This window comes from Paroedura picta, chromosome 3 (genome assembly GCF_049243985.1).
Source record: "Paroedura picta isolate Pp20150507F chromosome 3, Ppicta_v3.0, whole genome shotgun sequence".
Taxonomy (NCBI): domain Eukaryota; kingdom Metazoa; phylum Chordata; class Lepidosauria; order Squamata; family Gekkonidae; genus Paroedura; species Paroedura picta.
Window position 1 is genome coordinate 145,152,640 of NC_135371.1, and position 54,723 is coordinate 145,207,362.

Here is a 54,723-nt window from a genome sequence, read left to right on the forward strand (position 1 = left end):
CTGAATATCTATCTAGAATAGGTTGTAATAGGTTGCCTCAAATCGTATTATAAGTGGGGCAATATAGCCAGAAGTGCTCTCTGGTTTCTAACTGCTCACTGTTACAAGGATATATTCTGAGGCAGAGGGGCCTTCTTGTGACAACCTTCCAAAACAGCTGTGGGCAGGGCAGAGCATCTGGCCAACCTAAAAGCTTGTGTTTGTTGCTTGTTCGAGAGATGAAAAGGTAAGTGGAAGCTGGCTTTAGCAAGTATTTATTTCCTCTGAAAACATGGGAAGGTGGACAATAACTAATGTAAATAAAGGAAATACTTTCCCATTCTATTTATTTTCGTAAGAAAATTAAGCATGTGCTGCTCAACTTTGTTCTGAACACTGCCTTCAAATCTTACAAAACACGTTAGTTTAAAAAATATTTTTTTTAAACACACACCTGTATGAGGTAGAGGGGAAATGAATGGGTTTGAGAGGGAAACAATAGCTGTGGATGTGCTGGTGGGATTTATTCCGAGTACTTTCGGAATAAATTTTAAAAGAAGGTAATTTAAGAACTGCTGCAGGCAAAATTACTGCCTAGTTCACGGCGGGAGCCAGAAGCATTGACCGGGGGAAGCCGTCGCGGGAGGAGGCAGCGAGTTCGCCGTGTGCAGCAGCAGCAGCAGCAGCAGCAGCAGCGCGCCCTCCCGTGCTTTCCCCAATGGCTCTCGGGGACTTTCTCCCGCTCCCCCCTCCCCGCTTGCAGCAACTCGTTGCCTCCCGCCCGCCCAAGAAGGAGCGGATAAAACCCCGCGCCGGAACAGCCGAGCGAGCTCAGTCCGTCGCCCCTCCGCACCACCTCCTGTACGCCGCGGATCGCAGTCGCCTTTCTGCCTCGCGTGAGGTGAGAGGAGGGCGCTGCAAAGTGGACAGAGCGGCGGCGCGGGAAGGGCGAGCGCGAGCTCCTGGGAGGCACCGGCCATCCGAAGGTCAGTTAGAGCTGAGAAAGGAACCCGGCTGGGGAGGGGGGGATGCAAGTGTGGCAGCAGCAGCAGCCGCCGCTGGACCCAGAGGGAGGCTGGAGGCGCATCTGGGGCGGGAGGCACGGATCCCATCGGAAAATGTCAGGGCTTTGTTGGGGGGAGGGGGGAAGTGCCTTAAGACTGGCCGCCTTGAAGGACTTGCATTGCATCCGCGTACAACGTACAGATGTGATTGTGATAACTTCTCTGGACACTGGCACCCAAATGTAGGCACATCAAGGAGGTGCTTTGCTTACTCTCCTCAGTGCTTCGCGGGGGAGGGGGGGCGGTGGAAATATCCCAGCTATTCCTTTTCTTGTGGCGGCCGGTAGTAAGAGAGCTAATTCTGCCCCCCAAATACCAAGCTGGCTGGGGGGGGGGGGAGCGGACCCTGGTGAAACACACCAGGAATGAAGCTGTCACTGATTAATATAACCTTTTCTTGCTTTTATGGAGCATCCGTTGTAGAGGAAGACAGAGCCAAAGGCTTGATGGCACTTTCTAGAATGTGTGAACTCATTCTGTTGCCTTTGGAGGGATACGGGAGGGTTTTGCGTGTGCTTTTAGCCTCTGATTATCAATGCAAATCCCAGCCATGCTGCAGGCACTCAGTGGTAAGGGATGCACCAGAGGAAAGTGGGCTAAACCGCTTCTGAGCTTTCTTTTACTAGCATAAGGCTCTCCCTCTGAGCCCAAAATAGAGCCTTGAATCTCTGGGTTCTGAACAGGTGGCTGTATCCCCCAATCTTCATTCTATTCCAGTTCTGTTGTTAGATTGCGTGGGAAGGACCCACCATGTGACAGGCGTGCTGGGCTTGGAGGAGTGCTAAGCAGCCCTGTGAAAGCTGTGTGCAGACTTTTGTCCTATGTGAGATGGTAAAAACAGCACTTGCACACTTGGCTCTGCTAATGAATGCAGAGTGATCCCAGACTTAGAGACACCAAGTGGTGGGGAGAGACACTGTCAAAGAGTTGTGGAGAAATCGCTCACAAAAAAACTCCAGTGGAGTTAATGATAACTATACGTTTATTGACATACAACAAGCAAGAAACAAATGCAACCAAACAAAGTGGATATAAAATTAATTAATTTGAAACATCTTAGATCTGGCTTGAAATACAACCATTAAAAAATTGGCTACACACAATGTGGTCTCTGCAGAATGATAATTTAGAAGAAACTGGCATGTATCTTCTTTGTTTACCTGGACAGACATAGGGGAGAAATAAATTCTCTGTGGGGGCGTGGGGGGCACATGAAACTGACAATCCAAAATGATAAACTGGATTGAATGAGGAGAGTTTAGAGAACTTGGGTACAAGTCTTTGGGACATGACAGTATCTTCCCACTGGGATGTTTGAGGAAAGTGAATTCATTCTTGCCAGCATGAAAACTCTGCAGGGGGGGGGGGGGATAACAAGATCATAGAAATATTTTGCCATTCTCTAAGGATTTAATTAAATGCCAAGGGCAGCAGGGAGCAGACATAAGGCTGTGATGGAAACATTGTTGACCATTCCAAATCAAATAGTCTTTGATTCAATATCTCGATGGAACCTGCTGGAAAAGTGAAGCAACCAGAGGCTGAATGCAGCAGCCCAATAGCCTAGACTGGCTCAATCTCATCAAAGCTTTGACCACTTCCTTGGAAGCACCACTTCTTTGGTGGTCTGTCCTTGAATGGGAAATGACCAAGGTTAGGGTTGTGCAGAGGGAAGTAGTGGCAAGCCAGCTCTGCTCACCAATAGATGGAGCGTCACGAATTTGCCATCAATGAGTTGCAACTTGAGGGCACAGTTTACCGAAGTGCTTTCACACATGCATTTTCAACCCATTTTCAAACTACTCTGCAACTGGATTTTAGCATGTGAAACAGAAATACATCATTTGCAGATAATCACTGAACTGCACTGAAAGTAGGCTGAAAGTCCTTTATTCGGCATGTGTGAACAACCAACACCTATATTGCAGTCTTCTGCCCCCACTTACCTGGGAATAAGTCCTATTGAGAAAAATGGGACATAATTCTGAGGAAATATGCATGGGCTTTCACTGTTAGGCTTCAGTCAATGTGACTAAACATCACCTTTTGTTATATTTGAGATAGAAGGAATTGGAATAGTCTGTAACTCTACCAGATGCTGTAAAAATAAAATTATCTATGAAATGGAGAAAAAAATTCTACTGACAGTTTGACGCTCAGAGGGTAATGTGGGACACATAGCTGCTCTGGGGCTACTTGGTCAGGGCCCCCTCCCTTCCCTGCAAACACACACATACACATACACACACACACACACACACACACACACACACAGAGACAGATTCCCTTCTCTTCCCCCCTCCCCCATACCTGTTGGTTTCCTGACATCCTCCTTGGTTCATCCCCTCCCCTTCACTCACAAACAGACACACAGAGACTGCCTTCCCTCTGTCCTGTTTCTCCCCTTACCTGTTAGTTTCCCAACTTCCTCCCCTCCTTCCCACCCACCCAAGCAAGCAAGCAAACACACACACACACACGACTCCCTTCCCCCCCTTCCCATTTTCTTTTTAACCCTCGGGCTGTGTCCACCAGTTCCTCGCCCCCCACTGGCATTGCAGGAGGTGGCTGAGCCCCCAGGGGGGCCACAGCATCTGCCTCGGCCTCAGAGGCAGGGCAGCCACTTCCTTGCCCCCCACTAGCATCACAAGGGCACTGCGGACTCTGCCTCAGAGGCAGTGCGACTGCTTCCTTGCTCCCCACTGGGGTTGCAGGTGCTGGCTGGGCCCCCAGGGGGTGCCACAACCTCTGCCTTGGACACAGTGTGGCCACTTCCTGACTCCACTGGCATTGCAGGCATTGGCTAGGCCCCCAGGGGCACCATGTCCTTTGTCTCAGCCCGCTCAGCTTCCTTGTCCTGTTCTGCCATGCTCCCTGGGCTGGGACTACAGGCATCAAGTCCGTATTCAAATCCATTTCAGGATGTGCGCCAGAAGATGTGTCCCACATTAACAATTAGAATAAGTGTACAGTACCCCAACTATTTAAAGGAACTGGATGTGGAATGATCACATTAATACAAGTTCAGATTAATTGACAAATAATTTGTTATGACAGGGTGGTGGTTTTATATCTATATCATAATGGCATTCAAACACCGAGTAATGTTAATTCATAAAACCCGGTCATGGTCCAGCCACCCTAAAGAAAATTAAGTCCCACCTGGACAGCTGTATGTGACTTGAATGTTTCCTGTTTAAATGGATGGTATGTTGTTTATAATATAAATTATCTGGGAACAAGATCTATTGAAAACCGACCTATGCTTTAGTATACATAGGCTTATGCACAATTTTATTTATTTGAGATGGGGATTGTAATGGTTAAGCCATTAGATATAGTTAATGCTCACCAAAATACAAGCAGAACAAAAACTGGGAATTAATAGTTTGCTAAAAAAGTTGTTAATTATTATTTATATAAAATCTCTTCAGATATAGTAATGAGGGGAGGAGAAGATGGCTATACATATTCATTTGCATATTTGCATGCCTGGAAAAATCAGTGAGGACTCAAGAGCTAATGAAACCCTTGTAACTTGAATCTTCTTCATGTGAGAGAAGTGGCTGAATGTACATGGAAAAATTTTGTTCAGAGATTTCTTTCAGCTGTCTGATGCAGATCAAAGTACTTAAAAAGCTGTAAAAAGCTTGATTCACATATCCATGCTCAAGCCTCTGTAAAGTGTTGTAAAATTGAATATTAATATTTATTGAAATTAAAAACCCAAGGCTTAAAATATAGCCTCATTAGAATCCAAGTGTACATTCATACTAATGCTGCCACTGACCAGATGCATTTCGGCATTGCTGCCTTTATCAGTGGTCACAAGGCAAGTGATAGGGCACTGGGATACCAGTATGGTGTATCAAAAGTTATAGTATAATGAACAGACTTCTATGGAGTGGTTCTTTAATGGTTCTTTAATGTCCAGTGGTTTCAGTGGTTCTTTAATGTCCAGAATTTTAAACAAATCCCAATGTGTTTTGCTGTGTGGCTCTTTCAAGGGACATCAATTCTTAGAAAATATATAAAGGTACAATTAGTAATTGTTCAAAAAAAATAGTAAATGCACAACAAACATACAATTGACTAATGTCATGAATAAATACTCAATGTTTTCAACAGGAACTTCAATTTAGAGAAATAATCTTTTATAAGCCACTTTATAACTCCTTAATGTAGTGAAAAGCAGGGTATAAAAAGTAACTATTCTTCTTCTTCTTCTTTTTCTTCTTCTTGAATTAGGCATTTTCCAGATTGCAGCCATCCTTGGGGTTTTCATGGGTGATGTGGCTGTTCTGATAATCATTCTATCGGTGCAATCAGTTCACACATTTTAAACGTTTTTTTTTTCCCACTGTGGTTTTATCTGTTCACAATCACACTGAAGATTGATTTTTCTGGGATTTTCTTTGTGTGTGTGTGTGTGTGTGTGTGTGTGTGTGTGTGTGTGTGTGTGTGTGTGTGGGAGGGGAGTTGCGCATGTACTGAAGCATTGTAGATTTCAGCAGCCTCAAGGGGGTTGCACAATCCTTGGTAAAGTACGTTCCTCACTCATCACACTACAACTGAGGATTGTTCCTGGTGTATGGGTATCACCCCTTATTGGTTGCCTATTTTCCCACATTAGAGTAGTCTCTCTGATTGGCTTTCCCTAAAAATTCTGAATTCCTTTATTTGACTTGCATCAAGTAACAGATCCTATGGCATACCTAGGACATGAGACACCCCGAGTCGATCATCTTTAACACTCCCCTCCTCCGTATGACAGAATTGTCCTGGTCAGAGCGCTATGCTTGATTAGCTCAGTGGGGCTTATGGTTGGGTAAACATGTATAAAGAGGGGTGTTTTCAAGGCATGCCTGCCCTGGTCGCCAACACTGTTCCTTTACTTGGAGGAGAGGCTCCATGAAAAACCCCTTCTTGTTCTGTTTCCCTTCTCTGGTCCTTACTTCAGAATTAAGCAGTGTCTTGCCCAAGACTGTCCCAGAGTCCCCTTACGCAAGTGTAGCCCCATTGGCATCAATACCTCTTCTACTATGGTATAAAGCAAAAATTGGTGATGTAATCCAGGGCATTTAAAGTAGCCAGAATATTGCTCCCCCGCCTTCCCAGCAAAAGCTTATGATTAATACGTGTACCTTCTTCAGTTTCTGTCTGCACTGTTCTGGTAAACATCTCAAGAGCTGGTTTTTAAAGAACTGGAGTTACAGAATTCTTTTTCTCCCCCCCCCCCATTGCCTTGAAGATTGATTCTGAGTCAGCTTCCTGTTTAAACAGAACTGCAGGAACTAGTGTCAGATCTCCCAATGGCACTGACTTTTCAGTGCAGGCATCTTATAGCACTGAAATCTTTCAGTGCTGGCATGCATACACACAAAAAAATCAAAAGAAGTTTGCCACTCAAACTTGCCCTTTCTGCACAGGTTTTGGGTGGCAATCTACAAAGTGAGGGGGAAAATCAGATTCCAAGAAAGAGGTTATCTTGCAAATATATTCCTCAGTGGGGGAAGAAAGTACAGGAAAAAAACTAGTTTCAGATAGAAGAAGAAAAGTTGGTTCTTATATGCTGCTTTCCCCTAACCGAAGGAGTCTCAAAGTGGCTTACAGTCGCCGTCCCTTTCCTCTCCCCACAACAGATACCCTGTGAGGTGGGTGAGGCTGAGAGAGCCCTGATATCACTGCTCGGTCAGAACAGTTTTATCAGTGCTATGGTGAGCCCAAGGCCACCCAGCTGGCTGCATGTGGGGGAGTGTAGAATCGAACCCAGCATGCCAGATTAGAAGTCCGCACTCCTAACCACTACACCATACTGGAAAGAATTGGGGGAACGAGGAAAGACTGGGACTGCACACAAGGAAAAAACCTGGTATCAGGGAATGAAAATGGAACATTAAGGCAATCTGCAAAATGACTTTGAGTCAGACTCTTAGCCTAACATTTCAATGTCTTTTAGTATATCATTCTGAGTTTCTTGGAGGAAATGTATCTAATATAATAAAATACATCGTGTACTTCTGACAGCATGCTGAAGGTTCAAAAACCTTCTATTGGTGGAATCTCCCCCCCTCAGGGCCAATTGCTGCTCTTGCTCAGGGTTCCGAGCTCCCCCTTCTTTTCAGGCCTGCTGTGAAGGAAGCTTCTAACAACCAATGACTGAGGCAAGGGACGCATTTCCAAGAGCAATGCAGGGGGATCTGTGGGCATGCATGTGCATTCCTTTTTTGGGGGGAGGGGAAACTTTCCCCATCTGTCTAATGGGTGGCTGACAGGGAGGTCACAGAAAAGCCTCTTCTCACTTACAATACTGCTGTGGCCAGCCTTGCTGCTGGAGGGAAGACACAGGCAAACCATACAGGTCCTTTGAAATCAAAGGCATAAATGGCCCAGAATTTCAAGTGGAGTTAGCTATACAGGAAAGTAGACAGTGAGACTTTGGGGGGAACTAGATGTTCTCCTTCTATTAGGCAATGACTTGCCCTTACAAACAACAATCGGAACTGCAGTTGCCAGCAGTAGGCTTCAGAAGGGAAGATATCACCAGCCAAGCAGCAGACTGTGCTAGCCAAGGTGTTTCTGTACCCACATGCATTTCTTTTGATGGGGTGTGCATGGGGGGGGGGGAGCTTTTTCCTTCAGCCTAACTGCCTGGAGATGAGCTGTATTTCTGGGGGGTTCTCAGATCCCACCTGAAGGCTGGCATCCTTAAACCTCAGTGGGATACAATGCTACAGAGTCCCCCTCCAAAGCAGCCATTTTAGCCTGGGGAGCTGATCATTATAGTCTGGAGATGAGCAGTAATTCCAGGAGATCTCTAGGAACTACCTAGAGGTTGGCTGTGCCTGGTCTGGGAAAACTCCTTGAGGAGTTGGGGCATCAAAAGTATATAACGCCTCTGCAGCCACCCAACCAGCCACATAGCACCCCCTGGTCTATTTCAGGACATGAAAACATTAAAGAGAGGAGGTGAGGTTGCCAGATAGGTGTAGGTTCATGTTCTGGGATTCCACATTTCCTAGGTGGGTATGAGCCTGACTTGGGTCAGAACTGTCGTGCACAGAGATACATATATGAACCTTGGAAACAACAACAAAAAATTACATGTAGCATTCGTAGATTTGAAAAATGCTTTTGATTTGATTCCAAGGGAGGCCCTATGGGGAAAATAGAAGTACTCTAAAATTGATTCTCAATTATTGTTTCTTCTTAGGAGAATTCATACTGACACTTCATGTCAAGTCAAATATTCTCCCCTGGGCTTCTTAACTGCTAGACTGCCAGTTACTAAAGGCGTGAAACAAGGCTGTGTTCTTGCTCTGCACCTTTTAAATCTGAAATTGTCTGATTTGGCTCAGAATTGATCAATGGGCATCCTCCAAAGGCTGGCTCTTGTATGATACAATTGTTATTGTATGCAAATGATGAGGGCCAGAAAGAAAGATTTGTGTGTGCTGCTTTTCTGTTGATTTCTACCTCCTTCCAATTATTTGCAGTACCTCTGAAGCCATTTACTAATCTCCAAATGGCAACATCCTTGTCATAGAAATGAGAAAACTCAACTTTGAATTTTGAGTATGCAAAAAAAAAACACAAGCTTTAAAAAAAAACAATCACAGACTGGGGACCCTCTTTCAGGGGGTTTCAATTCCATGTGGGATCTGGCTAGTTTTTTTATAAGTTGACTGAATTTATATCCCTGCATAGTACAGTCTCTTGTGGCACAGAGCCTCTTGTGGCGCAGAGTGGTAAGGCAGCCGTCTGAAAGCTTTGCCCATGAGGCTGGGAGTTCAATCCCAGCAGCCGGCTCAAGGTTGACTCAGCCTTCCATCCTTCCGAGGTCGGTAAAATGAGTACCCAGCTTGCTGGGGGGTAAACGGTAATGACTGGGGAAGGCACTGGCAAACCACCCCGTATTGAGTCTGCCATGAAAACGCTAGAGGGCGTCACCCCAAGGGTCAGACATGACTCGGTGCTTGTACAGGGGATACCTTTACCTTTACCTATAGTACAGTCATGAATCTGCCCCTTTAAGCAACTCTCTTTTGGTGTTTTTAGAGCATGTCCCTTTTACCCTGTAGTATGCAATTTATCTTTGTAAGAGTGCTTCAAAAATATAATCAGAGTGTTAGTTCTGGTTTTGTATATATCTAGAAACCCTGGGTTTTCTTGATGGCCCTGGAAGGGTTTCCTGAATGGGTGGATGTTAATTCATTTTTATATTTTTTAAAAAATATATTACACTTTTATCTGCTGATATGACCATATGTGGTCATGTTAAACCCCCCCCCCCAATGGCCAATGATGGACTTGGAGGGGGTGGGGAGAGAAGGAGTCCTGGGTTGGCATGCACACAGCAATGCTTCTCAGGAATATTCTGCACAATCATGCCACTTCTGGGTTTTTTCAAAGCCTGAAAAATGTTCCAGGGCTTTTCAATGGTAAAAAAATTGAGAAAGGCTGGTCTAGGGGGTTTCCACAAGTACATTTTTGAAAGGCTCATAGTGTTGGGACCGTAGTATGGAACCAGGGAATGCATGTGGGAAGGACAATACACGGTGACTTGAAAGACTTAGAACGTTTAATTTCCCCCTCTGGATGGGTATAGAGGTAGCTGTGGGTGCCTATGAAGTTTTGCTTTATGGTGAAATGGTGTGGACTCAGGCAGAATGCAGGGGGACTGGTGGAACTTAACAAAAAGGTAAGAAATACAGGGTGGGGATTTTATCGGCATCTGTGTTAAGACCGCAGGGAGAGCAGCTTTAGACTGTTGCACTAAAAATAAAATTGGGAGTCTTGAGGCACTGGATAGAGTAATGCATATTTTATTCTGAACTGTAAAAAGCATTCAAGTGGAAATCCATGGTGGTCTGAAGTAGTACAACAAAATTTGAGTGCAATGGCATCTTTAAGACCAACAAAGATTTATTCAAGACGTGAGCTTTCACTGAGGAAGTGTGCATGCACACAAAACCTCATGCTTTGAATACATCTTTGTTGGTCTTAAAGGTGCCATTGCACTCAAATTTTGTTGTAAAAAGCATTATCGCTAAACTACAGGGTGTCTAGGAATGTTGAATCAAAACAGTTTTCAAGAGGCCCTGGACTCCTGTTTGGTATTTAAGCCTCTTATTCTATTGCACTGGAAATGGAATTCCTTTGACTTTAATGGGGATCGCTTCCCAGTAAACATGCCCAGAACTTTGGGGCTTTGGGTGGTAGATTATTGCCCAGTTTAAACAGTGGTTCCCCCCCCCCGCGCACACACGCACACGCACACACACAATCCATTGTAGAATAATACAGGAGGTTTTTTTTATACTGTCCTTTAAGGCCTACAATTTAGTCTACGGTGCCTTGAGGATTTGGAGTGCCCCGGTTGTTATAATGCTATAACTGCTAGGCATTTTTGTCCATAAACTGAAGTGTTTTTTGCAACTTGAGTCTATTTGTAACAGTCTATTTCCATATCCAAGATCACTTCCTGAACTTCTCCGGCACCCTGTTTAAGGCTATCTTCAGTAAGTCTTATTGCTGATCAAGGTGGGTAGCTGTGTTATGCTGTCTGTAGAAGCAGAAAAGAGCAAGAGTCCAGAAGTACCTTAAAGACTAACAGAAGCTGTGGCAGGGGGGTAGCTTTTGTGAGTCACTGATGACTTCTTCAGATCCGAAAAGAGCAAGAGTCCAGGGTTGAATCTGCACGGAGCTTTTCTTCCAATCCCAGGTTGATTCAGTCCCTGCCATCTCCACTAAACGTGATTTCCATTTTGATTTTGTCCAAATTAAATTTTGCTTCTGCAACAAGCATGATTGATCCAGAGTGACCCTACCTTTCCCCCGCAATATCCTAGAGTAGATATAACCCTCAATATTTGAAAAAATCAGCATGAGAAAGCATGCAGCTCTCTGCCTGTTCCGAACTTGCAGCTGAGCTTCCGTTGTGGAAAAGTGCTGATTGGCCAAGGCTTCAGTTCAAAGGCTTCCTCGTTCCCAGACTGCAGGTTTGCCTTAAAGGGGAAGCCCTAACTTCTCTCAGCAGAAGCTCCAGAAGCCCTAACTTCTCTCAGGAGATTTGCCTCTTGCTTTTTTTCCTCTCCCTCCTCGGCTGTCTCCAATCCTCTCCCCCTACACACACCTCAAGAAAAGAAAGAAAGAGGCTCCTGGTGCACTTGGCTCCCCCCCCCCCTTCTGAGCTTCCTTAACCACATGCAGAACACTTTTCTGTTTCAATGGAAAGGGGGGAGATAGAGGAAGACCCTCTGAATTCAGCAGGATCCGCAACGGAATAAACAAAGTCAGTGCAGAACAGCCCAGGAGCACCTTAAAGACTAATAGAATTGATGGCAGGCCTTGATGTTTTCACATACTTCTCATGTGACAATCCGATTCTTGATTTTTTTTTACTTTGCTTGTTGTAGTTAATTGTCAGTCTGTAACCAGTGCAAGTTTGACTTCTGTTTTTGCGGAAGCTAACCATCAAAGCTACTTCATATTTACTCATCTGCTTTGAAGATTTATGTTTCTGCTGGCTTCATGGTTTCCTTGTAGCCTTGACTTTTGCTTTGTTAACCACACAAGCCTTCTTTTCAATTTGTCAGTGCTCTTCCTAATCCTAATTCTATTTGGGCTTCAACTAGGCCCATTATGCACGGCCGCCGAAACGGCGAATTTGGGTCCCATCGAAAAAGCGGAGGGGGAAGACGCGACGCATACCGGTTATACACGGGGCGGGGCGTTACGGCGGCAAAACCCAGAGTAACCGATTATGCACGCGCCGATCCGGGCGCCGCTTCTGGTTGCGCCCCGCTCACCCGGAAGCTCCGCTTTCTTCCGAGTTTCACTGACGCGGCTTTTTCGGCGGCATGCACCGAAGCTGCAGCCGGTTGCAGCCGGCTCCGTGCGTTATCCGTGATTTTAGTCGCCGCCATTCCACCCCGAATGTGCGCTAAAACCCCCGTGCATAATGGGTCCTAGTGGGGGTTTTAAATCATTTCAAGCATCATCTAGTGATCTGACTCTCTTGCAGTTCCCCTTCACTTCTCTTTTTACTGTACCCCTTACAAGGCTACTCTTGTATCTGATCTGGAAACTTAAACTTGTCTAAAATGTGGCTACCTGGGCCCCCATAGGAACCATATCAAGAGTCTATATTAAGCGAGTGCTCTCCCAGAAATGATTGATCTTGTATACTGGAAGTTTGTTTTAAAATGATTAAACATTTTACTCATTGTTTTATTTCCTAATATACGTTGAGCTGCATTAAGCCCTCAGGATAGAAATGTAAAAATAAATAATTTTGATAACTATCTCTTGAAATCAAGTCTTACAGTTTTGACTTTAGGGGTAACTTTCCATTGACATGAATGCTGAATTTAATAGCATTGTGGTCATTGTTCTCAATGGGTGTAACAACTACCACATCTCTCACCAGGTCTCAAAAGCCTCTCAGAACCAAGTCCAAGTTCATTACTTCTTTGTCTGGTTCTGTAATAGTGCACAGTCATTTATGATGTCTAGGAATCTCATTTCTAAAGCATGTCTCAAACACGTTTACCCAGTCAATGTGAGGGTAATTGAAATCTCCCAGTATAACAGTAGTATCTATCTTAGTCACCTCCTTTATTTCTTTCTCCATTTCAGGATCAGCCTCAGAGGTCTGATTCGGTGGGTGATTGTACACAGCCATTTTGAAGTAACTCTTAGGACCTATTATTTTCCCATGTATCACTTCTGTTGGGGAATTAAATCCCTTGATGTCTTCTAACTTATTTGATGACCCTATGCCCGCTTTGATGTACAATGCAACACCAATGACAACCTGTTCTTCCCTGTCCTGTCTATAGGAATTACTATATTACATAGATTTACCCCACTCCACCATGTTTCTGAATACCTAATATATCTAAATTGTTATGGAACAGCAAGCACTCCAACTCCCTCAACTTGGCCCTGAGACAATATTTACATATAGACACCTATAATGTCTTTACCTCTCCAGTAACGCTTGCTTCCCTTAGTCACAACACATGGCCCTCAGATGCCCTTGTGACCGCACTCCCAAGTTCTATTATACTCCTATCAATATTACCCTGAGTATTTATACAATCATTCCTTTGGACTGACTTACCCTGTACTGGAGATTTCCCAGTTCCTATTGGCTTATCCCCCATGATTACTTTAAAAGATGCTACGGTACCTTTTTGATACTAATCACCAACAGCCTGGCTCCCTTTGGACCTTTGTACAGGTTCAGAAAGTTCTCCAGTGACTAACAAATATAAACCCTTCCTGTCAGCACCATTTTCTCATCTGCTCTTTTATCTTTGCCTATCGAACTGGCCCTGTGTTTAGAACCGGCAGCACTTCTGAGAAGCTTTGAGGTCCTGGCCTTTAACCTTTTGCCTAGTAACTTCCAGTAGCACATACCCCAATGTCATTGGTCCCAATGTGACCATAGAACCATATAATAGAGTTGGAAGGGACCTTCTGGGTCATCTAGTCCAGCCTCCTGCACTATACAGGACACTCACAACCCTCCACTGAGCCTGCCACCCCCTTGAACCTTCATAGCCTCTCTGTCAGATGGCTATCCAGCCTCTGTTTAGAAATTTCCAAAGATGGAGAACCCACCACCTCCTGAGGAAGCCTGTTCCACTGAGAAACCTCTCTAAGGGTCAGGAACTTCTTTTGGAGGTTTAGACAGAATTTTGTTTGAATTAATTTAATCCCATTGGTTATGGTCCATCTCTCTGGGACAAGAGAGAACAACTCTGCTCCATTTTCTATATGGCACCCTTTTAAATACTTGAAGATGGTTATCAGATCCCCTCTGAGTCGTCTCCTCTCTAAGCTAAACAGACCAAGGTCCCCCAACCTTTCCTCATATGTCTTGGTCTCCAAACTCCTCACCATCTTTGTTGCCCTCCTCTGTACACACTCCAGTTTGTCTACATCCCTCTTCAACTGGGGTGCCCAAAACTGAACACAGTACAATCCTGATGTTCTTTCTGTGCATATTAGCTGTATAGTATTGTGTGCCTATTATGCACTTGGATGATGCACTTTCAATGCACATTCAAAGTAGATTATCCTGTTCCACACAGGAATATCCAGCTGCAAACGTACATTGAAAGTGCATCATCCAATGTGTGCAAAATCAGCCCTGTTGTGATTCACAGGACACACTATTTTCCTATGCCTGGTGACCTTGTGACTTTTTCCAAATACATTTTAATTCCCCGGACTCACAGAGTAGCCATAGACACAAAACTCGATTAAACAGCCCAGTCCAATGATTATGAAGGCAACTGTCCTTTGACCTCAGCTGATACAATCTCTTGTTCTCATTTCCAGGCTCGCCACAGCCCTGATACAGCTGTTCTGATGGAGCAGGAATATCAGGGTTCTCTCAGCCTCCCCTACCTCACAGAGTGTCTGTTCTGGGGAGAGGAAAGGGAAGGCACTTTGGAATTCCTCCGGGAAGAAAAAAGCAGCATATAAGAACCAGTTCTTCTTTTCTTTTTTTAAAAAAGGAATAATGGTGATCTGTTTTGCTGGGTTATTTCTTAAGAATTATTAAATACTTTATATATTAAATATGTGTAACTTAGGGGAAAATATTTCAGTCTTTGGGGTGTGAATGCCAACCACCAGCAGATGGTTCATCTGTTGCAATGTCAGCCATGGCCCTTCTAGTTACAAGTGGATTACTTACTGTGACATCACAGAGCGTTGACAAGTGAAGATTTTGGTGCATGAACTAAGGCAGACATAGAAATATTAGAATTTACATTCCATGATCAATGGATTTTGAATTATTTTGCTTTCTCTCACTGTATCTTTTTGTGGTTGTCTTTATGCCGCCAATTTTTAGCCTGGAAGATGGAAAGCAGTCCTTCCATGTGGATGGATTGGTAAAAGAGACCATTTTAAGACTAGATAACAAATCTAGTTACGTAAATAAAAAGTGTAGTGCTGATAGGCATCAGTGCTTTTGGAGTGGATTGAGTTATACAGAATGATAAATAAAAACAGAGAGCCAGTTGTAGGCTCAGATGTAGGGGTGTCAAGAGTTGACCATGGAATGTGGTTGTGATGTTTCATATAACATGAGGAAACTACATTACAGGAGTAGACCAAGAAAGAATCTGAAACATTCTAGGTGGCAATTCTTTGCCCAAATCCTATTTCATCTTGAGATAAGGACAGCTGCTTTAGGTGACCCCTTGTCAAAGCCAGTCAGTCTCCCCTCCTTAACAACTGGCTGTTTTATCTCCCATGTATTGCTTTCTGTTTTGCTCCCTGCATCATAGAATCATAGAATCATAGAGTTGTAAGGGGCCATACAGGCCATCTAGTCCAACTCCCTGCTCAACACAGGATCATCCCTAAGCATCCTAAAGCATCCAAGAAAAGTGTGTATCCAACCTTTGCTGGAAGACTGCCACTGAGGGGGAGCTCACCACCTCCTTAGGCAGCCTATTCCACTGAAGAACTACTCTTACTGTGAAAATCATTTTCCTGATATCTAGCCTATATCGTTGTACTTGAAGTTTAAACCCATTACTACGTGTCCTCTCCTCTGCAGCTAATAGAAACAGCATCCTGCCCTCCTCCAAGTGACAACCTTTCAAATTCTTAAAGAGGGCTATCATGTCCCCTCTCAACCCCCTTTTCTCCAGGCTGAACATTCCCAAGTCCCCCAACCTATCTTCATAGGGCTTGGTCCCTTGGCTGCAGATCATCTTCGTCACTCTCCTCTGTACCCTTTCAATATTATCTACATCCTTCTTGAAGTGATGCCTCTAGAACTGCACACAGTACTCCAGGTGTGGTCTGACCAGTGCCATATACAATGGGACTATGACATCTTGTGATTTTGATGTGATGCCCCTGTTGATACAGCCTAAAATGGCATTCGCCTTTTTTACCGCTGCATCACACTGCCTGCTCATGTTTAGTTTACAATCCACAAGTACCCCAAGGTCTCGTCCACACACAGTGTTACCTAGAAGCGTATCCCCCATCCAGTAGGCATGCTTTTCATTTTTCTGACCCAGATGCAGAACTTTACACTTATCTTTATTAAATTGCATCTTGTTCTCATTTGCCTGTTTTTCCATTGTGTTCAGATCTCGTTGAACTCTGTCTCTATCTTCCAGAGTGTTTGCCAGTCCTCCCAATTTGGTGTCATCTGCAAACTTGATGAGTAGTCCACCCTCTCATCTAGATCATTAATGAATATGTTAAAAAGTACTGGGCTGAGCACCGAGCCCTGAGGTACCCCGCTACTCACCTCTCTCCAGTCTGATGAAACACCATTGACAACAACTCTTTGAGTGCGGTTCTCTAACCAATGCCCTATCCACCTACCTATCTGAAAATCCAGATTGCAGTCCTTCAACTTATCCATCAGAACATCATGGGGAACCTTATCAAAAACTTTACTAAAATCCAAGTAAACGACATCAACCAAATTTCCCTGATCCAGCAAACCTGTTACTTGGTCAAAAAAGGAAACCAGGTTGGTCTGGCAGGACCTGTTGGAGACAAATCCATGCTGACTTCCTTGGATCACCAAATTGTCCTCCAGATGTTTGCAGATCGCTCCCTTTAATATCTGCTCAATTATCTTCCCAACAACAGAGATCAGACTCACTGGTCTGTAGTTTCCCGGGTCATCCTTCCTCCCTTTTTTGAAGATCGGAATAACATTTGCTCTCTTCCAGTCCTCCGGGACATCTCCAGTCCTTAAAGAGGTTCCGAAGATGATGGACAAGGGCTGTGCAAGTTCTTCGGAAAGTTCTTTGAGCACTCTCGGGTGCATTTCATCTGGACCAGGGGATTTGAACTCATCCAGTGCAGCTAAATGCCTCTCGACCACCTCTCTATCCATGTTAACCTGCCACCCAGACATTATCCTTTGGCTACGGCCATCTCTAGATGTGCCTAAACCCTTTGACCTGTGGGAAAAAACAGATGTAAAATATGCACTAAGCCTTTCTGCTTTCTCTGCATTTTCCGTTAGAGTTTGTCCATCCGCACCCAACAGTGGGCCTATTGCCTCCTTTACTTTACGTTTGCTCCTCACATAACTGAAAAATCTTTTCTTGTTACAATGGGCTTCCCTGGCCAATCTTAGCTCACTCTCAGCTTTGGCCTTTCTGATGATTGCTCTACTGTGCCTAGTAACCTGTAGGTACTCTTCTTTAGAGCTCTGTCCTTCCCTCCATTTCCTGAACATTTTCCTTTTCTTTCTTAGTTCCTCTTGAAGTTCTCTGTTCATCCAAATAGGCTTCTTAGAGCTCCTGCAGTGTTTTCGTCTTTCTGGGATAGTCATTGATCGAGCATGCAATAGCTCTTGTTTGAGTAGCACGCACCCTTCACATGATCCCTTCCCTTCCAGCATTCTCGTCCATGGTATGACATTCATCATGTCTCTGAGTTTATTAAAGTTTGCCCTACGAAAATCCAACATCCGCGTCTGGCTACAAGCTTCCTTGGCTCCCCATCAATCATAGAATCATAGAATCATAGAGTTGGAAGGGGCCATACAGGCCATCTAGTCCAACCCCCTGCTCAACGCAGGATTAGCCCTAAGCATCCTAAAGCATCCAAGAAAAGTGTGTATCCAACCTTTGCTTGAAGACTTCCAGTGAGGGGGAGCTCACCACCTCCTTAGGCAGCCTATTCCACTGCTGAACTACTCTGACTGTGAAAAACTTTTTCCTGATATCTAGCCTATATCGTTGTACTTGAAGTTTAAACCCATTACTGCGTGTCCTCTCCTCTGCAGCCAGCAGAAACAGCATCCTGCCCTCCTCCAAGTGACAACCTTTCAAATACTTAAAAAGGGCTATCATGTCCCCTCTCAACCTCCTTTTCTCCAGGCTGAACATTCCCAAGTCCCTCAACCTATCTTCATAGGGCTTGGTCCCTTGGCCCCAGATCATCTTCGTCGCTCTCCTTTGTACCCTTTCAATTTTATCTACGTCCTTCTTGAAGTGAGGCCTCCAGAACTGCACACAGTACTCCAGGTGTGGTCTGACCAGTGCCGTATACAATGGGACTATGACATCTTGTGATTTTGATGTGATGCCTCTGTTGATACAGCCTAAAATGGCATTTGCCTTTTTTACCACTGCATCACACTGCCTGCTCATGTTTAGTTTACAATCCACAAGTACCCCAAGGTCTCGTTCACACACAGTGCTACCTAGAAGCGTATCCCCCATCCAGTAGGCATGCTTTTCATTTTTCTGACCCAGATGCAGAACTTTACACTTTATTAAATTGCATCTTGTTCTCATTTGCCCATTTTTCCATTGTGTTCAGATCTCGTTGAACTATGTCTCTATCTTCCGGAGTATTTGCCAGTCCTCCCAATTTGGTGTCATCTGCAAACTTGATGAGTAGTCCCTCCACCCCCTCATCTAGATCATTTGCTCCTCACATAACTGAAAAATCTTTTCTTGTTACAATGGGCTTCCCTGGCCAATCTTAGCTCACTCTCAGCTTTGGCCTTTCTGATGATTGATCTACAGTGCCTAGTAACCTGTAGGTACTCTTCTTTAGAGCTCTGTCCTTCCCTCCATTTCCTGAACATTTTCCTTTTCTTTCTTAGTTCCTCTTGAAGTTCTCTGTTCATCCAAATAGGCTTCTTAGAGCTCCTGCAGTGTTTTCGTATTTCTGGAATAGTCATTGATTGAGCATGCAATAGTCTTGTTTGAGTAGCGCCCACCCTTCACATGCTCCCTTCCCTTCCAGCATTCTCGTCCATGGTATGACACTCATCATGTCTCTGAGTTTATTAAAGTTTGCCCTACGAAAATCCAACATCCGCGTCTGGCTACAAGCTTCCTTGGCTCCCCATCTCAAAAGGAATTCTATGAGGACATGGTCACTTCCTCCTAGGGTCCCCACCTCCTTCACCTCATCCACCAACTCTTGCCTGTTGGTCAGTATTAAGTCCAGTATGGCTGAACCTCTTGTGGGTTCATCTACCATTTGATAAATGAAATTGTCAGCCAGGCAGGTCAGAAACTTGCATGACTGAGGACGCTTCGCAGAGTTAGTTTCCCAGCACACATCTGGGAAATTGAAGTCACCCATGATGACAAGGTCCTGCCGTTTGGATATTTTCTCAAGCTGCTCACAAAGTGCAGCATCCACATCCTCTCGTTGGTCAGGCGGTCGGTAGCAGACACCAACCACCACATTGTTTGTTTTCCCCTCGCTTATTTTCACCCAGATGCTTTCCACTGCAGATATGCTCTCCTTCACTAGAATTTCCTGACAGGTAAGCCCTTTCCTCACATACAGTGCCACTCCTCCACCTCTTCGATCTATTCTGTTTTTTCTGAACAGTTCATATCCATCCACCATTACATTCCAGTCATGAGAATCATTCCACAATGTTCTCTTAACATCTCTAAAGCAAACTGTGCAACTTGGGTTCATGCAAAGCACTGAAGGCAAAACAGAGTGGTTGAATCACTAGGCTATAAGCATTTAAACTATGAAAAACAGTTGTCCTGACAGTATGATGGACTCACAAAGAAGAGTCAGTAGGTGTATTCCGTAAATGGTAGTTGCGGCACTCAGAATGATAACTTGATTCCCGCTGCTCCCCCCCCCCCTCTAGTTCCAGTTAGGCTACCTATACTTGGGCAAAACAAAACTACTTTTATGCCCATTGAATAGGAACTTCACACCAACGGGTGAAAAACTTAGTGTGCTGCTTTTAGTAATGTATCATGTGAGCCCAATCTTCCTATGCGTTTTGTATGCTATTGTGCATGTCCCTTTGTCCTGCCCTTCTTATGTTCTTAGGTGGGCCCCAACTGTGACAAGCAGTGGATATCAATATTGCATAGAGGAAGCCTTTCAGACAGTTGGAAGCCATGTCAAGTCTCAGAAACAGCTGACAAAGAGAGAAAGACTCAGGGCAATTGTCACAGCTGGTGACATTAGGAATGTTTAGTAAAAGGGGAAAAAAAGTTGGGAAATGGAACTTGTAGGAGTGATGTGGTGGGAACAGGAAAATACATGGTGTCTTTATTTATGAAGTGGCTTTCAGCTATTCTTAAAAATTAAACCACGGAATTAGAACTGTTTTGGAAAGGAAAAAAGAACATGACCCCCCCCCCTTCATTTCTTCAAGTTCTAGCCTATTATTTTAATCTGGCTGAGCTGAACAACAGCTCTCATAGAACACCAGTGAAATGTGCTGGGTTCAAATGCCCACTGTTATAAATCTAGCCTCCTACTTGGAGTGATTCTGAGAATAAAATTGAAGGGGGAGAACTATGTATGCTGAATGAGTCTGAGGAAAAGTGCATGCACTCAAAAGCTCATGCCTTGAATAAATCTTAGTTGATTCTGCACTTACTTTGTTTTTTTCATTGTGGATCCTGCTGAATTCAGATCGATCTTAACTCGGGTCTTCCTGTAACCCCTCTCCCCGAATCAGAAAGTGTTCTGCACTCGATTGGGAAAGCTCAGAGCAGGGACAGGAGTCGGGGGGTGGGGAGAGGATTGGAGACAGCAGAGGGGGGGGGGGATCCAAGAGGCAAATCTCCGCTGAGAGGTTACTGCCCCTTCTGCTTTTAGGAAACATTTTAGGGCCAGTTGATTTCCTCTATCCTTTCCCCAGATCTGCTGGTCCTTTAACTATACCTCTTAGTTGCACTTGAAGATCTCTTATAACTTACATAAAGGTGGACATTTGCTATCTGCAAAGACTCTTGAAGAAAAGATGTGCAAATTCTTTAAATATCCCCATCTGCTTAGGAGAGTGGACTGTCAGAAACAAAAGAAATGACTAGCCTAAGGTGACCAGATTTTAACACTGGTAAAGCGGGACACCATTGACCGGGGTGGGCGGTTCTTGATTAAAAATCTGGTCTATATGGAGCAACAAAATTCCATAGAACGCACAGAACGCAAAAATAGTATTGTAATATATAATATAATATATATATAAATTTCAACATAAGTACAATTTGCCAGGTACCCCCAGATGTCCCTCCAAAAGTGGGGCAATCTGGTCACCTCTCTCAGTAACCATTGAATGCTTACAATCCCCAGCCCAGAATGATTTTTGTTCAAAATCTGGCTCCTCTGCAGTCCCGTCTGTCAACATTTGCTTTTAATTTACCAATATATAAGGCCACCTTTTGGGGCTGAAGGCTGCGGGTGTTTTTGCCAGTCAATTTACCAGGCATAACAGGTGGCTGTTTAGGATCAGAGTGGAGCCTTCCCAGGATGGCTCCTCCTTTTGTAGGTCTTGTTGCTTTAAGCAATAATGTATTTTTACTGACTCAAGTCTAAGCCCTTATGTTCTAACTCAGAAGAGCTGAATGCATCTGTTTATTTGAGCTTCATATACAAGTTTATAGTAGTCTCAGTGATAAAGGCAGTTTGTTTAACTAACAATTCCAAATCCATTTGTATTTTTCCCCAGGCTTGTTAGCTTCAATCTTTTGGGAGTCTCCCAGGTTGATATAATTAGCTCTGGAGTAGCCAGCTGCCTCCTTGCGCACTCTCATTTACCTGCCAAGCACATTCTTGTTATTTTTCTTGCTCTCAGTGCTGAGAACCTATTTAATACAGGGAGAGTACTTAGAACAGCTTCAGGATCCTTATTTTTCAAAAAGTACTCTATTCTCAGCTGTTTCCCCACATCAATCTCTGTCTCCTCTGAGAGGGAGCATTGGCATTCTTTAGCTCCCATTAGAGGGTTTTTATCACCTTACCTCTTTTTGCTGCCTTCCTGGTCTCTGATTTTGAAGAAAATATTTGCAAAACAGCTCTCTGCTGGTTGTGTCAATAAATTATGGCTAGGCAAAGCACAGTTTATAGAATAAATTGGAATGGAGTTAGATTCTGCTTATATTTGAGCACTCACTGGAGGAGTCAGTCCACTGCTGCCATCTATTGAACCTGACAAAATTTCTTCCTTATTTGGCAGGAGTTCCTTATTTGCCAGCTTGAGGTAAATTGATATCTCCCCCCCCCCTTTTGGGGATTCTAGCCCAGTTTGGCTGTACTGATTTCTGCTTTCTCAGAGATCTATCTGGCTTGTTTGATCAGGAAAAACCCAAGTAGTCAGGTTGTTACAAAAGCTTGATATAACTTCTTGTATCCCCTTTTTTCATCCATATACTTAGTGCTTATTTATTTGTTATTTGTTGACTACTACTCCCAGGTCATGCCAGCTTATGGTGGTTTACAGTAAAATGATAAAATCATATAAAACAGAGAAAAATATATAAGGGAAGGCAGTCAGCAGATGCACTAAAGCAGCTGGCCCTGGGACTGCCCCCACACTGGCTGAGGCTTGGGCATGTGGGGAGTCTGCACTTTGGGCCTCCAGAACCCCAGCTTTGCTTCTTGATGCAGATACACTGCCTGGGTCCAGGGCCTGTCCAGAGAACAGTTCCCCTGGAGAAATTGGCAGCTTGGGAAGGGGCATTATACCCTATGGAGGATCCCCCCCCCCCGTGAACTATATCTGCACTATTCCTCAAGAGAAGGGGAGAGGAATCCAGGAAGCTTACAGTGTGAGGTTGGCGGAAGAGCCCTTTCCCTGACAGTGTCAACTTAGCACCTTGCCATGAGGGTGTGCTGGAGCTTGCCCTAGCATACACACACAGAAACACATACATGCTTGCACAGCCTGACGAACAGCAAAACAGTGCTTTCACACGTCTACAGCTGAGTGTGGAAGGGGTGGTCCAAAGGTCAGTAGGACTTCATTTTCAAACCCGCGGATTTAATAGTATAGGAAATGGAGGGATGGCAGGTTACCAGGGACTGTATCTACAGGTTGCTGAACCTGTAGATGGGGCAGTAATTAGGGAGGCTGAAATTAAGAATGAGCTAAGATTGATCAGGGAAGTTCACAGTATTAAAAAGCATTGTTTTTATTTATCTGAGGAGCAAACAGAGGTAATAGGTCTACTATTGGTGGAAAATGGAAACAGCTTGTCAGAGGATAAAGCAAAGGAAGACAGTCAGAATGCATATTTTGCCTCAAAGTCCACTTGGGGGTATACAAGATCCAGATTTGAAGGTGGATGTAGGTGCAGCGGTTGTTCAGAAGTATCTAGATGCTTTGAGTAAGCCTCCTTGGCTGGATGTTGTCTACCAAAGAGTGCTCAAAGAACTAGCTAGGGAGTTTGATGGAGCCATTATCTTCAAGGCCTCTTGCAGGATGAGTGTCCTTCCAGATAATTACTTAAGGGTGAATGTTGTTCCAGTTTTTAAAAGGCAGAAGAAGAAACTAGAGGTGGGTCAGTTTAACCTCTGTTCTAGGCAATAATATCTTGGTGTAGATTTTATAAAGGCTGTATTGTAAATACCCGGTGAGAAATAGTCAGCATGAATTTGCCCCTAATGCATCATGTCAGACTAATCTTGTTTTGTTTTGATCAAGTGATCTGTCCCTGGTGTCCTGAAAATAATTGTGTTGGCTGGCTAGCTGCTGAGGAACACAAACAGAAGACAGCTGAGCCAAAGTACTTGTATGAGCAAAGGAATCCACCACTCCCATGTGCTCTTCAATGCCTTTTTCTGCCTGAAGACCAGACACCAAGCTATCCCAACTGGAAACACTTGCTCACTGTGCTGGGCCTCCAGCTATATTGCCCACCTCCAGCAACTGCTACACAAAGGAGCGCTGTTTCTTTGTGTACCCTGCTTTTCACTACCTGAAGTAGTCTCAAAGAGGTTAAAATTATCTACCCTTCCTCTCCCCACAGCAGATGCCCTGCAAGGTAGGTGGAGCTGAGAGAGCTCTGAGAGACTGAGTGATGGTGGACCCAGCTTACAAGCCTTGTAAGTCCACCATATCGGGCTGCGTAATGCAGGTTTAAATGTGATATCTCAGAAAATGCTGAGTCTTTCTTAAAGAAGGGTCTTAGGAAACATAATAATAAATCAAGATTGGAATTTAGACCTCCAGGGTATAAGGAGCAACCCTATGAATGTAAAAAAGCCCCTCTCTGAAGTAGAAGTTTAGAAATATTTATTTTCCTATTATGTTTATTAGAAATAGCTGCCATCCCAAAGAACCTTAAATCTGTAGTCTCATCACTCAGTCCCCCAATAAACATTTAGGCAAAAACATTCCAAAAGCAATTACCTTGATGTTGTTTTCATTTATGGATTATTTGAAACTGTGGGTTTTGCTACTTTGGTTTTTAAATTGGCTTTCATTGTTTTGTGCAGATGACATTAATATTAATACTAATATTAATACTAATATTAATGAACAAAAAGACATCCTGATATTTTTCTGTAGATATAAGCAATTTAATGTAAGTAATGACAAAATACATTTTCTCATTATTTTGATGTAAATATATTATATGAACTTCCAAACATTGTGGTATGGTGATTTATTTTCATTTCAGTAGTTTTGCTGCTGAGGAAATCTTTTTAGAAGCGTATAATTGACCTGTCCATGTTTTTACTTTGGCCCTTCACTTTTCATGAAATAAAGAAGAATTTTGTTTCAATATTACACAGTAGACTCACTGCCAGTTTCTTTCAGCTTTCTGCGCTCCGCAATTGCTGATAGATCACCTTCTCTATTACCGCACCTGGAGGTTGGCAACCCTAGAAGCAAAGGAAACAGGAAAGAGAGAGAGGCTATGAGGGAAAAAGGAAACAGTGGAGGAGGGGGAAATGAGGTGCCTCCTGCAAATCCTTGAGTTGTTTCCATTTGTAATGTCATCTTTAGCCAAGATAATACCCAGTTTGCATACAGATGATGCACCGGGCTAAAAATCACCCTGATTGGCCCTCATGCACCCTATAGGGAATGGGCACTCCTCTACTGAGAGCCAACTGAGGTGAGTCTTCCCTGCCCCCTCCTTCCTGCTCTGCTCTGCTGACCGGCTTTGTGAACAGTAAACCGTGTCTGAGAATGGGTGGTAGAAGGAGGCAAAGGGCCTGGCTCACCCTCCTTAGCGGCCCAACTCCACAATGAGCCACCAGCTTTCAGGCCCTGCTATGGGTGCCGGTCCTGCCCTAGCAGCCCTGCTCTCTGGCTGGACCTCCACTCTCCCATGGCCTCCAGCCGTACTGAGATGGGGGGGGGGGAGAACTGCCCTCATCTCCCATGGCCCTCACTGCCCTGCCCAAGTACAGGGGGGAGAGGGAGAGAAAGCCAAGCGTGCTCACCAGCCCCGTGCCAGTGAGCAAAGCCTTGGCTCTCCCATAATCCTCACCCATCGTGAGAGGTTTATAATTCCATCTACCATGTTTCTATGGACCTTTCCTCCAAGGACCTTGGGGAAGCCTCCACCTCTGAATCCTAAAATACCCCTGTGAGGAAGGTTAGGCTGAGAGGACAAACGGCCCAGGGTCATCCAATGAGTTTGATGCCTGAGTAGCACTTTGAATCTGGGGCTCCCCAGTCCAACCATACTAATTCTGCACCTCTATCTCTCTTATTCTCATTTCAAGATGGGTAGCCATGTCTTTCCCTCCCCCACATCACTCTTTGAAGGCAGGAAGGGCAGGGAAAAGCACTCACCCAGCCAGGCAAGGACAAAGCATGCCGCTGCAGAGGTGCCTTGTCCTTACCTCACTTTTTAAAGCAGGGAGGATGGGGAAGAGCACTCATCCAGCCAGGTAGGGACAGGCTGCACCGTCATGCCATCAGTCTGTACTCTGGCTGAGTGGGCCTGGCTCTCCTCCCCAATGTTATCTGTAGGCCTGGAAGGTGCCAGACCAGATGTCCAGCCAGGTGAGCAGTTGTGCCATGGCAGGTCTTCCAGCTAGGAAGACTCACCATCCTGCTTACTGCCCAGAAGTGGGAGTGAGGAGGAGGAGAAGGGTGGGAAAGCCTCTTGATTGACTGAGGAGTGACCTCTCCCTATTGGGGGCGTATATCCCACTGAGGGCCAATCCAGTAGGGTGTGCATTATCCTCAGGCAAGCTGGGTAAAGATAATTTTATGTCAATTGTCATTTCCACTTTTTCTCTGGTTCAGCCTCACTTGGAGTACTGTGTTTATTTTTGGGCACCCCAGTTCAAGAGGGATGTTGACAAACTGGAACGTGTCCAGAGGAGGGCATCAAAGATGGTGGGGGGTTTGGAGACCAAGACATATAAAGAAAGGTTGGGGGACCTTGGTCTGTTTAGCCTAGAGAGTAGACAACTGAGAGGGGATTTGATAACCATCTTCAAGTATTTAAAAGGGTGCCATATGGAGGATGGAGCAGAGTTGTTCTCTCTTGCCCCAGAGGGACAGACCAGAATGAATAGGATGAAATTAATACAAAATAAATTCCATCTAAACATCCAGAAGAAGTTCCTGACAGTTTAAACGGTTTCTCAGTGGAACAGGCTTCCTCGGGAGGTGGTGAGTTCTCCATCTTTGGAAATTTTTTAACAGAGGCTAGATAGCAATCTGACGGAGAGGCTGATTCTGTCAAGGCAAAGGGGTGGCAGGTTACAGTAGATGAGCGATCGGGATGTGCTGCATAGTGCAGGGGGTTGGACTAGATGACCCATGAGGTCCCTTCCAACTCTATGATCCTATGATTCTATGATTCTTTTAAAACACCGGGGGGGGGGGGGGCGGAACTAGGCAGGGAAAATGCAAGAAAGTCTGCTGTGTGGAATTACTGTTGCTCCTGCACTGTGTTGGCAGCTCCAGGAGCCATGGGGAAAAAGATGCCTCCTGTCTCCATGTGGAAAACATCCATATCTAGCTGTAGCTGCTTAAATATAAATTTAAACTGTGTTGGTTGAAGTAGTTTCCTATCCATGGAAAATGTGGCAGAGCATCAGTTTTTTACTCTTTATCTTATCAGTAGCTCTTGAGGCCTCTAATGACAAACAATAACCACTCCAGGTTTTCAAGTGCTTACTTCCCTTTCTGTGTAGCAGTCTATAGCTGGCCCTGTTTTGTCTTTGTCACTTCTTTATCAGAGCAAAAGAAATTACAAGGATAGGACTGCTGGCACAGTCAGATGGATGCTTGCTGCTGTTCCCATTATGCGAAGCTTCATTTTTGACTGAAGGGGACAAGTTGTCCTTTGAAGCCGCTTTTGGGACATGTTTTCTCCTGACGTGCCTGCATACAGATTTGAAAACTCCACTTGGAAGAGTACATTAAGACACCTTCATAACAACTTGTCTTGCCAACATTGTACATCATCCTACGTGGACTGACCCATTTCCTGTTTTATAGGGGCTTTACACATCTGAACAGGGGGAAAGAGGGCAAATTTAGCGATGCCTGATACAGATGCAGATTGCTGCCTGGGTTCATTGTCCTTCATCCTTTCAGGAGTTCTATCTTGTCCTGTCAGACCCCGATGCATTTGGGAATGAGCACTTGTGGCAGAAAAGCCCTGACTCTGCTCAGCAGTGTGTTTGCTGTTTGTGGTTTGGGACTGCTGGGGATTGCTGTAAGCACTGACTATTGGCTGTATCTGGAGGAAGGCATCATCCTGCCCCAAAACCAGAGCACTGAAATCAAGATGTCTCTGCATTCTGGCCTCTGGAGGGTTTGCTTTTTGGCAGGTATGATGAATCTGGCTTTTGTTGTACTTATTATTCATTATATAGAATTAATATTAATTATTGATATGAATGTTCCTATTAGCTGTGTATTATATATATATAATTATTAATGTTAATGTTCCTATTAGTTGTGTATCAATTAATTTATTATTATAATCTTGCTCCCACTACATCATGGCTTACTCCAACTGCTTGTTACATCCTGCACCATATAGCTGACCAAAATTCATTATTCTCCAGATTATTTTCATTAAAGATTTATACTTTTTTCTCTCAAGCTCAGCTGTTTTATTTTGATTCTGTTATCATTCCTCATCTCCTAAGTGTCTTTCCCCTATTTTAGCTTCACTTAGCTTATACCTCCTCCTCCTCCTTGGGTAAGAGTTCTTCTCTTCATTCTTCAGGATAGATCCATGAATGAATTCACTGGACACATTTCCTGCTGAACCGCCTGCCTTTGAGAGCCAGTGAACTGTCAGGAGCAAATATGGGGTGAAGGCTGGGGAAGGGGGGAAAGAGAAAATGTTGGAATTTGACCCTCCACACAGACTCTTGATCAAGAGTGGGCTGCCGATTCACTCCTCAAGGGGATGTTTATGCTCTATTCCTTGGCTCTTCCAATCCTCAGGCACAAATTTCCAGGGAACTGCAAGGAGAAAGAAGAAAAAAGGAGAAATTATAGAATTATTAATATAAATATTAATTTCAGGTTGAAATTTCATTAAAACTGTGGAAAGGAAATCATTTTGAAATTCTTTCATTCCCCCCCCTTAAAAAATCTCCTCCTTCATGAGCCCCTAAGCCAGACTTTCTCAACCAGGGTTTCATGAAACCCTGGGTTTTCGCAACAGCCCTGGAAGTGTTTCGCCAATTGGGTGGGAATTGATTAATTTTTAATTTTTGTTTCGTTTTTAAAGAAAAAGATTGGATGATATGACCATATATCAACCTGCCAAATGACCAATGATGGGCTTGGAGGGGAGAAGCCCCCAGCCATACAAAGGCTTGTTGCACTTGATAGTGATTGCTGTTTAGAGAGATAAGCACTCTCATTTTAACTTAACTGAAGGTGGAGGAGCTTGGAGCAGCACAGGCCGGCTCTGGCCCTGTTTCGGGCATTGGGGAGTAGAGGTGATAGATAAGCACAGGCCTGCCTCAGCCCTGTTTCTGCATACTCCCAGTGCAGGTTCTCTTTGATGAAGAAGAACAAACTGGTAGACAGCCCACAGTACAGATATGGTTCTGTGCGATCACTTCCTGTGCTGTGGGAGAGGTTTGGTGAAGTCACATCCAGTGACAGTGTCTGGATGATGTCACTTCTGGAGACATATGACTTCCAGGGACATGGCAGGAAGGTGTGACCTGCTGACATGACTTCCGAGGTTTCTTGAAGCCTCGAGAATATTTCAGGGTGTTCTCAATGGTAGAACAAAGTCTCCTCTAAGCTTCCAGGAACTTCAGTTAACTGTTTTCCCCACTTTTTTAAAAAATTATTTTTTATAAATAAAGACATATATATTACATAATAAAATGACATAAAACTATAACAGTTGCTCCATATAGCTGTTTGTTGGGGCTGGGGGGGGGGACAATTCATTGTTTAACTGTGTTGCAGGGATATTTTAGAACCACAGTTGTGCTGTGAGATAGGACAATATGGTCCATTTGCTGGTTCATCTTTCCTTTTTATGTACCAGAGTATTTTACTAGTAGCCCAAGCAATAGGAAGGTTTTTGGAATAAAGTTTCTTGTTCATAGTTATACAGTGGGCCAGCTAACTTCCCAAAAAGGTTTTATATTATTCTGAAACATAACCATCTAAATCCGATTCTTTATATAGTTGAGGGTTTTTTTTAATAGCCTCCTCAATTTCAAAAACAGTGATAAGATTTTCTAAATTTAGGTTATCTTCCCTAGCAATCATAGGAATAATTATTTTCTTTTAAAAAAAGATTCTCTCAAATTCTGATTAAGAAAATCTGAATATAATTTTCTGTAAAATTATACTAATTCTTTTAGAGTTTAATTGCCCAAAGTTGTTAATTAACCAGCTTGATTTCTCAAATGGAATGTTTCCTTTGGCTTCCCCTTTGTTAACTCTTTCTGCTAGAAATTTTTCATTCCTGAACCCAAAGTCAAAGTAATTTTGATTAATAAAGAACAAGTTTTTGGGGGATTTTTTTTTCAACATCTAGACCCTCTAAATCTTGTCTGGCTTCTTTTCATTGCTCTGCCTATGTTTCTTTACCACCAGTATAGTATATCTGTAGTGCTTTTTCCAATGATCTTATTTTATTTTGATAACGCATATGTAATTGATCTCTATTTATTTTCCTATGTGAGGCTTCACTGGTAAATGAACCTCTGGCAAAAACTTTACTAGCCATACAATAATTGGTGTAACATCATCCATTGTGTTGCTCTCAAATAAAAAAAAATCCTTCAGTTCTCCTGCAGTTCTGGCACAGAAGTAAATTATTGTCTAGCCTCCATACTCATTCTCTTTCATTGGATAGTGTTAACCCTTGCACATTCTGAATATTAAGTAATTCTTATGCTTAAAGTCATGTTTATTGAAGCAAAGATTTAGAAACCAGATAAAGATCTATTCTGGAGTGAGATTGGTAGTTTTAAGGGGGAAAAGGTATAATCCTCAGATAAATGTGTCTTGTACCAAAAAGCTTCTAGCTGAAAATAAGCACTACCAGACAACTTTGTGGTACTTAATTGCTTCTTCTTTACAAAGTCTTATTTTTCTGTATACCTGTAGATTCCTCCCCACCTTTTTGGTTCTGATTCTCCTGTGCTCTGTGATAAGCACAACAGCCAGCTGGCTTTCTATTTAATATAACAAGCTTTTATAAGAGTTTAGGGCTAATCTCCCCCTTCCTTAGCCTTTTAAGTGATGCACATTGCCTTCTGGAGCGTTTTAGTCCTCATCAGCCCATTTTAATGGTTAATTTACAAATTCTTGTTTGGTTTGATTTTTTGAATTGCTGGGGAGTCCTCACTAGGGCTGCCCAATGTCCTGTTATAGCAGGAGATCTCACAACAACACCTTTGAGTGCCAGCGCATGCACACCAATCACTCCTCCTGTTTGCTGGTGTGGGTTGCCGGCTATGCCTGGAAATCCTTAGAGACCTCTACATTTTATCTGTGTAGCTCCAATTGTGTGGCTTTGGTCATCTGGACTTATGTCAACCAATGTATTTTGATATTATTATTCAAATTCAGAAAATCTTTATTGACAGATATATTATTATTCAATAATATTTGTGCTTAAACATCAAAATTATTACTTAATATAATATACCTCTTACTTTTTACTTCTACCTAACATAAATTTTGATGGCCTCTTTTAAAGATGAGGAAATTACTTGACAGCAAGCTGGATCATGTACTCGAGTGCACATGTGGGCTGATATAGACGCACACAAATGTCCCCAATGAAGTGTAACAGTCACCATGAAATAATTTACAAAAATAAATACCTGTGTCGGTCTACAGCAAAATCCAAAAACAAAAGTAATGAAACCCTGTTTATAAAGATCCACCATTCATCAAACAGGATTCTGGAGAGGGGATTTGTAAATTTCCTACATAAATAAAGAATAACATTGCACAGTGTAAAAGCATTTGAGTTTCTAGAGTTATTCAGCGTGTAGACTACCAAATCTTCCAATTCTGTCCTCAAAAACTTTCAAATTCTCCAGCTCTGTTCTCAAAAGCTTGCACATACTATTGCATAATTTTGGTTGATCTTTATAAGAGACTAGAAAATAAGCCCGCTGTACTCTAAATACAGCGGGCGCTAGAGGTTTGTTCTGCCCCCCCCTTGGTGCAGCTTACCTGGAGGTGAGGGGGGCCAGAGTCCAAGTGGGTCAGTGATCGGCCGCTGGCAGCTCCGGTGCCGACCCTGGCACGGCCAGAAGCTGGAGAGCGATGGCAGCGGGTGGCGGAGGCTTCTGCCGGGCCCAGGCGGTCCGTCGCGGCTGTTCCCCATTGGCCGCTTGGCCCTGGATGGACACTCGGGGGGCCCAATCAGGAGTCGCTGCGCCCTCCGAGTTTTTATCCCGGACAGAGCCCGCCCTATCTTCTCCCACATTGCCCTTACCCTTTTATTTATTCCGCTCCGCAATTGCCTGCTAATAAGAAGTGTCTGGGCCATACAGATGCCAGACTCTCCCCCAGTAGGGGTATTCCATTTCCAGACCCCATCTCTCTGCTGACAAAGGGCAATTAACCTCTCCGAAAGGTAAGAACACGAGTAATTAAAATGATGTGCCTATATGACCCAGAAGTGATATGTGATAATAGGCATGTCAGGGACGACACTCTGGTTTTGAGGCAAAAATTATGGTAGAAGCTAATTCTACCATAGAGTTTTGCCCAAAGCACAATGTGTCATCGATCCCCCCCACAGACACACATCCCTGATGTGCATATGTCACTTCCAGGCCATGTAAGCAAATACGTTATGCCAAACATTCTTTCCTGCTCCTGGTAAATGCACCACCCCGCACTAGCTGTTTGCGGGAACCTGGCAACCCTACCAGGCCAGCCCATTCCTGTCAAACCTCATGAGCTATGCAAGACCAGTCCTAGTTAGAACTTAGATGGGAGCCAACCAAGGATGTCTAGGGTTGCTATGTAGAGGTAGCCAATATGGGTGGGTGGAACTCAGAATATCTCTTGCCCTGAAAACTCTATGAGTGCTCCATTTTTTAAAATGTGTACCTTGAATTCTAGTACATATACATTTGATCGACTTCTGAATTCTTTCTCATATCGTTATGTTTGTCTTATGGATTGTTTTGCAAAAATCTGAGTATTCATATTTCATACATATGCACAGTCTCTGAACTCAGCAAACCAATTTCAACTGCCTTGGAATGATTGTGGTACCTTTCCATATATTTGGTTGTCATCACCCACCATTGACCAATCCATTACCTGCCAAGATATAGTTGCATCTTTTTTCCAGTTCTCTAGCCTATAACAGAATCAGAATAGTACAATAAATTTAATTCTTTACTGTGTGTTCTAAGAGGTGCATATCAGTTAACAAGAACTCCTTGGCTTATTACACTGTTATATATTCTGTGTTAAATCCTTTCAATCTTTAAAGATCTGTTAAGCATTGGATGCAAGCAACTTGACTTGAAAAACTTAGGAAACACTTTAAGTAAAATGTGGTATAGTTAATTAAAATTAATGTTTTTTTTGAAGAAAGTTAAAATACACTTTTCTCCTTTCAGGTGAAGAACATGGGAGGTGCTTCACAATAGAGTACATCATGCCAATGAATGTCCAACTTACATCTGAATCAACCGTCAATGTGTTAAGTAGGTGGTTTTAGGGTGTGAGTTGGGGAAGGCATTGTGTCCAATTGAACATTTGTTTATTATTTATTTATTTATTTATTTATTTATTTATTTATTTATTTATTTATTTATTTATTTATTTATATTTCTATACCACTGCTCTCAGTATTTGCCAGCTCGTGGTGGTTCACAAGCATGTCATAAAAACAATATATCTCAACAATAAAATACCCTTCGTTAAAAGTTCCCCTAAAAAACTAACAATATTTATAACTATCTTTAACCCTCCCCCCGCTCCAGAGGAGCGGGAGGAATAAAGGAGTAAGGGCAAGTGGGGAGGAGTTAGGGCGGGCCCTGTCCGGGATAAAAACTCGGAGGGCCCAATCAGGAGCCGTGTCACTCGCCTGGGCCAGCCGGGGAGTTGCCGCTCAGAGTAAGAAGCCTTCCCCAGCGGTAAGTCCTCCGGCCGGCTTCCCCTCGCCCAGGGAGCCTTCTGCCGAGCCCTGGGGCAGGCTCGCCTGCCCTTGGGCCCGCCAGAAGGCCACAAAGCCCACTCCCAAAGTCCCGAGCCTTCTGCCGGGCCCTGGAGCAGCCGAGCCTGCTCCTAGGCCTGGCAGTAGGCCGCGGAGCCCACGCCCCCGTCCCGAGCCTTCTGCCAGGCCCTGGAGCAGCCGAGCCTGCTCCTAGGCCTGGCAGTAGGCCGCGGAGCCCACCGCCCCCGTCCCGAGCCTTCTGCCGGGCCCTGGAGCAGCCGAGCCTGCTCCTAGGCCTGGCAGTAGGCCGCGGAGCCCACCGCCCCCGTCCCGAGCCTTCTGCCGGGCCCTGGAGCAGCCGAGCCTGCTCCTAGGCCTGGCAGTAGGCCGCGGAGCCCACCGCCCCCGTCCCGAGCCTTCTGCCGGGCCCTGGAGCAGCCGAGCCTGCTCCTAGGCCTGGCAGTAGGCCGCGGAGCCCACCGCCCCCGTCCCGAGCCTTCTGCCGGGCCCTGGAGCAGCCGAGCCTGCTCCTAGGCCTGGCAGTAGGCCGCGGAGCCCACCGCCCCCGTCCCGAGCCTTCTGCCGGGCCCTGGAGCAGCCGAGCCTGCTCCTAGGCCTGGCAGTAGGCCGCCGAGCCCACGCCCCCGTCCCGAGCCTTCTGCCGGGCCCTGGAGCAGCCGAGCCTGCTCCTAGGCCTGGCAGTAGGCCGCCGAGCCCACGCCCCCGTCCCGAGCCTTCTGCCGGGCCCTGGAGCAGCCGAGCCTGCTCCTAGGCCTGGCAGTAGGCCGCCGAGCCCACCGCCCCCGTCCCGAGCCTTCTGCCGGGCCCTGGGGCAGCTGAGACTGCTCCTCGGCCCGGCAGTAGGCCTCAAAGCCTGCCGCCACCTCCCCGAGCCTTTTGCTGGGCCCTGGAGCAGCCGAGCCTGCCCCTGGGCCCAGCAGAAGGTCCCAAGGCCACCTACCTTCCTCTGTTCCTCCCTTCCTCCCAGCATTCCCTTTGCCCTTTCCTTCCTCCCAGCATTCCCTTTGCCCTTTCCTTCCCTTCCTCCCAGCATTCACTTTGTTTTTTCCTTTCTCCCTTCCTCCCTCTCTTCCATCTGCCTCTTTCTGGCTACCTGTTTCTCTGCCTCTTCTTCTGTATCTATCTTCCTCCCTTTCTTTCTGCCTTTCTGTTTCTCTTTCTCCTTTTCCTCCTTCCTTCGGCCCATCCCTCCACCCACCCATCATGCTAGGGCCCGCTGTATTTTGGCCACAGCGGGCTTAATATCTAGTAATAATAATAAAACGATAAAATGGCAGTGCAAATTTATAGAATTTTCCCTCCAACATTTCTAGTAGTTGGCGACAAATGAAACATGTGGCTGAAGATGGTCGACAGGGAAGATTTATAATGGCTCAACGGATTAATATTTAATCCTAAACCTGAAGGGATATAACTTATAACTTCCTGACCTGCCTGGCTGACAACCCCCTTTTTCAGATGGTGGAGGAAGTTATAAGGAGCTCAGCCATACTCAATGTGAACCAACAGGCAAGAATTGGTAGCTGAGGTGAAAGTGGTAGGGAGCTTAGGGGGAAGTTACCATTTCCTCCTAAAATGCCTTGGAGGGTGTGTGCGTGAAGGAAGTTCGTAGTCAGACATGTATGTAAGATTTTAGTAAGGTAGACTTTAATGAACTCAGGAATGATGAGAGCCATTCCATGGTAGACAATGCTGGAAGGGAAAGGAGCAAGTTTTAGGTTCACCTAAAACGAGCTCTTTCAAGCTGGTAGGTTCTTCATCTTTGGAAATTTTTAAACAGAGGCTGGCCATCTGATAGAGAGGCTGATTCTGTGGTCCAAGGGGGTGGCAAGTTACAGTGGATGAGCAATAGGGTTGTGAGTATCCTGCATAATGCAGGGGGTTGGACTAGATGACCCAGAAGGTCCCTTCCAACTCTATGATTCAATTATTCTAAGCTCAAGCCATCACCGTTCCAACAATACAGAAACATGGTAGAGGTGCCAAGAAGATAATGTGGATGAACAGAGTTTAAAAAGAAGGAGGAAGTGTTCAAGAAATGGAGGAAAGTAAATATTTCTTAAGAAGATTATCTGAGGGTTGATAGACACTGTAGATCAGACATCAGAGAAGCCAAAGCTCAGCACGAGCTGAGGCCAGCAAGGGAGATGAGAAAGCTTCTTCAACTATGAGAAGCAAACACAAGGTAAAGGAGGCAATAGGCTCACTGTTGAGTGAAAATGGAAAAACTCTGACAGAGGACAGAGAGAAAGCAGAAAGCAGTGCTTATTTTGGCTCAGTGTCATGGGTCAGCTGAGGATTCTTCAGAGGCAGAAGGGGTCAGCATAGCCAGACCAGAGGCAGCAGAAAGTGACAAATAAGAGAATGAGGTACAAGCATGCCAAGACTTACAGCTGAGAGCTTGTACAGAGTCACCTATACCCCTGAGCTCTGATCCTGCAGATGAAATCCAACTATCTGTTTCCAGCCCTCTAGGATCACCTGCATCATTAGAGAGGCAAAAGCACAGACTTAGAGCAGAGCTGCAGACTAAAAGAAGTGCTTTTCTTATGGCTAGATATCAGCTGTGAGTGATGATTGAGTCACAGGATTGAGTATAAAACTATAAAAACTATAAAACCTCTCAAGGTATGTTGTGGGGTATGGTTGCAATGTAAGCTATACCCTGAAACCTTTCTGCTTGAAAATCTTAACTTTTTGGACCAGACTACCATGTTTGCCTGACCTCTGGAAACCCTGAACTTTGGAATGGAAATAACTTTGCATTTCCCTTGGCTTTGGTTGTTTGAAAGAACCGAGTAGGTTGCTGCAACCAAATACCAGCACCTGGCCAGGCTCAGTTTTTGCCCTGAAAAAGAGAACAAACTCATCTAGAGGTTCTAATAAGCAAGGCACATCATCTGGATTGCTGGTTGATATGGACAGGTTGATGAGAGGCACCTGGATGCATTGGATGAGTTCAGATCCCCTGGGCCAGGTGGTGTGCCTTCAAGAGTGCTCAAAAAACTTTCTAGAGAGCTTGCAGAGCCTTTGTCTATCATCCTCAAGAACTCTTTGAAGACAAGTGATATGCTACAAGACTGGAGGAGGGCAAGTGCTATCCCAATCTTCAAAAAAAGGGAGAAAGGGTGAACTACTAGCCAGTCAGTCTGACCTCTGTCCCAGGGAAGATACTGGAGTAGATTTTACAGGAGTCAATTTGTGAGCATTCGGAGGACAACTTTGCAATCCAGGGAAGTTAGCATGGATTTGTCCCCCACAGGTCTTGCTATATCAACTTTGTTTCCTTCTGTGATTAAGTGACAGGCTTACAGGAATATGGGAAGGCTATCAGCATTTTATTTCAGTAAAGTTTTTGAAAGGGTTCACCATGATGTTCTGATGGGTAAACTGAATGACTGCAGATTGGACTGTAGGGTAGTTAGGTGGATACGGGACTGGTTGCAAAATTTCATCCGGAGAGTAATTGTCAGTAGCATTTAAACTGTTTGGTAGTTGTTGTCTAGTGTGGTGCCACATGGCTCAGTTCAGGACCTAGTACATTTCAACAATTTTATCAGTGATCTGGATTAGGGGATGAAGAGAGACCACTCGTTAAATTTGCAGCCAGTACCTAATTGGGAGGAGTATTGAATACCCCTGAAGATATAGAATTCACTGAAAGCTGAAAAGTGGGCCGATATGAATACGATGCAATTCAACAAGGATAAGTACAGAGTTCTACATCTGGGTAACAAAAATGAGATGCGCACAATTGATGGGGTGGCAGCTTGTGAATTACGAGTAAAGAACATATTTTCCTATTCATGATGTTCATATCATTTAACACTTTTCCATTCTGTGTGCTCTTATTACCATTTACAGAGATGGTTCGTTCTGCCACTCCCTTCCCATTAGTCAGTCTCTTCTTCATGTTTATTGGATTCATTCTGAGCAATATTGGACACATTCGTCCCCATAGAACCATTCTGGCTTTTGTGTCTGGAATCTTTTTCATTCTGTCTGGTAAGTTTTAACATGGTAGACTCAGTGGTATTAGTGCATATTTAAATTCCCATATTCATATGTAAGAAAAATAATGGCATTCCAGGACCTTCCTAAACTTTACATAGTCCTTATATTTGAAGGATTCATCCTGAAATTATCTGACCATTGGCTTTATTGCAAAAATGATATGTAACCTCCTTCTGCAATAGTGGCCTGTGGGGCAGTTTTAAGGTATTAAAATGGCACCCATTTGCATGGAGGCCAAAGCAGCTTCTCTTTGTGCTTTAGTAATGAATGGAAAGGAGACCAGTGTGTATCCAGGAGACACAAAAATGCCCTCACGTGTCTACAATAATTCAGAACGCTCGTGGGTAATAGATTTTTACTTTCCTCAGTGGGCTTCAGTGAAATACTATGCCCTGATTTTGCATAAACCTCTGAACTGAAAGTTACAAAATGTTACAAAATCAGCTCCCTCCAGCTGAAATAATAAGATTGGCTTAAATTGATGAGATGTTCATGCTTTTGTACGTGGTGCTTCCCAGTGTCAGGGTTGGATCAAGTCTGATGGGGAGGACTGATACCCAGTATGCATAATGTAAGTGTATGTCCAAAGGAATAATGTTGATAACACATCTAAGAGCTGCTATCAGAAATTACTTTGCTTCTGAATATAAAAATAGTACATTTTCGCAGAGCCTTTGTTTATTTTTCTCCCAGTAGGGACCCAGAGTAGCTTACAATATTGTCTGTCTCCCCCCCCCCATAGTATCTTCTTCACAACAAGCCTGTCATAAAGGTCAGGCTATAACAGTGTGATACCAGTGGCAACTCATCCAGTGAGTTGCCATGGCAGAATAGTGATACCAACCCAGGTTGGTATCCCCAGCCTGCCATTCTAACCTCCGCACCATGTTTAAAGATATACATGCATGTTACTCATCCACATATATTGCTAGTAGGGTCACCAGCTCTGAGTTGGAGAAAAATCTGGAAATTTGGGGTGGAGACTCAGGAAGGTGGGTTCTGCTGCAACTCTCAGCTGCAGTAACTCTCAACTCTCAGTAAGACAGGACATTCAGGATGTTGAAGGACTGTGTTATACTGGTCTGTATAAAAGTACACTTCTCCGTCTTGTGTTCTTGCATCTCCAGGTTTATCTCTAGTTGTGGGGCTTGTACTCTACATCTCCAGCATTAACGATGAAATTCTCAATAGAACCAAAGATTCTGAGACATACTTCACTTACAGATATGGGTGGTCATTTGCTTTTTCTGCTATCTCTTTTCTCCTGACAGAGGTAGGTCTTGGTTATGAGCTCACTTAAATTGGCTACAAGAAATGTTTGTAGTCCAGAAGATGAGTCTATGAGCCCAACATTATTTCATTCAAGTATTTAGGTTTATTAAAATGTCTCAGTGCCCATTTTCCTTGGTGTGGTGACTCAGTGCTGTTTACAAAAACAGATATTCAATTTATCATAAGACAGACCACTTCGGACTGTATCCCTAAAATGCCAACAGTCAAAAATGAATAAACCCGAGAACTATAAACACAGCCAGCTGAATTATGTTAAATTAAAAGCAGTTTTAAAATACTTAATTTTATTACAACTGTAACAAATGGAAAGAGGAAGTACCGTTTGGACTTCCACTGGAACTCTGTTCCATAGCTTAGCAACAAATACTTTGGAACAGGCCATGACAGTCATCACTCTCCTGTGGGAAGTCAGCAAGAGGTGGGAAATGAGTTGATGCAGTTCACATAGTTGACAAGTAGGCTCGTGTAGGGAGAGGCAGTCTTTCCTGTAGTATGGGCTCAGGCCACACAGGTATTTAAGTCTCAAAACCAGCACTTAAATTGATCCCAGAAGCTAACAGGCAGCCAATGCAAATACTCTAAAACTGTTTTGTCTTTAAGGTTATCAATGAACAGCACTCAGTTGTAATCTAGTCAAATCAGAGTCCAGTAGCACCTTTAAGACCAACAAAGATTTATTCAAGGCGTGAGCTTTTGAGTGCAAGCACCCTTCGTCAGACTATGATCTTCTTACATGACAGGGAATATATAGCAAAAATCAGTTCTGTCCTACTTCAGACCAACACGGCTACTCATTTGAATCTATCCTAGTTGTAATCTAGGTTTGAGATTACAGAAGTTGGACTCAAAACAGGCAATCAGTTTGCAAGCCAACTGTTAAGAAAGCATTTGGCAACACAATTCATCTGTTTCTCCATCAATGGAGAAGGTTCAGTAATACCCCCAGGTTCTTCATTTAATTGACTAGTGATAGATTCACTGTATCCAAAGCTGGATGAGTAACTCCCCTTATATTATTGTATTTGATTACCACCTTTTCAGCCTGCATTTGTTTCTAATACAAATAACAGCCCCCGCTTCACCTTTTTGTATTTAATTAAGAACTGGATTAGATAGGGTGGATTGCTTTATTTCCCTTTTCCAAATGCATTACTTCTCAAGATTCTGTTTCAATAACAAAGTAGCATTTAGCAAACTCTTGCAGTCTGCCCGTTTCACTGGAAAGCTATATGATGGCATCCCATGGTATGAAGTAGATTTTAAGTTTTTTTTTAAATGTTAACTTTTTAAAGTATTTACCAGAAGCATTTACATCAAGCTACTTTTATCTTATTTTTTGTTACATGAGAGACTCTATAGAGAATGCTTAAATAGATAAATCCAAATATTTTTTAGAATATTGCATTTATTATTATTATTATTATTAGATTTATTAGATTTATTAGATTTATTAGATTTATTAGATTTATTAGATTTATTAGATTTATATCCTGCCACTCCCTTGCAGCTCGTGGCGGGTAACAATATCACAAATCCCCATTAAAACCCCATAAAAACAATAATAACATTGCCAATATTACAGGCACGGCAAGAACGGCAGCTCAACTTCCCCTCCCTCCCTCCCACTACTAGCGGGTAGAGAGGAGGTCCTGATGATGTTTTGCTTCGAGTCCGGAACCCGAGTCCCTGGGGGGGCATAGATCTATTATCAGCCCCGGCCTCAACCATAAACCTGGCGGAAGAGCTCCGTCTTGCAGGCCCTGCGGAACGTTGAAAGATCCCTCAGGGCCCGCAGCTCTCCCGGGAGCTCATTCCACCAGGTCGGGGCCAGGACCGAAAAGGCCCTGGCCCTGGTCGAGGCCAGGCGTGCTTCCCTAGGGCCGGGAACGACCAATAGATTTTCACCCGTAGAGCGCAAGGCCCTGCGAGGGGCATAGGGCGGTAGGCGGTCCCTTCTTTTGTTTCCTTCTATGGCAGATTCAGAACACTTTTACATTATTCAGTTCGTATTTGCTGGGGATTTGAGCCAAATTGATTTAGCCTTTCCGGCTCATTTAAATGGTGGAGGCTGGAGAGTATTAACTATTTTGATGTTACAAGCAGAACCACAAAATGGGGATATGAAGTCTCGGTTGAAGAACAACAACAACAACAAATTGGTAGAGTAAATAATATAATATTGAAAACTTCTGCCTTTATCCTATGAATCTCTATGCCAAATATGCGATAGTAAACTAGGTGTGGTGCCTAATGGCGGGGGATAGAGGTCTTCTTGTTCCTGTATAATATTAATCCTGGGAGAGAAGTTCCCATTAGCACTATTGAAACAGTGGTTCCTGCCAACTCCTTTTTGGCACAGTTATACTCTCTATATAAGAGGTGATCCATGAAGTCAGTAGCCAGCCAGCTGCCCTGGAGGGACAACAAAGAGCACCTTCCCCTGTTGTTGCCTTCTAACACTGGTATCTATGCTTCTGGTTCATCATAGCTAGTAACTAATCATGTCATCTGTGCTCATGGACATCACTGCATCCAATGACACTAGATTTCATAACTGATATGAAGAAGTACTTTTCAGAAGTACTATACAGACTCATTTGAATGCTGGTAGGAGAAGGAGGGGGGAGAACCCTATAGTCCCTATTTCTCTGCATAGTATACTATGATCCGTTCAATTGTTGGTGCTTTGGCAATATCCAGTATTTGGAGGAGGGTGGTGGTGGTGGTGGTAGAGGAGCAAGGTTCTTGGCTAGCAGATTAGAGCCACCTGATTTTACTAGACATAAAATATATGTCCTTGTTAGGCCTACCTGAGCCACTACAGCTTTTTAGGATCAAGGTGATTCTTACAACAGTCTAAAGCTGGAAGTGGATCACATTTCACTAGTGTTCATAATACCAAACTTCTCCTTTTGAAATTTCCCAACAGTCTTGCAATCAAAACCAGGATCTCAGCCTCAAAGAAAGAGCATACATATGCTCCCCAGCATAAGAGTAACAGTGTCTTGATACTCCAGTGCTGAAAAATCTGCACTAGCTGGCTTTTTGTTTTCAGTCACAATTCAAACTTTAGAGCTTTAAATGTTTTGGAGCTAACAGACTTGAATGACTTCTTTCTCTCATGCTGTAGCCTGAAAATTGTCAAATTAATTTTAAGCAGTCCAGTGTTTTATTTTTTTCAGCTGAAGCTTGGTTTTTAATGCTGTTTAAAAAAAACCATTTTAACATTTTAGGTTTTTGTTTTGATTTGTAAGGCACCTCAGATGGATTCTCTGGAGAGACATCAAATACATTTCCTACATAAAGAGAGTAAGGATAGTGAGAGTTATAATTGACTGACTGGACTATTTGGGTCCCCACTGAGAGATAAAAGTGAAACCATGGTTTATGTCAATTTCTTTGTGAAACACCAACAACCATTACAACTGCTATGACAATGGTTTCACTACTTTCCCTTTCCCTTTATTTTCCCTGCAGATTAAGGTTGCCAACTGTGGGCAGGGCAATTCCTGATGATTGGGAGTGGTGATTGGGAGGGGGGGCAGGGTACAGTGAGGGACCTCGGTGAAATATAAGGCCATAGAGTCCACCCTCCAGGCCCCAGCTGAATGTTGGCAGCCATAACTGTAACAGAAAACAGTGAGCAGAGTGATCACTATCAGGTGATCACACTACCTATAACATCGTTAAATAAGCCATGGTTTTACACAATGTCTACAGTGGGCTGTTCATTCAGTGGCTGGCCATTCAAGTACCCTCAAGCAACAGTAACCATAGCTTTTGTTCTCCCCTCCCCTGCTTCAGAGTGCAGGTGTCATGTCTGTCTACCTGTTCATGAAGAGATATACAGCTGAAGAGAGATATAGGCCTCATCCAGGCTTCTACCACCCACGGCTTAGCAACTGCTCTGACTACTCTGGCCAGTTCCTCCACCCAGATGCATGGGTACGTGGGCGCAGTCCTTCTGACATCTCCAGTGATGCTTCCCTTCAGATGAACAGTAATTACCCTGCTCTACTTAAATGTCCAGATTATGATCAGATGTCATCCTCTCCATGCTGAATGGCAAGTATATATCCTCACTTTGCGGGTGAATGAAAAGCATGTGGAGGTTATAATGTCCTGAGTCTGTATTTTAAAAAGGACACTTTGCCAGGACAGCCCCCCTCCCATGTCTAGTATTCTCCCCTTCTGTAATGATATATGATTATCCAGTTAAACTACAGCTGCTGTTTTGATCCTGAAGCTGTTCCATATGCCCAGATCTCTTGGAGCCAGAGAGAAATCACAGGTGTGGAAAAGACATAGAATAATACCCAAGAGAGCTTGAAACCAGAAGGACATCATCAGGAAGGAAAGCAAGGAATCTTATTTTTAAAAAAATCTAAGGTTCAGAAATTGTGTAGTTTTATTTGTGAAATATTATCAAAATAAAAGAGTAAATAGTAACTAAATATTAAGCAGTAAGGAGTAAATCTTGTGATTGCACTAGTGTATGGCATTTTGTTTTTAAAAGATGGCTACTTAGATATGCTTGGGGATATATCACAATGGAACATACATAAATAATAAGTTGCTCTTAGCTATGTGAAATAAGATTGTGTTTTGTTTTTTTTGTTGGAGCCAGGTGCATAACCCTGACTAGCATTCCCCTTTCTAATCTCATTCCAATTTGGCTGCTTCCCATTTAGGGTCATCTCTTTGGTATTAAAAGTGGAGCATCCTGAAATAAAGTGCCTGATGTTTTGCTGATGTAACACAGTTTACCTTTTGTTAGCTGACCAAAAATGGCATCAGTTTTGCATAAGAAACAAGAAAAACAAGAATAGCAGAGTTTGTTAGGCTAATCATATACAGATCAGCATCTCAATTGCTTAATTCAATTTTATAGCAAGGGCAGCCATCTCTGGTTTGGAAAATACCAGGAGGTTTTGAGGGTGGAGCCTAAGGAGGGTGGGATTTGGGACATAATGCCATAGAGTAAAATTTCCAAAGTGGCCATTTCCTCCAGATGAACCAATCTCTGTTGCCTGGAAATTAGTTGTAATAGCAGGAGATCATCTACTTATAGATGATGGAACCTGGTATGACTATTTATGTCCTTTGAGAATCAAGTCCTTTGTCTTAAATCAAATAAGTCATTTTCATTTATTTTGCTATATACTATCTTTGTGGAATCAATGATAATGAATCTGCTTGAGCTCTGGAGGATTTATTCAGCAGTCTCTTTTTGTGAATAAAGTATACAGAACAGAAACATTCATATCTATACATTGTATTGTGTGTATATTATCAGTGGTAAGGATTACTGGATTGTTCAAAGAAGTGCATCAAATGTACAGATTATCAAGCTGATCTTTCATCGCTCAGAACAGTTCTAGTGTAGATAAGTAAAAACTCCTTTGAAATCGAAATGTGTTGAAGTCAAAAATAAATCTTTCAGCATATCTGTTAAATATAAAGAACTCCTCACTCCCTAGCAGCAAGGACTTCTCTTCTCATTGAATATATGGAATCTTGTGCAGATGTTCATATCTGTACCTGCTTTCCTTCCCAGTTATGCATATAACAGGAGCACTTACTTTCTCACTTTGTAGTGGTAGCTAGTGTGCACTAATGAGATATATTCCTCCTGTCTGATTCACTATCAGAATTCTAGTTTTCCAGCAGTTTGTACTCTTTTGCTACATCTAAAATACAAAACTACTGGCACTCCAATCCAACATAACACATGAAAACTCCATAAATCCTTTTTAATAAGCTAAAATCCTTATCACATTTGGATGTAGGGGAGTCAGCAGTGGAACTGAAGCAAGACTCTTCCTCTGAATAGCCACTTAGGATTTTAGCTGTAAAAATTTTAGCTGGCTGCATAATTCGTTGCACATGTAGCTCTCCATGGAGCAAGAGATGTACTTTGGTGCATGTACTATGGACCAAAGTGGTGATGTGTAAGTAGCCATGAGAAGTAGACTGTTTCCAGTTCTTTTTTTAACAGAGCTTCTAGGAAAGCAATTGACTTGTACCACTTTCTTCTCTCTACTCTGGATCTGGAGTTTCTCTTTGCCTTTCTTTATGTAACAGTTCAGTTGTTGAAGGGCCTGCTCTTGCTGTTCCTTAAACAATATGATACAACAGTTCAAGCTGCATCGTTATTTCACCTTAGTGTTGTACTCAAAGAAAATTACTGTCATTCCAACTGAACAAACAGGTGCTATTGAGGCTCCATCTAACTTCAGGCTATGTTCATTCAGAGTTTTTTTTTAAACCAGAACCTAGTTTTGTATATTCTAAAATATGTAAATATTCTGTTTTGTATTTTCTCTTTGAAATTATTCCTTCTTTGAAAGACAATGTATATGGTTATGAATTAAGTATGTATTAAGACAATTTTTAAGAATGTTCAATAATTAAAGTAGAAAAGTACTTAATGGTTAAAACAGTGTCTCAGCAAGAAATTTTTGAATCCCGCCTGTCTGAGAAAATGCTTCCAATTGTTAATCTCTGAGGTTTCTGGCCCCAGCTAACAGGTATTCAACTCCCAGTTTCAAGGGTTCACCAAAGTTTACACCTGTAGCCCATTAGTAGTTATGGCTGCCAATTTGGAAGGCTTTAAAAAAGGCATGGGCAAATTCATGGAAGACTAGGCTATCAATGAAATCATGATGGATATCTACTCCCCCAGTACCAGAGGTAGTATCCCTCTTTAGATCAGTTGCTGGGTAGCACAGGATGTTTCAGTGTTCCAGTTTGTGGATGATGCAGGATGATCTTGCCACCATCCTGTTTGTAGGCTTCCTAGAGGTACCTGGTTGGTCATTGTGAACAGAATGGTGGACTAGAGAAGCCTGATCTCTCATGACTCTTATGTTCTTAATGGGAGCATCATGACATCAACATTTGTCACTGCCATCTTTGTTGAATTTGAGCCTACATTTCACCATTGGTTTGATCCTAAGGATAAGGTTTTACATATCTAAGGAATGTGTGTGTCTTTTACCACTGGCCTGGCCCATATGTAACTATCAAGACCAGAAATCTTCAACAATGTGTTACTAGGAAAGTTTTACAACAATGTTTTACTAAGGAAATATTCTCTACTTTCCAGTTCCTAGTGATGAGTGCAGCTGCAGGAGATAAAGCCAGAAGTGCAGGTCAACAAGTAGAAGTACTGTGACTTGTTTTTTTTTTTCAGGATTCTTTCACTTGGGTGGGAGGAAGGATATGAGAATAAAGTGAACAAAAATGCCCAGATTAAAGGTTATGCTGGGTAAGAAAAAATTGTGGATGTAGCATGACAGTGTATCACCCAACCAGAACATGGATCCCTGGGATGTTAATGCTCCATATGCATACAAGACATTGTAAATGACGGCAACCATGAAAAATCTCACATGGGTACATTGCCATTAAATTGCTCCAGGGTGTGTGTGGGGAGAGCTTTTTCTGCCGCATTTGCCTATAGAAGATGTATATTTAACTGTATGCTTTGCTACCTACAGCAAAGCAAAGTAATTGATTCACCTTCAGTTATTGTACTGGTTATTAGTATGCAACAAGCTGGAACCCACAAGGACCTTTTTTTACACCCCATCTTCAGCTGTTCCTCCTGCTTCCCTCCTGAACACCCACTGGATGGCTCATATGGTAAAGGCCCCTAGTCTGAACTCAGATGTTTTCTCTATTGCCTATCTAGTTCTAGACTGTTCTCTTTGGTGTGTTTTGGAATTGTGTTAGATCATTCATCTCAGTGTCAGGCTGAGGGTGTTGGTACTAGGACTCAGAATGTGCATGCCCCAGTGGGGCAGCACAGGTTGGAAGGTATTTCCAGCTCAGGTATTTTTCAGAAATGATCTCACCACTGCCTCCTTCAAACTCACTGGGCAAGTCCCTGTAGTTAGGGACTAATTAATCTCCCAGGAGGTGACCCAAATCACTTCACCACAAGCTTTCACTAGCCATGTAGGACATGGGTCTAGGGGGCATGTGATAGGCCAGACATCTGCAGGAGTCCTGTCCACATCAGCCAAGGATAGCAGACTGAAGTGGTCCAAAATAGGACCTTGAGATAACCAAGGGGCCTCCAGTTGCCTATCTGTGTCAAAGTTGGCAGACAGATCTTGGTGGAGCAGCAAAACTTTCTCAACAAAAAGTTTGCAAAAGCCTTACAGCTAATATCCAATTGTAAATTTTTGAATGATCCTTCTGTCAAGGATGTCAGAGATCAAATTGTTTTAAACAAATGTGCAAAGTGTGAGCTAGCAAACACAATAAAAGCTGCAAAACATTCCCTTCTTGTGGCCTTCACTGCCTTTTTATAAACATTCATGAGTGTCTTCTAAGGTGCTCTAGATGCCTCATCACAATTTTTCCACCAAACTAACTCTAGCTTTCTCAGTTCCCCTTTCCATTCACAGAGTTTCATTGTATACCAAGAGACTGACTTGGGCAGGAGCAGAGAATGCATCAGGAAGCCATCTTGTCAATTACCTTGGAATGACAGCTATGCCAATCTTTTTCTAACACATTGGCTGAGTTGCTGGAGGGCATCAGATTCTGCAAAGCATTCTGGAAACCAATCGGAGCTGGTTTTCTCTGCATGGACATTGAAATCTTCTAGAATGAACAGCCTGGGGTAGTGCAAGGTAGTGCATTGCCAACTCCAAAAAATTCGGCAAGGCATCTGTTGGTGCATTAGGCAATCAGTACACCAACCACTTGGTCAGACTTTCCTCCACATCCCACACAAAGCAAACACTTTCAATTCCTGGAATTATTGGGATAGTGAGTGAAGGAAAAGGATTCTTGGACCAGTATCACCACTCCCTTCCCACCTCAGCCTGCTGGTGAAAGACAGAGAACCGAGGTAAGGCTAATACCCTGATGGTGATAGTTTTGCCCCCTCATGTCCATATTCTGCTCCACAACAAATTATGTAGTACAGTGGTCTTATTTTTTATAGACTTGGTGTTGCATAATACCAATGTCGGAGAAAAGTTATTCTTCCTAGCCCCACTGCCTTTGTACCTTGGAATGGGTTGAAGGTTAGAGGGTGGGCAAGCATTACCATATCTCACATCCTCTTATTTAAACCATCTTCCACTACTGGGATCCCCAGCCCTTGATTGGCCTCCCCACTATCCACCCGCCTCTCTACCCTTCCTTAACTCTCCCCATCCCTCCCAATAGCCATCATACCAATAACTAATTCCTCCCATTGGAATGAGTCATCTTGCCCAAGACACTCATTCAAGCCTTAATGCAAATAGAGAAAACACCTTAGGAAATCCCTTTTCTTTATGTCACTACTGGAGGTTTCCCAATGAGTCAATTAAGGCTTTTTTTTGTCAAAGCCCAGTTCATTCTTTCGCAACGTCTCCACTTCTTTGTCTCAAATCCAAACATTATCTTAGAAACTAATCACCCAAACTTGGCACCAGGATATATTTTGGGGATAAAAACAGCATGTTTGACTCAGTCCAGTGTGATGTTTTAGACCTGACGCTCATCCGGCATAGCATGCTAGTCCATCCTTTGTTGTTTTCCTATGTGGACCTCTCTATTGGACATTTTGTACATTGGAAGTGCAATCTTCCTTCGCACCATCTCAACTCTTTATTTTCTTTTGTATGTTTGCATAGTTTAAACAAGTGTGAATGTGTATTAGGGTCTGGGAGTTGGATGGGTCCCTGAAATAGAAGATCTTCATGTGTTGGCACCTCCATCTCGGAAATCTGTAACAGCTCAGAAATTCATGGACGTCTCGGCCAGTGAGGCACTATGAAGATAACCTTGGCCCAAACCCTCCTGATATTGTTCAGCATTAGAGAGGTAGAGAGGTGAAAGCATATAGTGGCCCTTGTGGCCACCGGTGTTTGAGCCAGGTGTCACCATCTGCATCACCAAATGCTGCTCAGTGCCTCAGTTTGTGTAGGTTGAGCCAGACACCACCATCTCCCTTGTCTCCTCTCATACAGGTTTTCAGCAGGCCAGGTTCCATCTCTTCCACCTTGCCTCAGGCAGGCTGGGCATTGCCTCCACTACCTTGTATGGGGCTTGGAAAAGTCAGGCTCAGCCCTTCTGACACAGGAACCCTTCTGGCCTTTGGGGGGGAGTCAGCAGCCCACTTGGAGCTGATGGTACTTTTAATGGCCAATGTGTACCAATGTGTACAAGTCACCAACTTCAAATATCTGAATGTAGTCCTCTGGTGCAAAAGCAATATATAATTCCATTGCTGTGCCTGGAGACAGAACAGCAAATAGTATATTAAATTTTTACTGTCTTTAAGCTGTTCATGGCATTAGCCCATTTCTGGGGCCATCATCCTCTTCCTTTTCTCCACTTGGGAGAGTTAAGTTCATTTCTCTCCCCTCTCTCTACATTTTACTGACAGAAACCTGGCCTGTTGTGGTTGCCTACCAGCATTCCATACAATAAACACATACACATACAAATATATATAAAGGCATTTGCTGAGCAGCATTTCATGTAAAAAGTTTTAAAAATATGACTAGGGCATTTTCAGCTCTTGCTGATTTAACTGAAGTAATTTGTTGCACATAATACAGTTATAATAAATGCCTGACTACACCACTGATAACAAAATAGCAACCTGAAAAAGACACAAAATGTTTTCCACACATACACATGAAGAAAGAAAACACTTAAATTTCATCCTTATATTTCCTTATTATCTATGTGTTAGGAAAGTCTGAAGTGGAAAGTGGGCCAGTGAACTGTGAAGGCAATTGAAGAAAATCAATTATATTAAACAACACAATGGGTTTAAAAAAAGGGGGGGGAATCCATTTTCGTTCCTTTGAATGTTTTTTCCTCAGAGAATCTTGTGGAAGTAGCTTTTCTAGTACTTGTTTTATAGCACCCCCTACCTGTGCCAAAGAGACATGACATTTTACAGGTTTAAAATTTCTTCCTTACACATTGCATTCTAACAAATAACTTTACTTCCATAGATATTCTATTTTAAACAGAAGAATATAATTTTTCTTTGAAGAGCCTCCACTTATTGCTTCCTAATATAGAAAAAAATAGTTTTCATTCATTTTTTTCCTGATGGGTACACATTATTGGAATAGCAGTAGGGAGAGCCTGTTTTGTAAACCAAGGAAATGTAGAAATGCAACATAAAAATGCCTAAAAATAAAACAATGTCTGGCTGAAGACTGCCCCTTCCCCAATCTAATATGTCACACAGGCCCTTTGTATTGTTACTGTCCTTTCTATGTTATTATTTCTAATGAATCATCAATATACCTGGCACTTTACAGAATTATGTAAACAAATTCTGCCCTAAAGCCCTCTCCAATCCCCAACCTTGCCCTCCTCAGATGCCACAACAAAATCTTCAAGAATGTCTTAACCTAGAGCTGTCAATCCTGTGGCTTGGCCCCAATGAGTCCTTCCTCAAAGGCCAAAATAGGCCCAGAAAGGGTCCTGCCTCTTCCCCCTGGATTTTACTCACTGAAACCCAGCCTCGGGCTGCTGTGGTTGCCTAGTGATAGCCACTGAAGTAATCCATTGCTTAAAGCTACAAGAACTCCCCTTATCATTTTTGGATTTTTGAAATTCCACAATTTGGGAGAGAGATTTCAACTTGTTTGCAAATCTGGGACCCTTTTTCATGTTTGTAAAAAGATCTATCTTACCTGTTCACAGTATTCAAAGATTTGGCCAGCTTCGCAATTAGAATATAAGATTTTCTGTTTCATTTAATGTCCTTCATATTGTGGCAGGGTGCGAGTTTTCATGAGTCACTGCTCATTTCTTCAGATACCAAACTTTTCTGTCAATGTAGATCTGGCTCACTTCTGCCTAAAGTATGTTAATCATGTTGCTATTTGTACCTGTGCAGATTTGGCTTACAATAGGGGTATTTTCCCTACTTCTTCCTGCCAGAGTTTAACAGCAGTTGACTTGCAAGAGGGCATTTAGGCTGGAATAAGAAACGACACAACAGTGTTGGGTATAAACATGGCCAAAGCTTTATTACCTCCCCATGGGAGGGTTGGCGCAGCATGGGAGAGGGAGCCTAACCTAGCAGTCAGTGGACTGTACCACAAACCCACAGAGTCCAGCGATGCCCTGGGGATCCACACCATTCCCAGCCGGGAGAGCAGATTCCCTTGCCTTCTGAAATCTGCCCTACAGGAAGCGACCTATGTGGGGAAGCCAACTGATGCCGACCTCATTGGGCTATCCCCTGGCCACCTGGCAAACGAGCCCCAGCAGGATCAGCCTTGCTCGTTTACATGCCACCTCATAGGGAGGCCCAAACCTCAGGGAGTGCAACACGCTCCATCCCATGCAATCCCACAGCTGTGACAAATTATTGACTGTGAAATGACCCCTCAAGACACAGAACAAGGCTGTATTCATATTAACAGTGGGTGGGTAGTAGGGAAACTGCTCTCTGTGGTGTCCTGGGCAAGAAGTCCAGGACCTGCGCACGTGGCATCTTTTATAGGCACTGCGGGTCCTGTCTCGCCCTGATGTGTATGTGCTGTGTGCTGGCAGCGCACCCATCCCACAGGCTCCTGGGGTGGTTGCGTCCACCTCCAGCCATCCCTCCCCAGGCATCAACGAGCAGCCACAGTAAGTCTCAGCTGCTTTTTAATTTTAAACCAGCCAGTGAGAAACATTTGATCTTGTCCCAATCCAAAGTCAGGATTGTCCACATCCCATCTACCCCAGGGATGTTCTGTCCATAAAAGAGAAGCCCCATGCCGTAGCAAATTGTTCCTCAGACCCCTGGTCCACATCTCTGCTGGTCAGAACTCTGGTTTCCTGATGTGAACTCCTGCTGCACTGTGCAGACTATTGCTCTTTGCCTCGTTGGCTCCTTGCTCTACCGAGCTCTGTTTGCCCCTGGAACTCTTCAGACTTCAAGCCCAGGATTTCGGGTCATATGTCCCTTCACTAAAACACCCCAATTCCCTCCATCCTATCTTTTATAAGCGTGCCCTCTTTGGTGTAGTCAAGTAAAACTTTATTGCACTAGGCCATGTATGTGTGTGCACGTGTGGTTACTTAGAGAATGAGTTCTCAGGTACCTGGTACCTCTTTACATTTCTATTCATTTTATTTCATTTGTATACAATAAAATTGTGTTTACAGTAATTCTCACTTTCTTTGTAATTTTATTTTGAGTTCTATCCTAGCATACAGAAGTTACAAAGGTTTTACATTATTCCTTTTTAAAGCTAATTTCTCCTTCTCTGGGTCCAGTTTGGGTAGCAGAATTACAACTCCTTTCCAGATGAGAGAGATTAGTTTCCTTGGAAAAAATGAATACTTTGGAGTGTGGACTGATGGCATTGTACCCCACTGAGGTCCTTGTCCTCCCCAGGCCTTATTCTCAAATTTCCATGATTTCCCCAACCTGCACCTGGCCACCATACCACGACATACCCTTCCAGTGACCAGGGGGACCTGGCAACCCTATTGCCTGCTGAGAAGCACTTGGTAGAGGTTGGGTTGGCTGCTGCCTAGCTGGTCCTACCACACCAGACTTGCAGAAACCTTCACCTGTTATAAAGTTATTCAAATAAAGGTTAGCTGTTTAGAACCTCCCAAGCCCAGTGGGTGGTTAGTCCACTGCTCTATAGTGAATAAATTTCTAAGTTTCCATTTCTGCAAGCATACTTAGTTGGATGGCCAAATCTAAGGAGTAGCTAATAGCCTTTGTCAGGTGGGAGTCAACTGTTGCCACTGTCCTTATTATTATTTCTATGGGATTCCAAGGCCCCAAGCTTCTCTTCTGGTCTCCTGAAAGCAAAGCCACAACCATGCACACACACACACACACACACACACACACAGGATTTGATTTGTTATAATATAGCTGATTAATGTAGCTGAAACTATATCAAACCCAAATCAGTGCCTGGAAAAAGCACAGCTCATTGCTTCCCCGTAAAGGTAAAGGTATCCCCTTGTGCAAGCACAGGGTCATGTCTGACCCTTGGGGTGACGCCCTCTACCGTTTTCATGACAGACTCAATGGGGTGGTTTGCCAGTGCCTTCCCCAGTCATTACCATTTACCCCCCAGCAAGCTGGGTACTTATTTTACCGACCTCGGAAGGATGGAAGGCTGAGTCAACCTTGAGCCGACTGCTGGGATCAAACTCCCAGACTCATGGACGGACAGCTTCAGACAGCATGTTGCTGCCTTACCACTCTGCGACACAAGAGGCTTCCCCTTACTAGGAACTTAAGAATCAATCAAGAAAGTTGTTCAATGGAGGTGAACCACTGAGGTAGGGGTCTCCAAAATGGTGCCCGTGGATACCACAATGCTTGCCAAAAATGTTCCTTGTGCCCACCAAGTATTTTTAGAATGAGTGTGAGTCCAAGTGAGGCTCTTGATCAGCAGGACTTCCAATTGGCCACTGGAGATTTATTGGCTTAGCAGATTCAAATGATGTAGCAGCAGCTGCCAATGCAGTGTTATATCTGTTCTCTCACACACTTTTCTTTCCCACTCTTCTTTGGCTTCTTGTGTGCCTGTGTACATCTGTGGCTCTGCCTTCCATGAAAGCCATTCTGTAGTTGGCCCCACTTCCTGTAGTAGCCATTTTGTGGTTGCTCATACCGCCCTGTGTCAGAATTCCAAATGTGACCAACACAGAAAAAACTTGGGGGGGGGGGGAAGCTCTACTAAGGTACTGGGTCTTCCTCTTCCCACTCACAACAATTGTTGTGTGATGATGGGCCTTCCATCCTCAAGACATCCTGCCAGCCTTTACAGGTTCTAATTTATTGAGTGGTCCACATAATGAAGCTAATACAGCTTTTAATGTCTGGACTAAAATAAAAGGGTACCACATAGTTCAGTGCATTGCAAGCATAATTTCTCAATCAGCATGAGAAATTAGTACAGATCAGACAGATTTATTTATTTTTATTTATTTTTCAATTTATTCCCTGCCACTTCCTAAGCGGCTCGTGGCGGGTCACAATATCTTAAAACCCCCCATTAAAACTCCCATTAAAAGACTTAAAATCCATCATAACATGGCAGCAGCAAAAAAAAAGATCCCCTTCCTACCCCCACTGCTAATGGGGGGGGGCGGAGAAGAAGGAGGTCAATGATGTACAAGAAGCCCTGGGGGGAGCCATTAGTGTACCTCGCCGACCCCAGCCTCAACCATGGACCTGGCGGAAGAGCTCCGTTTTGCAGGCCCTGCGGAACGCCGAAAGAATCCGCAGGGCCCGCAGCTCACCCAGGAGCTCATTCCACCAGGTGGGGGCCAGGACCGAAAAGGCCCTGGCCCTGGTAGAGGGTAGGCGCGCTTCCCTAGGGCCGGGAACGACATCACGTTTTCGCCCGCAGAGCACAAGGCCCTGCGGGGGCCATAGGGCGATAGGTGGTCCCTCAGGTATGTGGGTCCCAGCCCGCGTGAAGCCTTAAAGGTTAAGACCAAAGCCTTGAAACTGATCCAGATATCAGGAAAGCAGGAAAATTACAGCAATAGTTTTGTATTTCATTTTCTAAAAATATGTTTTGAAATGTAAATATATGCTTTGAAAGGAACCATCTATGTCAACCCTATGATAAGAGAGATATGCACCAACACTGTGTCCCTCATAGATTGGTATTTTTCTAAGGGCCATTTGAAGGTGAATAACTTGGCATGTTCCCTATCTCCACTCATCACAAAAATGTTGTGTAATAGGAAAACTTGAAGACATTCTGCTTGAGGATGTTGGGATCAATCGTTCAGATGCTATTACTGTAAGATGCTATTACTTAGGGTTCTATTGGGGTGTACCATAATCCCCACAAGAGACGCATCTTATTTCTATGCTGTTCACATAGTTGGGTCACCATAGCTGCTTGACATTTTTATGTTTTTAAATTTTGTAGTTTTATTTTATTGGTATTTATTTATTTCTCCTTTTGTTAACAATTTTCTTTGGGGATGATTATGACAATTTTCTTTGGGGATGATTATTATGATTATGACCAAAACAAATCTAATGTTTA

At 43.6% G+C, this 54,723-nt stretch overlaps 1 protein-coding gene and 1 long non-coding RNA gene across 7 annotated transcripts; one reads left to right on the plus strand and one right to left on the minus strand.

Annotated features, from left to right (window-relative positions):
* The first annotated feature begins 684 nt into the window (after positions 1–684).
* Positions 685–45,153, plus strand: CACNG5 (calcium voltage-gated channel auxiliary subunit gamma 5). Of its 3 annotated transcripts, XM_077328393.1 has the most exons (6): positions 826–965; positions 27,352–27,587; positions 32,847–32,933; positions 37,271–37,411; positions 38,548–38,693; positions 42,518–45,153. In XM_077328393.1, exons 2-6 carry the CDS (start codon positions 27,380–27,382, stop codon positions 42,773–42,775), a joined length of 840 nt encoding a protein of 279 aa, XP_077184508.1. In that variant the 5' UTR covers positions 826–965; positions 27,352–27,379; the 3' UTR covers positions 42,776–45,153. The 3 variants fall into 3 exon arrangements, with proteins under 3 accessions (XP_077184507.1, XP_077184508.1, XP_077184509.1); XM_077328392.1 differs by lacking the exon at positions 27,352–27,587 and having other exon boundaries at positions 685–965; XM_077328394.1 differs by lacking the exon at positions 37,271–37,411.
* LOC143833058 (uncharacterized) lies at positions 24,403–32,583 on the minus strand. Of its 4 annotated transcripts, none has more exons than XR_013229511.1 (4): positions 32,542–32,583; positions 31,080–31,184; positions 27,948–28,233; positions 24,403–24,665 (listed from the first exon to the last, which is right to left on the minus strand). It is a non-coding gene; the product is annotated as an uncharacterized LOC143833058 (long non-coding RNA). The 4 variants fall into 4 exon arrangements; XR_013229513.1 differs by having other exon boundaries at positions 32,494–32,583; XR_013229512.1 differs by lacking the exon at positions 31,080–31,184.
* Positions 45,154–54,723: the final 9,570 nt, after the last annotated feature.

What these genes read in the sequence shown, in the direction of transcription:
- CACNG5 (XM_077328392.1), top strand. Translation starts at nt 698, where the DNA reads ATGGCTCTCGGGGACTTTCTCCCGCTCCCCCCTCCCCGCTTGCAGCAA. An exon ending in ATCAACCGTCAATGTGTTAA is followed by an intron (nt 32,934 to 37,270) that starts GTAGGTGGTTTT and finishes TACCATTTACAG; the next exon opens with AGATGGTTCGTTCTGCCACT. An exon ending in TCTCTTTTCTCCTGACAGAG is followed by an intron (nt 38,694 to 42,517) that starts GTAGGTCTTGGT and finishes CCCCTGCTTCAG; the next exon opens with AGTGCAGGTGTCATGTCTGT.